Source organism: Eretmochelys imbricata, chromosome 5, assembly GCF_965152235.1.
Source record: "Eretmochelys imbricata isolate rEreImb1 chromosome 5, rEreImb1.hap1, whole genome shotgun sequence".
Classification (NCBI taxonomy): domain Eukaryota; kingdom Metazoa; phylum Chordata; order Testudines; family Cheloniidae; genus Eretmochelys; species Eretmochelys imbricata.
Window position 1 is genome coordinate 93,107,981 of NC_135576.1, and position 72,089 is coordinate 93,180,069.

Below are 72,089 nucleotides of genomic sequence, written 5' to 3' on the forward strand. Positions count from 1 at the left end.
GTTTTTAGGTGCTTATATACAACAATAGTGGAAATGATACAAGTACCTAGCTAATGAGAAACCTTAATAGGCCGGAATCTCATTCTGAATAGAGATAAAAAGTCAAAATTTCAAATTTCTGAAAGCTGAAAATCTGGAAGAAATTCAGTTTGGGTCCATCAAAATGCTTTGTTTAGATTCTGACCATTTAAAAATTTTTTTTTACTGTAAGTAGCTCAAATTTTTAAACGAAAAGTCATCTCAAACAGCAGAACTATAATTTTTAGTTTTGAAATGTTGCAACATGTTTCACCAATTTTGAAACTTGTTTTCAAAAATTTTCTAAACTAAAAAATGTGCTTCTAAACTAAAAAATGTCCAGTCTTTTCCCACAAAGTTTTGGATTTGATGAATTGGCATTTTCTGACTAAAAATACCTGACCCATTCTTGCTGCTACCCAGTTGCCCACTCCTGGGAGCAACTCTTTGTATGGGGGCAGGCACATGTAGGGCATAGGAAAAACCATGGCTCTTCCACAGACCTACAGGCCCCAGAATGGGCTGGTGGTGTGGAGGTGAGCATGCTGCATCCTGATAAGCCGCTGCTGCAAATTACTCTCCACTAGTACAATTGGGACAGCACAATGGATTGCTTCTTAAAGGTGTAATGAAGAACTGAATGTGAAGGTCAGCCACTTGTATCTTTCACTGTTTGCCAGTATGGAAATATCCCACTCAAAGTTCTTTTTTTATTTCTAGCATATCTTATATTCCTTGCTAACATTTCAAACTACCTGATACATTTTAAACTTTAGCAGCAAGCATACAGGATCACCACTTCCCCCTCAGGATGCCCCAGTAAATGAGCTTTTCTGATTTCAGTTGATTTTTCCGCCTGTTCAAATAACTGTAAAAGCAACAGGTCAGGTAGAGTATTTCACATCTTTTATAAGTACATTATCTTTTATGCAAACAGCTCTGGAACACATTTGTTCTTTATACTTTCAATAGCTCCTTATCTATTAAAATCTTCAGCTTGTATATCTGAATTAAATGAGTCAGAGAAGTACAGTGCCAGCTATTTCTAATAACCATCTCAGTTCTTAGCAAGTTGATTACTTCTTGGCCCTGAATTCCAGTGAAACTTAAGTAGACTCATGCTAAGGCACTTGTTATATACAAATTCCAGATGCTTCTATTTTAAAGACTTCTTCACTACTTTTAAAAATGAGGTGCAATAATGATAAACAACTTGAAAGCGGAATGAATTAGCAACACCTAGCTTTAAAGCAATACATAAACCTTCACATTTCTCTCCTCTTTTATTGGGAGAGCTAACTGATGCTCAAGTGTATCATTGAATCATACAAGCAAGATAAATATTTATAAGTGGGAAATTGTGTAATCTTTGAGAAATCCAGCATAGCACTTGCAGACATTTTTCTAAAAACTGACTACTGTCTCCTTTTTCTAAAAACTGACTATTGCTCCTGAATTACACACAAAATTACACCTCAGTGTAGACATGCAGCTGCCATTAGCAGTAAAGGGACTTAGTCAAATGCAACTAATAGTTTACAGAATCTCTTCAGAATATTTTTTGCAGTTTTTGTCTTATTCTGATGGATATTTGAAACTGGTGTTAAAAACTGAGTAATATTTGTTTATTTTTGACCAAAAAGGAAATAAAAGTCTAAGGTTGTGTAAGCTGATTTCTAAAATCATACTTACTACCCAGATAACACTAAAAAGCACTTTTCATTCAGTATTCCACAACATACCCAAGTCACTATATGAAGATACCTACACTTATTGAACCATAGGCTTCTCTTAGTTCTCAGTATGGGTTACACAAGGGGAAAATTTGGCACATTGTGTTAATTTTAAAATTAACACAATCTGGAAATTATTTTTATATAATGGCACTTTAAAAAGCTAGCATACTGTCAGTCAATGTTTGTTTCATCTCTCTATCTGGGATATTTTTAATACAACCATCACTGTAGTGTTTAGGCACCATTTGAAAATAGCATTCCAGTGCAAGAAAATATATAAGACTATCATCCAGAAATATTAATTACCAATTGGAAAATTATGTAGCTCAACCATAACATAATGCCATGGTTCATTACCTGCATATACTCTCTCCTCGTAGTGCCAGTGGTTACATGCAGATATTCCAAATGACTTCATAAACACAGGAGCACCCACTGTTAAGCAGTGATTAATTCCTGCGAGACCATGTGATGCCCTGTAATTCTTTAATGGTGCCAAAGTGATATATGGCATGAGTATATACTTTGGCTAGCTCAGCAAAATGACCATGGGAAGTATCAGGGACATCTCTCCTTGGAGCACTCTATCGGGATTTAAATCACCTTGGAAAAAGAACTACAGCCAAGGTATTTGCACGTGCAGCAGCTCGGGTGGGGGGGAGGAGGGAAGAGCAGTTCTTAAAGATACATTAGTCCTTTTTATGTTACTGAGTTTATTGTGCAAAGGAAAATGGAATGCATGTCTTTTCATAGAAGGACTTGCATGTCACCAAAGGCAGTGTTTTTTTTCTCTTTCTCTCTTTTCTGTGCAGAGTTTACATTGCCTTTTATGTTTTCCTTGATACTTTATTCATCATAAAATGAGCTCCTTCTCTGCAGACAAACCAATAGCCAGTTCCATCAAGAGCAACATGTGAAATGAATCCATTTAGAAAACCAAGTATGTTACTATAGCAATTGAAACTATTCAGTGATGCGCTCCAGATATAAATGAGCTAGTCAAAATGACACTGTGATGTTAGCTGGAGTGTTCTGGCTAAAATATATGGTCTTGATAATTGTCACAAGCATGATGATGAAGGGATTGGATAGGTTCTCTGTTTCCCCATAGCAGCAAATCCTAATCCCACTGAGCCACATTCTACCACCCTGATTCATTCTGAGTAGCACTTTACTCCAACATGAGTCCTACTGAAATCAATGGGAGGCCTCTTGGAATAAGGTACTGCTCAGCACAAGTAAGGGTGGCAGTCTCTACGCCTCAGCTAGTAGTCCTGATGAAATGAATGGAATTACTTGCATGGTAACATATTACCCAACTGGAATATGGGTAGTAGAATTAGGCCATATTGAGCACTACAATGTCTGTTCTGCCACCCTTAATGAAGTTGAATGGTACCTTACTTTGCAAAATCAGTGGAACCACCTGAAGAGTAAGATGCTGCTCAAAGTGATTGAGGGCGGAGATTCAGCCCCATATACTGTTAATTCTTCAGGATAGGGCTATATTTTTATTGTTATATAAATTTCAATGCACATCAATACAAACATGATGTAGAATACAAGAATATTACTACAGTACTAACAAGTGTTTGGGCTATGAGTGGGGAGTTTCACACAGACCTGGGAGGAAGGATTCCTCTTCATATGATTTTATATATAACATATTAAGTAAATTTAATGCTGGTGAAATTAAAGAACCAATAGTGCTGGCTAGAGTGTGGCACCATGAAGACTGGTAAACATGAGGCCCCAAAAAGAGCTGGTGAAAGATAGATTCAAGGAGGATTGTGGAGAGGCTATTTCAGGCGTTCAGTGTCTCTGAGCCTGTTACACAGAAAAGTTCTCTACAAGCATGGCCCGGAAAGCTGGGCCTTTGCACCTCAATCCTATTGTACTGGAATACCTTTGATTTGTAGTCAAGTGCTCGTCTTGACGGAGACATAGAGTCATGCCAAACCATGTGTTGATTTGTGATGTGGACAAACAAGGTAGGAAGAAAAACTCCAACTTCATTTGCTTTTGTGGCTTAAGCTGGTCAAATTTATTTATAGCTCAAGAGGTAAAAGGCTACATACACTGCATTAACCCAGTGAGCTGCTTTCTGTATCTTTGGTATTGGGAAATTATTTTGCTAGCTATAATACAATTTCTGATGTTGAAATGTATGTAATTTTATTTTTATTCCTAAGAAAATGATAATTTTCAGCTCTCATAGTCAAGGTCTGTAAGGTTTTTAAACGTGTGTGATTGTATTTGGCAAAATTGAACCTTTCGTGTTTGTTTAAAAGATATGTCAGTTGTCTTGAGGTTTGTTTGTTTTTTAAATTACTCTCCAGATTTTTCTTTGTTTGGAGAAGATCACAGTGTTAGGGGGTGTAATACTAAGAAAGATAATGTGTAAGTGGAAACCCCAATAGACAAAAGATGTCCTTTTGTTAAAAGCTTCTACCACATAGGGATTCAGGAGTCTATGCAGCCTTTTGCATCTGGGGACAAAGGTTCAATCCAGGCACATCATAAGTGAGAATGAATTTGATGCTGTCCATCTAACTCCTAATGGATGTCCACAAAACAACCACAGGGCTGGTATGACTGGTAGTTTCATATCAAGGAAAACTCAGAAGAGGAATAAAAGTTCAGGACTGATGTGCACTGGCAGAATTCTGCAGTAGCTTTCAAACTGCCCTGCCTACATTTTGCCTGTCCTGAGCCAGTGCGCCCAGATCCAAACTCCGATCAACACAAAAGTTAGAAAGCTACTCCCATCTACAGTGGCCTCTTGACAGACAAATTATTGAAGGGCACATAGTTGGATCCATGGCAAACAGACATGGGTTGGTCAGCAGACACCTGTTTTAGAAAGAATACAGGTGGCTGCGTTGATTCACGTGGAAAGGAAAGTGTTCCTGATCTTTGTGCCTGACTCAGCAATCACCTTAATTCCTCATTCATGGCTGCACTCTGAACTGTATGATCATATAACCAGCGATGGCTAAGATGGCTCAGTGGTCCATCTCACAAATAAATTTTAAAATGAACTGGCCAGATTGAGTATAGGGCAGTGAATGGAGCGAAAAGGTAGGGACTAGCTATTGCAGGGTTTCCTGACATCTGTGGTATTTCCACCTCAAAATCTTCCTTTATGTTTTAGTTCCTTTCATGGTCTTCCCTGGCTAATTGATTATCAGCTCCTATGAAGTTAGCCAGGGAGCACTGTCTAGTTTGTGCAAGCCATTTGATTCTAGCTACTCATCGCCTTTAGGTGAGAGGTGAGGAAGGGTGGTGTTAGGCATATACAGCTATCGTACCTGATCAAAGGAACATGTCAGCTGGGGAAGAGTCCTCTTCTGTAGGTGAGGATATTTTTTGAGCAATCAGTGGAACTACTTTACCAGTTTATTCTGTCTGTATTGGCATCTAATTTTCTGCCTACCCATTAGTCTGTTTTTATCAAGTATCAGTCAATCACCATGCTATCTAGTTGTGGTATCTAAAAGTTGATGTATATTGTATGGCAAGTTCACACTGTAAAGAGACCAAAGGTGAAGTCAATGGGAGTAATGTTTAATATACTGTTCTATAGCAGCCAAATATTGCAATTGTCTTCCTCTGAAGTATGCGGTACAGGGGCCCCAGAGGCCCATGAAGGTCTTTTGGGCCAGCAATCTTACAGGCTATTTCTTACTCATTTGAATCCCTGACAGCCTTAAACATTTCTGTTTGGCTTGGTTGCAGGGTAACTAGTTCAGGTAATCTCCTTTCTTTTCCTAGAGAAGTCATGGCCCTGCAGACTTTTTTTTCTTCTTTGTTACAGCTGACCAAATGTCAGGTTAACTTGTGGAAATCATTCCCGTTGATGGGGTGCTTTTGTGTTAATTGGATGGAATAGTATTACAGGGTACTCACCAGGGTGCTTTCCTTTTCTAAATATATTTTTGCATTCTTTTGTAGTTCTTATGGGGTTTTTTTATCCTTTTGTGATCTGAATAGATTAAAAAATAAAAAGAATGCTAAACAAAATTCACCAAAATTTTAAAAAATGCAAAAAAACCCCCTTTCTATTGCTAATCGTGTCAATCATAGAGATTTTTGAGGAGCACATAGAATTATTTTCTTTTGAATTGTTCTGCATGATGCAAACAGTGTGAGTTTCTGCAATTTTACTTTTATCTTGCCTTGAATGATGAGCTGACATTATGAAAGAATAAGAAAAATAGCATTAGCTATTTGATGACTCATAGTCATGCCACAATTTTATTCATTGATTTATTCATTTAATTAAAAGCAATTTCAGGGCCTGATCCTGGAGCATGCTGAGTTCTTGCAACTCCCACTGAAGTTAGTTCTTGGTGAAGGTAGGGCTGTGTGAAATTTAGAGTCTGTCTACACTAGGCAAATGCACAGTTACAAGAGTAAATGGTGCAGACAAGTATTGATTGTGCCATGGTGCTGTTAGAAAGTGCAGTATTTCCATGCTGCACACCTGAAATTAAATCCTGGTGCCAGTGACGTCGGTGGGAATTGTGCCCTTGATTTCAATGGGGCTAGGATTTCACTCTTGGTTTCCTGAGAAAGATTACTCTGTCGGCACCAATGTTGCATTGAACTCCCAATGCTCCTAGACTATTACTCCTATTAGCACTTCCTGGGGCAGGTATTTTTAAAAAGAAAGTATTATATTTTGCAGGTGCATAAGAATAAGAATGAGAATTACAACAAATAGTTGTAATTTTATTATACATTTGTATAAAAATATTTATAAACAAGTATTCCTTTAAATTGCATGTCATGGAATTGTCTGTAGGGTGACTGACAAAGATGGTTAATTTGCACCTATAAATTCATTGTTTGGTTTCTAAAGTAAATTACAATGGTTTATTCTAATGATTGTTTCCAGTCATTGGTTGTGTCCTGTCCATGCATCTGTGCATGTGATCTGAAGACCCTCATGCTACTGTAGGCTCAGTGGTGAAAGGTGGGCAGAATATTCTTGTTCACTTTCTGTCTGGCTGTTTCTTGGGCTGGAGGCTTGATATTTATAATGACAAGCACTGCCACTCATCATTGTTTGGTGTGGTTCTGCTGAAAAGTTTTAAGTTTTGTTCTTTTACCTGTTGTGGGTTTGATCCTGTCGCACTGATTTCAAAGGACCCTGGCTATACGTTGGCTGCAGCCTCAGGCTCTCTTTTTCATTTGGGCTCTGATTCCTTTTCTCTCTTGTGTTTTCTCCACTTGGATCCAGAAGATGGACGTGCTCTGGACCAGGTTCAAAAGGGAACAAGTCTATGCCCATTAGGCCCCCTACTCAAGCATAGGACCATTGCCTCTGAATTCACATGTATGCTTTTTTTTTTGCTTGTTTTACTAGTTGGCATGTTTTATCCAATTGGGCTGTTGATCTCTATTTACTAACAAAAGATTAAATGAGTGCTTCAGCTAATCACAAATCATCTTATTTGTAAGTGAACATTAAGCTTTGGTACTTTTTACATGCAAATTTTCCATAATACAAAATTTCAGCAGCACTTTACAGTTTTAAAAAAAAACAAACAAAAAAACCCCCTACTTGTCTATATCATCTGGTCTCTGAGTGCCTGAAGCACACAATAGATATGTTCTCTAAGCCAATCATAATGCAGGAGGACAATAATAGTACAGTGAGCAACAGTTATTGTACTAACATCCATCAGATAAAATAATTATATTTACAGTACATTGGTCATTTAGCATGAAAGAAATAAAGTCATTGTGATACAATATTGGCACAGGAACAATGTTCCCTGCTTTGAAAACAAACATCTCAGCTTTGCATCAGCATTTATGTAGCAGCAGGAAACCATTATCCCGCAACAACATTCTAGTCCATTGACATCACTTTATCACTTGGCTGCTTATCTATGATTCTTATTGTACTGAATATTACTTTTTATTAACCATGCTTCTAAAAATGTCTTTTGTTGCTAAGGGCTTGCTTCCATTAAATTCAATGGGATTAGACTGGGAATTAAGTGACCTAAATTAAAAAGTCATTATATGTCTTTTGTATGGACCTCAGATACCACAGCGATTGACAAGAAACTAAATGCCAACAGAATATATGCTGTTACATCAGAGGAGTGAAAATGACTGACTATAGTCAATCATACTGGAAGAATGTATGCAGGACACTTGACTGGATAAAATTCGATTTTAGCTTTACACACAATAACATGGTTAGTATGATGTCAACACTAGTTTATCAGTACTAGTTTTAATTTACTTGAGAAAGTTATTTGGAAAACTTTACAATCTCTTTAACATAATCAGAGCTTGCTGCTAGTGTTTACTGACCACAAAATTCATGAAAACATGGTTTTGATTATTTTTAACAATTAATGAGTTGATAGGAAATTGGTGGCTCATGAGTGAGTTATTAGTATATAGCTTTTTCACCTCTAGGCCACTGGCTCAAATGTGGGCAGGGTCATTAGTGATACAAAGTGTTTACAAGAGAATTGCTGTCCCTTGGTCTCTGTGGAATGACTTGGTGATATCCAGCTAGTTTCTACTGAACAGGAGTCCAAATTATGAAAACCATCATCACGGCTGGCACCAGGGCTGGCCCACACATTGTGGCACCTGAGGCGGGGAGCTTAAATGACGCCCTGATGCCCCCTTGCTTTGGCCAAAACTTTGAAAGGTCTCAGTTCTGCCTTCTTCCTGTTCTACTCCTTTCATGGTACTGCTCTGCTACCTATCCCAATAAAGGAGAAGTAACAACTTAAAATGCCTTGTTCAAAAATTTTAAGTAACACTTAACTTTCAAATGTCTGAATGGCAAATGTAACTTTTCTTGTCTGCATAGTAAACACTGACATTTTTATCTGTTTGAATAATCAAAGTGGTGCTTTCCATGCCTTCTTGGTTGCAAAGATTTGAACTGCTTCCTGTTGAAGGTCCACAGTCTGGGCCAGCTCATGCTCTATTGAGATGTGTCACTGTGGAGCGTAGATGTATTTTTATTAACGTGAGCTTGGAGAAGCTGCGTTCTCCACTGGCAACTGTTACAGGAAGTGTTAGAAGTATGCGCAGAGCAACAAAAGCATTTGGAAAGAGGGTGGTCATCTTCTTTGTGCACATATATTCCAGAACAGCCTTTGGAGTTGATTCTGCTGAAATGTATCCTGAAAGGGCTTTCAGTTCATCACCTAAATCACTCGCATCAATAACGCACATGTCATCATGTATCAACACTGTCTGTAGTGCCCTGCATTGCTGGTGTAGGTCTTCTTCAGGTATAGTGAGGAGTTTTGGAATATCATACAACATCCCAAATATACTGCTGTGTTCCTTGAGCTGCATGAAATGTTCTTCAACTGACTGTATTGCACAATCTAGCACCTGATTAAAGAATTCAGCTTTGAATTGTTGTTTGGGGTCTCTTATGGATTATCCTGTGCCTCGTAATCAAAATGTCTTCTTTGGTGACTCTTGTATTCTTGAATGGGTGGGAAAATAGCTTCAGTGTGAAGTTCCTCTGCGAACTTCTGTGCACTCTTCAGAACATTTTGAAATCCCTCATCTGACCAGTAAGATTGTAGGTATGACTTTGCTTTGTCCAGTTGTTCCATTGCTCCAGATATATCAAGGTGATCACCTTGGAGTCTCTTGCTCACAACATTTATTTCAAACAGTATGTCATGCCACAACACTAAGCCACACAGAAATTTGAAGTTATGTATGTTTCTGGTGATTCCATTTTCCTCTGCCACTGTTCTCCCACGAACAGTTCCTGTCATAGCATTATCCTCCATAATGGCAACTATGGCATCATCTATCTTTCCAATTTGGTGTTTGATAGGCTTTATTGCCTCCACTCGACTTTCCCATCATGTGGCACTCAGTGGTTTCAGTGTCAGAGAGGATGTTCCCAGATGTTGCTTCAAAATTTGCCATCGATGAGTTGATGCAGAGAAAAAGACATAGATGCTTTGAATTACATTAAAAAATTCAGCAGTCTCACTAGAAGCTGATGCTGCATCACTGACCACCAAGTTCAATGAACGAGAACTGCATGGGACAAAAAAAGCTCGAGGGTTTAACTCTCAGATCCGTGTCTGCAGTCCTCTGTTCTTTCCTCTCATGTTTGCATCATTATCGTAGCCCTGACCTCTCATGTCAGCTATTGCAATTCCCATATCTTCCAGCTTTTTAAGAAGCACGTTTGTCATACCAGCTCCTGTAGTATCATCAATATCAATAAATTCTAGAAAATGCTCTCTGACACTCACCATTGCAGGGACATTTTCACTAAGTTCTGTTGTTGTTACAAAATGCACCATTAAAGTCATTTGTTCCATATGGCTGATGTCAGGTGTGCAGTCCAGAATAACAGACTAATATCTTGCTGACTTCAGATCTGCTACAATCTTCTGTTTGACTTTTGGTGCCAGTAACTGTATGATCTCATTTTGACTTGTTTTTCCAAGGTAGTGGTGTGTGTACATTTCTTGGGTGGTGACTCTTCTTAGATGCTCCCGGAGTACAGCATCAAACTCAGCCATCAGCTCCACAATTTTAAGGAAGTTCCCATCGTTTGGCACATACAGCTGATCTGAAGTGCCACGCAGTGCTAGGTTTTGGGGAGCAAGCATTCTCACAATGGCAATGAGCCTTTTCAGAACATTTTGCCAGTAAAGAGACTCTGATGCAATCTTCTCTTGATGCTGATCCTCTATGGTGTCCTTTATCCTTAGTCTCATCTCAAGCTCTTTCCACCTATGGAATGCTCTCTGGTGATTTGCTACCTTCTCATGGCATGCCAGATTTCTAGCCAGATTTTTCCAGTCCTTTGTTCCTGTTGAACCCAATGTGGTTGCAACATTAGACTGGAAGAGTTTGCAACAAAAACAGTATGCAGCATTCTGGGTTTTTGAGTACATAAGCCATGGCCTCTCCACTTTGTTACCATTGGGGATTTCATCCCCCACAGTCTGGCACCTGAGGCTGCCGCCTCAGTTCGCCTCATGGTAAAGCCAGCCCTGGTTGGCACCAATTGGTCTCAGACAGGCACCAGTAGAACAACCGTGTTTAGTGCCAATGTTTAGTGCACAAATATGCAGTACTGTTTGTGGAAAAGGGATAGATAGCGACCTTTTGATGTTGTTAAACAGTATGACAGGATCCATGGGTGGCCTGTTCTGAACATCCCTTCCAGCCCACCTGGATCTGTGAAGCACTTGCCACAGTATGTGAAGAAGAGGGGAAATAGTACTGCAGAGGAAGGTGACTCCCACCCCCTTGTGCACTGGAGGAGGAGATGTATCTGTGGATTTCAAGGGACTGAAAATAATCCATGATACTGTTAGGCTTTCCATGCAGCTTAACCAAAAATAACTTATTCCTGCCCTGCAACATCCCCGCTATTTCAGTTCTCAGTAGAAATAGCTAATCATACCAAATTCTGGTGTACCTCATGGAAGTTTTGTGATATGTAAAAATAGGCTGTATGATGAATTCATGACATTCATGTTCATGTTGAACCTAACTTAAGCTTTTAAATAGGGTTGCCAGAAATGAATGGCCACTTCAATAACTACTTCCAGAATAACTGCACATAGCACCTTTCATGCTGAAAGTATCCTAAAGCACTTCAAAGTACAGAGTTATTGCAACTATTATGCACTCAAGCAATAGCCCACACACAGACTTAGACTTTGGCTATTTTTCCTGAGGCAGAATAGACAACGAAGAATATGAGAAATGGAACAAAGAGCAACCCTGTTCTGAATGAGATCATCATGACTCATTGATCTCGTTCTGAAAGTCCATTAGGGTTTCAGAAAATCCACTGCCTCCCACATTAGAGGCACTTTGAATTTTTCAGGAGCTTTTAGTAGCATGAATTTTGGCAGATTTTATATTATATCCAAAATAACTGTGTTTATAAGAAAGTTACAGTAGCAAAGTCAACCACTCAAAAGTTAGGAAATGTCAGGATTAAGGTTGTCCATGCAACATGAATTCAGCACCTTTGTGCATATGCCTGTGATACTGTCTTTAATTACATGATCACATGCTATTTTTTCTACAGAACCCCTACCTCATTCAGTGCACAGGATGAATGGTATTCACTGAATGGGTAGCTATTCAATATCCTCTTTATTGTCACCATTCAGTATGTGCCCACATGCACTACTTACGGCACAACACCCAAAACCTGCACTGAGTACCGAATTATTAAATTTCTCATGGCTTTTGCTAGGTGTTCTCAAATATTACCTTACATCTTTACAAACATTAAAGAATTTATCTTTACAACACCCCTATGAGGTGAGCGGATAATATTCTCCTCATGTCACACCTGGAGAACTGAGGCACAGAGATTAAAGCTTAAATTTCCAAAAGTTTCAACTAATTTTAGATGTCCAATTTGAAAGGTTTCATTTTTCAGATCCCTTAGCATTTTATATGACAAGAGCAGAGCTCTCATGGATCTCACTTGCTGCTGTGAAAGCTCCTCACTCTGGCAAATCAGTCCCGAGGTGTGTCCAACTGGACACCTAGAAAGTGAAGAACAAACTATATAAGTGCTTAGTGAAAATTTTGGCTTATATGACTCGTCCAGCACTACACTGGAACTCTGCTTCAGAGGTAGGGTTAGAATCAAATTCCCCAGGGGAATATTCAGCTTCCTTAATCCTGAGACCATCCTTTCTCTCCCTGCCGCCTATACTACACACCTTCCAAATTCTGCAACAAATGAAGTAGGGGTTCTGTGGACAGTAGCCTCCTTAACTACACAGCCGTGATTCATCCCCAGGGCACACTGAATGAGGCCATGGTCCTGTGGAAAAATATAGTATGTGATCATGTATAAAAGACTGTACTATAATTCATACACACAAAGGGGCAAATTAAGGTTTCACAGGCAACCTTAAGTCTGGCATTTGCTAACTTTGTGTTTGACTGTGCAATTTTAATGTTCTGACCTAGTAGGACAGTCCTATAGCTTGGGTGCCACTAGTAGAAGCCATCAGCATGCAGAGTATGAATCAAGCTAAGTGTTAGCTGAAGCAAACCTCTGAACTTTTTGAGGTTTGCCTATCATCAATTTGTATCTGCAATGAAAACCTAATAGGCAACAGTAAGGGAAATCCTTCACCCCAAAATGTAAATGAATAGATACATTTTTGAATTCCTTCTATTCATGTGCCCATCTAAAGAATGAACAATTTTTTCAAACAAGACCTCAGGCTTCTTTATCTCCCCAATATTAGATGCCAAGTAAATTCTTGAAAAATAATAATAATTAAGAAGAGTTTACATGACCACCTCAGTCTCTTTGATTTTCTTTCTCCAGTTTATTAAAATTTTATTAATTTAATCAGGGAGCAGAAATAATACCATATGACTTAGCAGACAATCATACTCCATGAATAATGAATAGTGAAGACTGAATAGTGAAATTCATGATAGAGTGACTAGTTGGTGAAGAATGCAAAGGCTGAAATATGTTTCCATAAAATGTTCCAACATGTCTGGATAAAGTACCCCCTTTATTTAAAAGAAATTCAAGTCGTTGTGCAGACAATTCAGAAGCAGAACACGTCCCCTCCCCTCTCTAAATTTATCAAATAAATTATTTGCTATGAATATTTCACCCAGCTGTATTCAAGATTAAAGCAGAAAGTTAGCCATTCTTGCACGGGTGAAGTGAGAGCTTAATGAATAGCAATGGGCATATTCTTATCCTGCTGTGGAATTGATATGAAATTTGTGTGTAACTCTAATTTATGCTAATGAGATTTATGAGCATAAATACTCAAGCAACAAGACTATATATTCATATGTATATATCCCTTAATTATAGACTTCATCATCTTGATACATCCTGATACATTTTTTCTTTCCCTGTCTCTAGAAAATGCGGGCAAATTAAATGCATTTCTTTATTTAGACCAAAGAATATTTGATATGTTAAATTCACTAACAATCAGGGCAAGTCAAATGAAAATGTTTCTTTACTATGTAATGCACCTCATTTCTTCATCGTCTTTTTAAAAAGTACTCGGTTTCTCTGTTTTGCCATATGAGACGACTCAAATAGTCGAAGCATAAAAGGTGTAATAATTAATTACTGTATGAGTCACCAGCAAATTCTACTTTAATACTTTCTGTAAGTACAATAAAGGGGAAACGAAATATTTTTTCTGTGTGTCAACACTCTCACTCCTTGTACTTCATTAAATCAAGATGATATAAGTCCCAACAGACTGGAGTGTAAATTTTAAAGCTGTATTGATTTAACCTTCCCTTTGTAAATATTTCATGGTTCTATAATGTGCAAATGCAGCCATGCACAGAACAAAGGATTGCACTTTTCTGTTAGTATACAGAGGGGGCATATGACAGCTTTTATTATGCCATTTAGAAAATATAACATATGACAATGCATGAGGATATTTTGTCATTGTTATGAATATCAAGGAGGATTGATGCAACATTGTTTTTCAAGTGAAACTTTCATAAAGGAGGATACTTTAAATTGTGTCACATTCTTGAATATAAATCCGCTTGCTAGTCATAGTTTTAATACCTTTTTCTTAGCACTTTTTCTTATACTCACATATAATTCTGTTTAAAGAAAGGGCCCTTCTGTCAGTCCTACGTAAGTCATCCAACCAAGTTCTATTTCTGAAATTGTAACATCCTGATTATTTCTACAACAAATGAATGGGAGGTGATAGACATATGTGGGTCCTGATTCTTGTGCTGCTGCAGCAGTTCAAAGCAGCTGGAAATTGGGCTTAACTAGTTACTTAAGGCGTTCCCTTATGAGAGGAATCCCTGAGTTGTATAGATCTTGCATAAGGGCTCTAATCCATAGCCTCTCAGCTCCTGAAAGGTGAAATTTCTGTGAAAAATTTTGCATTTCTTGTCTAAATTTTCCTCTTGGGATGAGGAAGGAGGGAACAATTGTCTTCCTACTGTTAAAGTTTAAAGTTGAAATACATTTGAAAGGTATTATCTGCTTTACAGTCTCTACGTCTGAGAGCTTAACCACAGTAGGCATCTGCTGGTGATAATTACAATGTCACTAGTACTGGGGTTTGAACCAAACAGGTACATCATTGCCAAGCCATAAGCACAAAAGAGGTTCTTGTGCAAGACTGACAATTCATGAGCCCTGCCGGAGCTGATTAAATGTGTATATTTTTGGGTAGAAATTTACAATATCGTTTGTGCCTCCAGTCCTACAGGTTTTTTTTTGAGAATATAAATCAAAATCAGAAAGCCCAAAGCATAACCATACTGAAATTAAACAGTCATATCCTTTTCATGTCAAAGAGCTCATTTTATAATTAGTTTTAGCAGAGTGTTACTAGTTAGAGTGAACACAATCATGGCCATTTTTTCTCCCCTGTCTAGATGCCTAGGCAGAATGAGGGACACTATTCATCTCCATAATGTTTCATTATGACAAAGTAGCAAGAACATTACTTAGGATATTCATTTCAGCAATATTATATCACCTAGTCCACTCTACTACAGTCTGTAAAAAGTAACTGGATCTTAGTAAGGTCAGTGTCTACTTTAATGACTACCTAAGCCTTTTACCCTATCTAGATTCCGTTTCTTTTCTTTAAAACATTGTCAAGGTTCCTTCCCCACTCTGAACTCTAGGGTACAGATGTGGCGACCTGCATGAAAACCTCCTAAGCTTATCTTTACCAGCTTAGGTCAAAACTTCCCCAAGGTACAAAATATTCCACCCTTTGTCCTTGGATTGGCCGCTACCACCACCAAACAAATACTGGTTACTGGGGAAGAGCTGTTTGGAAACGTCTTTCCCCCCAAAATACTTCCCAAAACCTTGCACCCCACTTTCTGGACAAGGTTTGGTAAAAAGCCTCACCAATTTGCCTAGGTGACTACAGACCCAGACCCTTGGATCTTAAGAACAATGAACAATCCTCCCAACACTTGCACCTCCCCTTTCCTGGGAAATGTTGGATAAAAAGCCTCACCAATTTGCATAGGTGACCACAGACCCAAACCCTTGGATCTGAGAACAATGAAAAAGCATTCAGTTTTCTTACAAGAAGATTTTTAATAGAAATAGAAGTAAATAGAAGTAAAGAAATCACCTCTGTAAAATCAGGATGGTAGATGCCTTACAGGGTAATTAGATTCAAATTATAGAGAATCCCTCTAGGCAAAACCTTAAGTTACAAAAAAGATAGACAGAAATAGTTATTCTATTCAGCACAATTCTTTTCTCAGCCATTTAAAGAAATCATAATCTAATGCATACCTAGCTAGATTACTTACTAAAAGTTCTAAGACTCCATTCCTGTTCTGTCCCCAGCAAAGGCAGCATAAAGACAGACACAGACCCTTTGTTTCTCTCCCTCCTCCCAGCTTTTGAAAGTATCTTGTCTCCTCATTGGTCATTTTGGTCAGGTGCCAGCGAGGTTACCTTTAGCTTCTTAACCCTTTACAGGTGAGAGGAGCTTTCCTCTGGCCAGGAGGGATTTCAAAGGGGTTTACCCTTCCCTTTATATTTATGACAAACATATTTTGCTTATAACCCAAAGTTGCGTCTTGTAGGAAAACAAGACAGAGAGAAGCTATTGTACATCCATAGATGTGCATTTATAATGGTGGCACATTTTATTTCCATTCTATGGTATATTACCTGAAGTTGTAAAAATAGAGAAACCACATAGAGATATTCTCTCACATAGCCTGTTCAGTATTCCTCAGTCAGGCACATGTTCCACTGATTATAGAATGAGTTTTACTTATTATTTAAAAGTCCTTTGATGCCCTTGCTCTGGATCAGTAGCAGCAGTAGAAGTAGGCCAAGGAGAGTGATGATAGTCAAAGGCAAAACCTGGTCTCCATTTAAATCCTTGGGGGTTTTGTCATGATTTCAGTGGGATTAGGATTTGGTTCAGTGAGCTGAGATCTAGGATTTAGGGATATTCAGTAATTAATTTATATTCTTGTTCAACTTTAGAGAAAAAGAAAAGAAGCTGGGGGAGGCTTTAAGTAATACCATTCAATAGCTGTTAATTTTCTAATAGCTTTTCATGATACTGGGTGCCTCCAGCCATTCAACACTGTTAATTTTCTTGTTGCTGCCATCAGTGATCTCTAAGGCTCCTCCTGGCTCAGGAATAGAAAGAAGCCTGAAAAGATGTCTCATTCTTTATCACTCACCTCTTCATTCCTAAGCAATTGCCAGTACAGGGCCATGAACAGAGCCAGCTAACAAGAGTTTTGCAGGGCATAGCAGCAGATTCTGAGTTTGTGTAGCCCATGCCTGCTTGATGTGTGGCATTCTGTCCCCCTCTAGTGGCACCTAGCCCTGCTAGAGATGAATCTGCTACAGCCTTAGCTAATAGCTATATAGCTTTTAGCTCATGCAGTGGAGACTCATACACTAAGCTTCAGAAGTCCCAGGTTCGATCCTGCTTCTTGGTGTTACACTTGCAGGTAGAGGACTTAGTGAGTGGTGCATTTGGTCTGTCTGTAGGTTGTTCATTTGACTGTTTATTTTTTCTCTGTGTACGGGCAGCATAGATGGGCCATGGGCCCCTGCGTAAGCAGCTGAGACAGGCTGTTTGTTGGTACTTTGGTGACCACAATAGGGTTCTAACCTTTGGAGCTTTGATAAGTCCTGCTATATGAAGTCCCTGAGTGGTTAATTGTTGCCTGGTGATATGGGGTGGAGCAGAGCTAAGCAGCACTAAGCTGGGAGACTTGGTAAAGAAATTCACTTGCTAGGCAAACTCAGGAGCTTCAAATAGAGGCAGCTAACAGGAGAGTTTCTGAAGAGTTTAGAGAGGGACTGTGAGAGGATTTCCGTGGCCAGGGAAGGAATGGTGATGGTGATGGTGATCTGCAATGGATGTACCATGTTTCCTTTTGCCTTCAGGTAGGAAAGAAACTTCATGTGCATGAAATGCAAGTTGGGGGGCTGTGATGGAAGAGAAGATTCTTGGATTGGATGTGCAAGTAGAGATGCTACGGAAAAGCAGAGGAACAGACAGGAAAATTCAGGAAATATCAGTACCGTAGGTTCGAGGAAGCAAGGAACTGGCCATCAAGAGATTAGAGAGTGAGGGAGTTAGAGAGGAGGCTTGGCAGTTAGTAACTACCAGAGGCAAAAGGTCAAGGCAGCATTCTACAGGGATGAAAACAGATGAGGATTGGCAGGCACCAGAGAGAAGAGGGCCAGAGGAATTCCATATGGCTCGAAGTTTCCAACAGATATCATGCCCTCTGTGTAGAAACTGTGGAAGCTACCTCTCAAGATCCAGCTGAGAGAATGGACAGCTGTACAGAACACACATTTGGATGGCACCATAGCTCAATCTGTAAGAAAATCAAGCTTACTCACTCCAACCATCCAAGGAAGACAGACAATTCTTGTTGTGGATTCAATACTTACAAGTATTGAAACAGCATTCTGCAAGGGACGGGTGGACAACAGGATGGCGTGCTGTGTTCCTGGAGCCAACACACAAGATGACACTCTAAGACTGGATTCTGAAATTGATGGGCAGGGATCCATTGGTGATGGATCAAGCACTGAAACAATTTACCTAAGGATGTTGTTGAATCTCTGTCATTGGAGGTTTTAAAGACCAGGTTAGACAAACTTTTGTCAGGACTTGTATAGATAATACTTAGTCCTGCTTTTGTGCAGGGGACTGGACTACATGATCTATCAAAGTCCGTTCCAGTCCTACATTTTTGTGATATTGGTGCTAATGACACTGCACCACTGGATATCCCACTGATAATTGATAACTACAAGGAACTCAGAAGAGTGCTGAAGAAGAAGACTGTCCAAGTGATCTTCCTAGGAGATACTTCCTGTCTCATGAGCAAAGGAAGACAGAAGGCAGAAGATTCTGGCAGTGAAACACTGCCTAGGTAAGTGGTGTAGGTTTATTTTGTGGAACAATGGCGAGAGAGATCTGTATAGTTTGGATGGCTTCCTCCTCAGTAGAAGGGAAGCCAGTTTTCCAAGGGACAGACTGGCAAGAATAGTGAAGAGGGCATTAAACTAATAACAAAAAGGGAGAGTAAAAAGAGGGAAGATATAAACACTCATTTAGCACAATTAAAGATGTTGACAACAAAATTAATCAAGGAACCAAAGGCCATGAAGAGAAGTAATTCTTAAATTGCCTATACACCACTGCTAGGAGGTGCATAACAAACCAGAAGAATTGGACATGCTCATTTATGAGCATAAATTCAGTCAAATTGGAATTACTGAAACCCTAGTGGGATGATTCACACAACTGAAATGTTAAAATCAATGGTTATGACCTATTTAGGAAGGACTGAGCTGGCAAAAGGGGAGGGAAAGTGGTACTCCTGTGTCAAAAATGGCATTACCTGATCCCGAGTAACTGACAACTCGGAATAAAATGATCTTTAATGCTTATGGATCAATGTCCTAACAGATAACTCACAAGATGGTATTTTAGTTGGTGTCTGCTCCAGACTACCAAATCACGCTATGGAACAGAATGACTGACTCCTTAAACACCTATCTATAATGGATAGGAAAAAAACCTATGTGATCATGGGGGGACTTCAGTTTGAATGACATATTCTGGAGGACTCAAGCTGCCAGCACTAAAACATCCTCAGAACTACTTCTTATTATAGTTGACAATTTCCTAAGTCAAAGACTGTTGCATCCAACACAGGTGAATTCTATATTAGGCCTTGTCTTGACAGATAAAGGGGAATTGATTATAAAACTAAAAATGAATGGTAACTTCGGTATAAGTGATCATGACTTGATCACATTGACATTGTGCAGACAGAATAAAGTCCAGTAACATATATATACTGGGTGGTGCTTTAAAACCGCCAAATGCACAAAACTAAAAACAATTATGAGCCAAATCCACTGGGAGGAAGAATTTAAACAGCAAAATGCGAACGATGATTGGAAATTTTTAAGAACACTTTACTAGTGTAAAAGCCACCTTCCTACAACTAAGACAGAAAGCCTTGCTGGTCTTTAAAAAACCAACCACCTGGCTTAGTGGGGAAGTGAAGGCAGCTATGAAAAAAAACCCATAACAAATGTGAGAAATCAGAAGTCAGTAGTAATGAATATAAATCAGAAACTAGAAAACGCATAAGGGAAGCAAGGGGATACAAAGATAAATCTATGGCCAACAGAGTTAAAGACAATAAGAAGGAGTTTTTTAAAGTATCTTAGGAATAAAAAGAATCCTAACAATGATATTGGTCCATTACTAGATGAAAATGGTAAAATAATCAATAATGCAGAAAAGGCAGAAGTGTTCACTAAATATTTATGTTCTTTATTTGTGAAAAAGAGAGATGATATAGTCATATCATATGATAAAACTCATTCCATTCCACTAGTATCTTGGGAGGATATTAAACAGCAGCTACTAAAGTTAGACACTTGTAAATCAGTGAGTCCAGATAACATGCATCCATGAGTTTTAAAAGAGCTTGCTGGACCTTTAATGTTGATTCTCACTATGTCTTGGCACACCAGCTGGGGAAGTTCCTGAAGACAGGAAGAAAGCTAACGTTGGGCCAATATTTAAAAAGGGTAAGTGGGATGACAGTTGCTATAGGCCTGTCAGTCTGAGATCAATCCCAGGCAAGATAATGGAGCAGGTGATATGGGGCTTGATTATTAAAGGATGGTAATATAATTAATGCCGATCAACATGGGTTTATGGAAAATAGATCCTGTCAAACAGACTTGATATCCTTTTTTTGATGAGAGTACAAGTTTGCTTAATAAAGGTAATCGTGTTGATGTAATATACTTAGAATGTTTTAAAGCATTTGATTTGATACTTCATAACATTTTGATTAAAAAACCCTAGAATTATGTAAAATTAAGAGATTAAAACTGGCTGAGAGGTCTCAAATGTAACTCTAATTGAAGAATCATCATCAAGCAATTGTATTTATAGTGTGGTCCTTCAGGGATCAGTTCTTGGCCATCTGCTATTTAACAGTTTTATTAATGACCTGGAAGAAAACATAAAATAATCACTGATAAGGTTTGCAGACAGCACAAATATTGGGGGAGTGGTAAATAATGAGCAGGACAGGTTACTGATTCAGAGAAAACTGGGCACAAGCAAACAATATGTGTTTTAATGTGGCTAGATATAAATGTATACCACTATGAATAAAGAATGTAGGTCATATTGATAGGGTTGGGAGTTCTATTCTGGGAAGCAGTGACCCTGAAAACATTTGTGGGTCATGGTGGATAATTACCTGAATGTGGGCTCCCAGTGAGAAGCTGTGGACAAAAGTGCTAATACAATTCTGGAATGCATGAGCAGGGCACTCTTGAGCAGGAGTAGAGAGGTTATTTGACTTCTGTATTTGGCACTGGTTTGATCACTGCTGAAATATAGTGTCCAGTTCTGGTGTCCACAATTCAAGACGGATGTTGATAAATTGGAGAGAGTTCAGAGAAGAGCCACAAGAAGGATTAAAGGGTTAGAAAATCTATTTTACAATGAAAGACTCAAGGAACTCAATCTGTGTAGTTTATCAAAGAAAAGGTTAGGGTGTGACTTGATTAGTTTTTAAGTGTGAACATGGGGAACAAATATGTGATAATGGGGTCTTCAATCTATTTGAGAAAAGTATAACACAAACTGGAAGTTTAAACCAGAGTAGTTCAGATTGGAAATAAGTAAAATTGTAACAGTGACAGTAATATACCATTGGAATAATTTACCAAGGGTTTTGATGGATTCTTCATCACTGGCAATTTTAAGTCAAGATTGGATATTTTTCTAAAAGATTATGTTCTAGGAATTATTGTGGGGAAATTCTGTGGCCTGTGTTATACAGGAGGTCAGATTAGATTATCACAATGGTCCCCTCTTACCTTGGAATCTATGAATCTATACTCATCAAATGGTGGAGCATAGTCACTGGTTGTTTCTAAAGACTGTGAGCTAATGCATAAAGCAATCAGCAGCCCAGTCTGAAGTCAAGCATGTTACTTGTAAAAATGTACAAGATACTTAACATCCACTGCCATACCAGCAAAAACTAACAACCCATGATATTGCTGTATTCCTTAGCACTACAAAGACTGTTTCAACTGAATGTACTGATATGATTTGTATTTAGCAGTTCTGCAGTCTTGGACAAAGTTTTCTGCAATGGGAAAAAATGCTATGCATCACATTTACATGCAGAAAGCAGGTAATTGCACATTTAAGATGATAGTTATGCACCCAGTTATCCATTTTGCCTGTCTACATACCTGTGTGCTGATAAATTTGGAATTCTGTGAGAGTAATGGGCATGAGAGTAATGGTGCAGCCACTCATGATTGAGACTGTGGCCCATCTTGCTTTTAAAAACATGCAAAGGTAAAGGTGAAGTCACTTGAACTGTTTGAGTTTAAAAAGCCTGGGAACCTGCTCAGTGCCCTATCTCCCCCCTGTTCCATAGCCTTCACTGAATCTCTACCATTTTAGCTAGCTTTTGATCTATACTTGCATGGCATCTACACTTTCAGCAAAACTTTTTGCTATGGAATTGAATTAAATTTTCACTCTCTCACACACTCAGACCATTCCTGGAGACTCCTTGTCACTTTTCTTTGTCATAAAATAGGTTCTTTCGGATCCCCATCGTTTCAAATTTGCATCACTTCCTATATTCCAAGCTTTATGTTGCACAAAAAAGCACTTTTTAAACTGCTCTCTATTCAGCTTTCCCATTGAAAGAACTGTAGGAGCCTAAATATAGTGAAGGCCATTTCTTCCCTCAGCTCCCAACTAGAGCTATGAGAGCTTTGGAAAACCTTGCCCTGCAGGCAAGCTCTTGATCTTTTCCTTTAAAACTTGGTAAATTTACAAAGCAAACATGTCTATTCATGAGGCCTACACACTATATTTGCTAATCCCCACCAGCTGGGCTACTCAAGGCCACTTATCATTATTGATCTCCTGCCATGTCGAATATTTATTTCTTACCTTAGCTCCCACTTGTTACAAGCCTAAGGAGGAAATGGAAGGGTAAGTCTCTGGATTTTTCAAGGCGAACCTACATATGGTTAATTCTACAGAGTTAAAAATCAATGGTTGTAAAAGATAAAAGCTACGTAAATAAGACATTTTTTTCCCGTGTGAATAAGGCCAAAATATACAAGCATTTATAATCTTGTAATGTAAATGTTAAAGATAGTTTTGCTGTATCAAACACACACATAATGGAAATATAATAGCTAAAAGTAGGAAATTTATGATAAAAATTACACAGTAATTACACAGTAAAATATTTTTCTTTCTTTAAAAAAGAAAATAAAATAAAGGAGGGTGGAATTTGCCCTGTTTTTTAAAAACAAAATTACTGGGCATGTGGTAAAAGAGCCAACAAACAGTTGGCTTTTAGACTTAAGCAAAAATTGAATCAAAATAAAATCACTACCAATTTAGATAGAAATAACAAAATACACGCAATGCAGTTAGCAATTAATGAACAATTCAAACAGTTATAGTTGCAAGTTGTATTTGACTGACTCAATGACAGACACTTTCAATTTTTTTTTTTTAAATTGACACTGCTACAGTTCTTTGACTTATCTACACAATGCTTTAATCCATACTAGAAGGACTAAATTCTGGAGCTTGGTAGCATTTTGCACACTAACTGGCCTGTATGGACCCTGGTGGAGTCCACTGAAAATTCCCTAGTGCATGTTAAAGTATGGTCCCATTGCAAATAGCATTATAGTACTACATTAACATTACTCCTGGGGGAATTCTGCACCAAAAAAATTAAAATTCTGTATCTAAAAATTTTGCGCACAATATTTTAAAATTGTGCAGAATTCTGCACATTTTATTTGTCAAAATAACACTATGTAATCATGCCAGTTTCAATTATTTTGGTAATTTATTTCAAAATATCTGTCAGCAAGTATGTCTTAACAATACAGACGCACAAAAAAATTCCCTCAGGAGCAGAGAGTTAAAGAAACACCTACGACAACCCAGTTCCTGTTTCTCTATCCCTTCCCCCCCTCAGAGCCCAGCCAGGGGGCCAGAAAGTCCCCCCGTCGCCCCCTCCCCCCCAAGCCCAGCTGTGCCCAGCAGCCCAGACACTCACAACTCCTGCCTCCCAGAGGCAAGCTGCAGGGCCCCTGATGGCCCACATGCTCATACCCCTTACCCTCCTAGAGCCTGGAGATCCAGAGGGAAAAACAGCCTGATGGTGGGTTCCAGGCTTGCACAGCATTTCCTGTGCACTGCCGCCTCCTTCCCTCAGGGCTTGCTGGGTACTGCAGCTGCTGGGAAACCTCCAGCTCCCTCCCCCTTCCCCCGGCCTTGTCTTCTATTTGTGAGCTGGGCTTTGATGGGTCCAGCAGCTCCTGGAAAGCAGCCAACATCTCTGCAACCCATTTTTGTGGGGGGGAAAAAGGAAATTCTGCACACACATTAACTTCTGCAAAATTCTGCATTGTGCAGTAGCACAGAATTCCCCCAGGAGTATAAGATGCACTAGAGACCTTTTAGTGCATGCCAGCAGGGTCCACACAGGGTTAGTGAGTGTACAACATGCTAGTGGGCAATGGAATTCATACTCCTCTGATGCAGACAAATGTACTGTGTACATAAGTCCTAAGAAAGAGGGCATGGAAGCCCCCCTGGAGTTAGCAGTACTTAATCTGACAATCGGAGAAATGGACGTTGGTAAAGCACCAGGCACAGATGGATTTGCCATTGAATTTTATAAAATATATTCTGAGATCCTAACTCCCAAGTTACTGGATATGTACAATGAAGCCAGGAACAATAATACACTCCCTCACATTTCAAAGGAAGCTGTCATTTCAGTCAGACTGGATGATCCCAGGCTGTGTGATAGTTTTAGGGCAACCTGACTCATCAACTGTGATGCCAAAATATTAGCTAAAGCCCTTCCAAAAAGTCTTGATAAAATCCTATCCCAAATTATTCATGTCAATCAGCTGGGATTCCCCAGTCACAGAGATAGATTGGATAATTTGTGCCAACTGATTGTCATCATTGTAATTTCAAGGGAGTCACAGGAGCCTCTTGCCACCATCTCCAAGGGTGTGGGTGAAGGCCTTTGACTGTGTATTATGGGGTTACCTCTTTTATATGCTTGCTCAATTCAGATTTGGTCATCAGTTTATCTGAACTACTTTATCTGAAACCGTCTTCTATGCTGGTTACCAATGGCACTATTTCAGAACAGCCTCTTACCATTTTGATCATAAAATGTCCCCTATAATATTGGCTCCCAGACAAACATGGGCCACTTTGTCTAGAAAATTTAAATTCCATCCCTTCTCATACACTGATGCTGTACTTTGGGGCAGCACATTTATGATAATCAACAAGATACCATTAATGTGGAGAGAGTGGATGGCTAAGGGGATAATTTGGGTCTCTTAATTAATCTCAGATGATCAGTTTCTGTCCTTCCAAGCACTGCAGCAACAATACATTCGACCTGGTCTAGCTGTATGGCATTATCTGCAGCTTAAGCATCTCTTGAAGAACGTATTTAATCCTGATGCACAGGGAATACCAGAGAGTCCAGAATGATTGTTGATGTGGAGAGAGCTCCATAGCTGTAGCTATTAAGACTTCTGGGCCCCAAAGGCCTCCCCTGTTTGCTCCAAGCCTGGAAGAAAGATGTGTGTATATCCTGGAACCCTAGCCAATGGGGAAATGCTTTGCAAAACATTAGAAATTCTTCTATTGATCTACGATTAAGGATGATCCAGCAAAAAATATTTTGTTCACACTTGCCAAAACAGATGGCTGCTGGAGGTATGGGTTGCCTGGAGCCATACTGACACACATTTTTTGAGACCATCCCAGGAAACAATCCTTTGGCTAGTAAAAGATAGGAGGACTACTATAATCATAGACACCTCCTTAAAAATTATTTCCCAGAAATATCCCATCAACTCGGAAACTCTCCAACTCATAGAGTGTAGTGCTTGTAGCCAAGTGACTCATTGCTTAGATGGAAGAGCAAATTGCCTTCAGGGATAGAAGCTCGGTTGAGCAACTTCGCTGACCTAGAAGGTAAAGAGTGGGTAACATTTTGGAGAAGAGGGACCTCAGACAAATTTGAAAAGATTTAGTCTACCATTTTACAAACCTTTGATTAATTCTTTGCAGATGGACACTGTGATGTCACTCTCCTTTCCCCTTCCTTCCTTTCCCTCCCTTTCCATTCTTTTACTTTTTTGTCCTTTATCCTTTTTCTCTTCTTCTCTTATTTTTGAAAAGAAAGAAAATCAATAAAATATAAAGAAAAAATAGAGACGTTTGGAATATTAGGAAAATAGTGAAAGCTGTGTGAACATAAGCAGGTGACAGAACATTTGATTAATGGTAAAATGGACAAACCACTTCATTTGGATGATGTGCATCCTAGGATGTTCAGGTATGAACTAAGCATATTACCAAGCATCTGAACATTAGTTTTTACAAGGATTGGGATAAAAGCAAAAATAATAGTCCCTGGGAAATAAGAATGATCCAGGCAATTACCGTCCAATAAATCTACTTCAATCCCTACTAAAATAATGAAACAAATATTAAGAGGTAAAGGTCTACTGTGACTGAACTATGAGTAATAAGCAGCAAGGGTGTATAAAGAATAGTTTTTGTTGGTAGCATTGCCAAGTTAGTAGAGAAATGGAAAGCAGTTGGTACTACTATGCAAGACCAAATTCAGCCCTGGTGTAAGCAGGTGTAACTCCCATTGAGATCAATAGGAGTTGCATTTGTTACATCAGAGCTGAATTTGGCTCACGGATCTTAGCAAGGCATTTGATAGACTTTTATGAGTTCTTGCTCACAAAATACATTCAGATTGGCTTTGACATGAGCTGTGTCTGATAGAATAAAACAAAAGGTAAACAGCAACCTACTGTAGTGGGTTGGGAAAAGGTGCAATGTAGTCAGATGTGAAAGGGCTTAGTGCATTGGTTTTATTTAGTATCTTTATAGAAGGAGGAATAAATTGCATGTTAATCACACTTGCACATTATACTAACCTGGGAGCTTTTGTCATCTACATGAAGACAGAGAATTAATATACTGCAACCTAGAGATGTCAGCAGTATACCACAAACCTGCACTGCATTGCTCATTGAGTCAGTAGGGCTCTATGTAGGAAAAGGGGTCTGCCCATGTGAAATGTATTGCAGGATCAGAACCATTGACAGGAAATACAACCATAAGCTTCAGTTTGGAAAAAAGCTAATACATCCTGGGGAAAATAATCAGAAAGAGAGATAATGAGAGGGGAAAACCTTGAAATCAGTACTGGGGAGGAGGAGGTCATACAGGTCCCTGTTCAAGTTCTCTATCTTTCTGTTCTGATTCCTGCTGTGTGGTGGGAACTGCCCTAGTTGTGGAGGCATTTCAGGTTCTTTCCACAAGAGCTTTTTAGGAGTCAGGATCCAGGCCACCTACATTCTTGTTTCCTGGGGAGCTACTTAGCTCTTAGGTTGCTGCTGCTTCTGGCAGTACACTAGTGAGAGCAAAAAACAGAGGAGAACAACTGTGTAAAGACTAAGGGGGTTCTAAAAGGTACAAAGTGGGAACCAGGAGATATTTGTTGGGGAGTAAGGGAGGAGCAGATCAAAGACTGTTTAAGCTAAAGGGCCCGGTGGCTCTTCTTTGCTCAGGTTAGATTTCATTGAAATTAACATTGCTCTAACTTTACAACATCATTTTAAGGTGTGTGCCTTTGACAAATACCTGCATGGTTCAAAATGTTATTCCTGGCTTTACCCAGGTATGCAACTCTGTAAGGAAGCTGCAGGCTATGTCTTCAGGAAGGCTCCCTGTGGGGACAGTCCACTATAAACCTAAAGGAAATGATAGTGACAAAGCTTCACCCAAACTCCCCTGGAAGGGGAATGAGTTCCCTTCAGCTGTCTCTCACTGTACAACTATTCAAAGGGAATCCTTTGAAGTTTAGGTTAAGCCATTGAAATGACCAGATATGCAGAAGAAAATTAAAAGATTGAACTTTATTATGTACAGTGTAATATGGATTCAGTTGTAAGAATGGATGTCATATAAGATAAGGCGAGTGCAATGGGTGTTCTAGGAATGAAGGACAGGAAACAAGACTTTGAGTCAGGGGATCTGGCTTCCGTTTTCCATTATGCCACTGACTTCCTCGTGAATTTTGGCAAGTCATTTAACCTTTCTGTGCTGCAGTTTCCCAATCATAAAACAGGAATAATACCTATTCAGAAAACAACTGAGATTATGGTTCAACATGAGGACACCTGCACCTCAACAAAAGGATTAGAGAGCTGCACAGAGATCTATTAGAGTGAGAACAGTTTCACAAGGGAAGTGTTAGAGGCCCAGTATCTGGAAACATTTATGACTAGACCATCTGGAGCACTTGAAAATATACTGTATGGAATTCTGTATTAGTCCCTGGGGTGTGGAATACTGGCACAGCACCCAATAGACCATTTGTACGGCCTCTGTATCTCGTAGTGACAACTTGCAGAAGAACTGGGTGAACTCAAAAATGTTCCAAATTTGCCCATATTTTTAAATGAAGTTGTTTCAGCCGTGTTCACATCAGTTCTTGAAAACCTCCAATGATGGGGATTCCACAGCATCTCAAGGTAACCGGTTCCAGGGTTTAACTATCCTTAAAGTTAGAAAAAATTTCCTAGTATCTAATCTAAATCTCCCTTCAAGAACAGGTTAAACAAACACCTGCCAGGGATGGTCTAGGTATATTTAATCCTGCTTCTTGCATGAGGTCCCTTCCAGCCCAACAGTTCTATGATTCTACTCATGAAAAACATATTTTAAATGATCACGTGTGAGTATTGACACTGGACGTTCTTGCATGCTCCTCTGATTATAAGCTTTATCTCAAACAGTAAATATTGAATACATTAGAGAGAACCATTTGTGATCAAACTATCTAGTTACAAAGAAAAAATAAGTAATTTCAAATAATAAATAAATGTGGGCCCGGTTCTGCTCTCAGCAGTGTTGTTCCAGATTTACTGAAATCATTAACTGGAGGAGGAAAGAAGCAAGAAAATATTGTTTTCTCTCATGATTCATAATGTTTTCACTCAGTATTTTTGCTTCATCAAGTTAATCCTGAAACCCGTATACTGATCAGTTGCAATAAAGAACTGTTGACTTGTGACAGATACAATGCTCACATTATGTGAATTGCAACCCAATACTGTCAACGGAATTGTTTTTAAAATATTTTTTCCAGATATGCCATGTCATCATAGTAATTTTGAAGATGAGCACGGCTAAATGTGCAAGGAAAAGAGATTTTTCTCATTTCCAGGATTACAGCATTTGGTTTTAACGAGAACTTCAGAATTAATCTTTGTATGCCTTCTTATCATCTTTTGCTCCACTGAGCTTTTTAAACATAAATGCCCTGAAGCAATATACCAGTAATCTTGAAACACTGGAGGCAGATAACATGACAGCCAAACTGTTCTTTTTACTGCCACCTATTACAAACAAAACAAAACACCTCTCTCTCTCTCTCTCTCTCTCTCTCCACCCACCCCCAAATGCTACTACTCTACAACATCCTAACCAAGCATGTAAAATGTCTGCTGCTACTTTCCTTTCCAATAAAGACATCATTTCAGTTATCATACAATAAAATATACAAGAATAACTTAAAAAAACCCAAATTTCAATATTTTAACAGAGAAGCTCAGCTCCTTCAGAGGCAGGCACCGTTGGTATCACTGCAATCAGGTCAGATATTTTCATAACAGGTGCATGTATATCTGCCTATACACTAATAGAAGCATGCATATAAGGTACAATGTACATTTCTTTGCAAGAACTGGGACTGGATCATTCAAAGGACTGAAAATAGGATGTGGAGTATATCTCACTTCTAAATAAATAGTCACTGGTTAAGACACAAAAATGGAAAATAGGCAAGAGTTTGAAAAATGAAATAGGATAGGATAAAAAACCAAAACAAATAAATAGGAATATATTCACCAGAGGGCTGATCCAATACCCATTGAAGTCAATGATAGCCATAGATTCCAAGGCCAGAAAGGACCACCTGTATACCTCCTGTATACCATATGCCATAGAACTTCTCCAAAATAATTCATAGAACATATATGTTAGAAGAAAAAATCCAGTCTTGATTTAATTATTGCCAGTGATGAAGAATCCACCACAAACCTCGGTAAGTTGTTCCAATGATTAATTGCTTTCACTGTTAAAAATGTACACCTTGTTTCCACTCTGAATTTGTCTAGTTATATATTCACTTTTGAAAATGTCAGTAGGTATCCATCAGGCTCTGTATGACTAGCAAATGGATGAGGGTTAAAGACTAAAAAAGGGCTAAGGTTAAAAAAACCACAAATAGAAATAAAAGGTTTTGCTAAAATTATTCACTGTTACTACTCCCAAGTTCCACTGCAGCTGAAGTAGCAAAGGCGGGGTGTAGACAAAGTTCCAGGGTGAAATCCTGGCTTCGTTGAATTCAATGGCAAAACTCCCATTGGCTTTCAGTGGGACCAGGAAATTGCTTAATACACCAGCAGCTGTTGGAACCATTTCTACACTACTGCTCCCATTTTTTCTACCACTGGTGGAGCCCAGTTAGTGGTATAAGAGTGATATTAGTTTAGATGGAATAAATGGTCCAAAGAGTTGAAGTTGTTAATATAACCCTGTAACTGTCCAACAGCATTCACGGTTTGGTATATAAACACAGCCTGCTTTGTACCATGGCAAACACACCATTTAAAATCTGGGTTATCTCTTATTTAAGATACAGAAAAAGAAGGAAAAAAGAGTTAAAACAATTGAAATGTAAAGTATTAAGTAAGGCGTTCATTTTAACAACATCCCTTGTTCCTTTTTTCTTCAGATGGAGAGAGTTTTTAGCAGTAACTGCCGCTTAGCTGACAGTCTCTAGATGGTATTAAAGGTGGTGATAACCCTTTTTAGGGAAAAGAGAAGAAGCTAGTTGAGATGGGCTGGCGTTGTCATGGCTGTTGCTGTTAAAGTCCATTCCCATCTGCTAAAAACAAGACAAGACAAACACACATGAAAGGGGAAAGAAAAGACCTGCAAAGACAGAAAATGCAGCTTCTGTCTGTAGTACTGACTTTCACTTGCAACCTCACTGCTGGAAATACACAGGCACAGCACATGATCTTCTTATCCACTATGAGACTGACAAACTTATACCAACATTGGGCTGCTTAGGGCATTATTTTTGGTTGCCTCTCTGATGACAGGCTTACAGCAGTGTGCAAAATACATAGTCTTGGCCAACTAAGTCGCACTCTTATTAAATAGAAGGCAAAAAGAGAGAGAGTGAGAGAAAAGAAATAAGGTGGGGAAGGAAAAGGACACATGGTGTGTGTACTTAGGGGGAGAGAGAGAGAGAGAGAGAGAGAGAGTGTTATGTCCCAGGTGGTAGCTGCGATTCTGCCATAGTCCCTGGAGATGTCATCTGGGTCCCTCTCTTGGCATGGTCCGGTGAAGACATCTCTTGGGAATAGGACAACAAAGGCCCAATGATGTTATAGTGGGTCCGAGGAGATGGGGTGGGGTGGCAGCCATGATGGTGAAGCTTGCTACTTCCCATTCTTTCAGTCAGCAATTGTCCGCCTTTGCTTCCTCTTCACCAGTTTTCCTCTCAAAGTCTTTTATTTTAAGGACCCTAAAAAGGATAGAAAAGCCCATTCCCTCTTTTTTTGTCCACCAGTTAGGCCTAATCTCTGATATGCCAACTTTGGTTCATTGATTTCTAGTCCTCTTGTTTCAGTACATTTCTCTTATTCACCAAGCATGATTTTAATAGTCCTTGAATTGTATCAAGAGGCCTTTTTTGTTTGGACTAAACTAGTATTTTAATCCGCCTTTTGCACCTTCTCCCATCAATATTTATTGTTATGGGAATAAATGTTGTTGTGACACTATATAAACTTGCACTCACTTTTTACAGTTGAACTCAGTTAGGATGAATTTGTAGGCCCAATTATTACAACAGAAGCATTAAGATTTGTTTTCCCGAGAAGCCCAATGTAGTTACCGCCATAGGTGCTTGTCAATTTTGTTAAGATTATCCATAATAACCTATCAGCTTATTTATGTTCCTATATTAGCACCTATTAGTATTATCTGGGTGCCTGCATGTCCCAAGAGAAAAAAATGGCAGCACCAAGATCCCTCTCTTCCTCCGTGTGCCAGCAAGCGACAGGTTTGGGTTCTTCTTTTTGTTTGGCCTCGGTTTTTTTGTTTGTTTTTAAAAAACCCTCAAATACAGAAATATGAAGTTTGGATGCAAGTGTTGGTACTGTTGCAGGAAAGCTGGTTGTAAAGGTGGGTTTTACATTTCACTGAGAATGCTGTACTCTTAGTCCAACTCCTGTAAATGTCCTAACATCAAATGTGGGTCCAAATGTGGTACTTAGCGGTTGTGTGTGTTGCAGAGTAGGGTGACCAGGTGTCCAGTTTTCGACCAGAACACCCGGTCAAAAAGGAATTCTGGCAGGTCCGGTTGGTGGCGCCGTGCAGCTGGGCTGGCAGGCTCCCTGCTAGCCTCCTGTCCCGGGAAGCAGCCAGCATGTCCCCGCTTTGGCTCCTACGTGTAGGGGCAGCCAGGGGGCTCTGCACGCTGCCCGTGCCCCAAGCAACACCCCCGCAGCTCCCATTGGCCGGGAACCGTGGCCAATGGGAGCTGTGGGGATAGCGCCTGCCGACGTGGCAGTGCACAGAGCCCCCTGGCTGCACCTCTATGTAGAGCCGCAGGGGGGACACACAACTGCTTCTGGGAGCTGCTTGAAGTAAATGCCACCAGGAGCCTGCACCTCTGAACCCCGCCTAGGCCCTGCCCTCTGCCCCAGCCCTGATCCTCCTCCTGCCCTCTGAACGCCTCGGTCCCAGCCTGGAGCCCCCTCCTGCACCCCAAACTCCTCATTCACAGCCCCACCCCAGAGTCTGCACCCTCAGCTGGAGTCCCCACACCACAACTCCCTGCCCCAGTCCGGAGCCCCCTCTCCTGCACTCTGAATCCCTCATCCCCATGCCCACCCAAGTCCGCACCCCTAGCCAGAGCCCTCACACACCCCCACACGCCCAACCCCCAGCCCAGAGCCCCCTCCTGACCGCAAATCCCTCACCCCCACCCCCAGACAGAGCCTGCACCCCCAGCACCCCAACCCTCTGCCTCAGCCAGGAGCCCCCTCCCACACTCCAAACCCCTTGGCTCCACTCCCAAGCCTGGAGCCTCCTCCTGTACCCCAAACCCCTCATTTCTGGCCCCATCCTAGAGATCGCACCCCCTGAGCCAGCCCAGTGAACGTGAGTGAGGGTGGGGAGAGTGAGTGACGGGGCGGGGGGGGGGAAGACTGAGCATTGGAGAAGGGGTAGGGCAGGGGATGGGGCAAGGGTGTTCGGTTTTGCGCCAGTAGAAAGTTGGTAACCCTTTTGCAGAGAGAGAGAGTTGGTCTCCAAGGGCATGCCTACACTGCAGTTAAGACCTGCAGCTGGTGAAAGGGCTGTTTAATTCTGGGCTTGGGGCTGGAGTGCAGGTTTGGGACTCTGCAAGGTGAGAGGGACCCAGACCTTGGGCTGCAGTCCAAGTCGAAATATCCACACTGCAATTAAACAGCCCTCTTAGACCAAGCCTGCTGTGGGCACAGGCTAGCTGTGGGTTTTTAATTACAGTGTAGACATACCCTAAGGTAACCATGCTGCATGCAGGATTTTAAAAATCAGGGCCAAGACCTTATTCTGGACTCTGTGTTAAATGGAGAATCTTTGCAGAGAGTGGTATGTAGGAGTAAAACATTTCCAGTGACCTGTGTTCTTGGGTAGTCAGGTTGCTGCATTGAGAACTACAGGAGCTAGTTAATTTGGTCCTGTTCTTTAGTTACATAGCTAGTTTGTTCTTTTCATTTTGTTCTGTGGTCACACTCTTTTATTTATTTATTTTTGAATTCTTGGAAACATAACACTCAGCTTTTGCTCCTTTTGTTTTGTTTTTTTTTGAGTTCATGTTCAGCACTCTGTGTGTAATACCAGCTTCCTTGGAAATTAAAAAGCACAAACAAGTAGGAAGGATTGCTTAAGAGGGGATCACAACCTTAAATGAATTAGGTTACAATCAGCATTGTGCAGGAAGACCCGCATTGGTCTTAACCAGAAAGGCACTCCCCAATAATTTGAAGCTGAATATACTGATCTAGGCTATCTGCAGTCTTCTGAGCTAACCTACACCTCCTTGGGTCCAATTTGCCCTGGAAAACAATGTCACATGAAAAGCCAAATCAAAAATAAAACTGGCAGGAAAAAATACTGAAATTATAAATGATGAAGATTGAAAATAAATATTTGTAAGCTTGAAACTCCAAAAACCTTTTGTCATAAATATAAAGGGAAGGGTAAACCCCTTTGAAATCCCTCCTGGCCAGAGGAAAGCTCCTCTCACCTGTAAAGGGTTAAGAAGCTAAAGGTAACCTCGCTGACACCTGACCAAAATGACCAATGAGGAGACAAGATACTTTCAAAAGCTGGGAGGAGGGAGAGAAACAAAGGGTCTGTGTCAGTCTGTATGCTGGGTCTTGGCCAGGGATAGACCAGGAATAGAGTCTTAGAACTTTTAGTAAGTAATCTAGCTACGTATGTGTTAGATTATGATTTCTTTAAATGGCTGAGAAAAGAATTGTGCTGAATAGAATAACTATTTCTGTCTGTGTATCTTTTTTGTAACTTAAGGTTTTGCCTAGAGGGGTTCTCTATGTTTTTGAATCTAATTACCCTGTAAGATATCTACCATCCTGATTTTACAGGGGGGATTTCTTTATTTCTATTTACTTCTATTTTTTATTAAAAGTCTTCTTGTAAAAAACTGAATGCTTTTTCATTGTTCTCAGATCCAAGGGTTTGGGTCTGTGGTCACCTATGCAAATTGGTGAGGCTTTTTATCCAACATTTCGCAGGAAAGGGGGGGTGCAAGTGTTGGGAGGATTGTTCATTGTTCTTAAGATCCAAGGGTCTGGGTCTGTAGTCACCTAGGCAAATTGGTGAGGCTTTTTACCAAACCTTGTCCAGGAAGTGGGGTGCAGGGTTTTGGGAAGTATTTTGGGGGGAAAGACGCATCCAAACAGCTCTTCCCCAGTAACCAGTATTAGTTTGGTGGTGGTAGCGGCCAGTCCAAGGACAACGGGGGGGAATATTTTGTACCTTGGGGAAGTTTTGACCTAAGCTGGTAAAGATAAGCTTAGGAGGTTTTTCATGCAGGTCCCCACATCTGTACCCTAGAGTTCAGAGTGGGGGAGGAACCTTGACACCTTTCTTTAAAAAAACAAAACAAAAAAAACCCAAACTTTTCTCTCCCCTATCTCAGCCCTTTGATTTTATACATGCTATCCAAAGAGGGGCTTGAATCTATCACAGTTCTAAACAAAACCCTCCTTTTAAGCAATCCCCAGTTTACGTTTTAATTTAAGTGCAGGATTACTAGTGCACAAAGAGCAACTGGAAGAATTCTAATAATTCAACAAATATCTTTCTCTTAAGCAGTGTTGTACAGAAGAAACTTGAAGCTATACAGCAAAAATTATAAATCAAAACCCTGAACGCTTCTGAAATGGAATAAAAGATTGTTTGCAAGTGCTGGGTCAACTTTTAAACCTCCTTCTGCAGTGCCCTGTGTTGGGACAGAGCTTATGGCCACAGCTGGAGAGCAGTTTGGGTAGCAGCCAAAAGATGTCGTCTTATTTTCAGAGAAGCAGCAGTTTTATTCATTTCCACCTGCTGCCTGTAAAGCTGGATTGGTTGACGTTCCCTTTGACATTTTACAAGAACAAGCAGCATATCAAACAAACAAAATCAGGGAACATCTTTAAATCATTCAGAAAGACCACACAGGAAATATAATCATTAAAAGCAGGGAGGGGGAACTGGCAGGGGTGAAGGATTGCCTGGTGACAATATCTATGCAAATACACATACAGTACCACATACAAAAGGCAAGATAACACTATTAAAACTTTGCAGGCTAGATCCTCAGCTGCTGTAAATTAGCATGGCTCCATTGACTTCAACTTAACTATACTGCAATACATCAGCTGAAGATCTGCTCCAATCTTTATACAGCACTTTCAAAGTGCTCTATGGACATTGGCTAATGTTTTTTGAAAGCACCAAAGTGACTTCAGAGCCCAAGTCCGATTTTCAGTTTGATGGGGCTTAGGCTGGTCTACACACTGTTGTTATATTGGTACGATGTTATCTGTTACACGTTTTATATTTTATTGATAGGGTTATACTGGGATATAAAAGTCATGGGTACAATTGTGCTCGTATCATGGTGCCTTTTATACCAGTACAGTTTATTCCTCTTTCTGCCTGAGAATAAAGCTTCCACCGGTGTAAGCATATTTGTACTGATTTAACTGCATCCTCACTTGGGTGGGAGTGGTGTTGGGTGCCTAAGTTACTCACGAAAATAACTTAGGCTCCTAAGTCACTATGGCACTTTTGAAAATGTCACCCCTTGTCTAATTATCCTCTAAAACACCCATTTTGGGGAGATAAGTAATATCCCCATTTAAAATGAGGCAGAAAAAAGTTAAAGGACCTTCTCCCAGCCACACTGCCAGTCCAGTAGTACAGTAACAGTTACAACTCAGGAAGACCTGACTCCCAGTCACGTGGTTGTATCTTAAACATGCAGTCTTAAACATTTGTACAGATGAGAATAAACACACACGTTAGCCAAATAGCAACACTGAGAAAACATGAAGATTATTTAAACAATAATATAAAAAATAATTTAAAGATTTTGTGGAAATTAGGTTTTGCAAACATGCAGTTTACCTCATTTCAGCTATGAGTCTTTCCAATAGGAAAATAGAATTTAGCATCATGTTAATTTTAAGATAAAAATATTTTTAAATGAAAATATGACTGCAAAAGGCTGCATGCCACTTTTAAAATATGACTGAGTAGATGGTCTATTATAATACTCGAGTAAATTTATTATTATAACATCTTTTGAAAATAAGGGATATTATTTTGCAAAAATTTCACACACACTTGCACACAGAATCATTTTTGGCTCACGTTGCAGCCCACAATTTCATCCACATCTTTTTCATGAAATGATACTGGGGTATTGAAACTTGCAACTTCAGAAATTTTGCACATTTCAGTGTGAAAGTCAAACTTAGTGGATTTAAATTTTAAATTTTGAAAGCAAAAATTCCAACAGGTTTGTGTGTTTTGTTAGAAAATGTAGCATACTTACTTTAAAAAAGTTCCTTTATAAATAATAAACTGAAAATGGTCCCAAACAGAACAAGTTTATTAAACTCTTTGATATTGGCTACAAAATAACCAAAATTGTATGTGCAATAGATGTTTTAAAAGTCCTGCATTGTAGTTGTCTAAATCAGTTTAAGTGTGTTGCTAACTAGGTGTGAACTGAGGTAACTGAGTGAGAATAAAAAGGAAGTGCATAAAGTGTTTGGAAAATTATTTGGCATATATGTGTGTGACCAGAATGGTTGCAAGTGCTGAGCTCTAGAAATAAAAATGCACATCCACATGAAGTGTATTCCAAGTATTCAAGGTACTTTCACCTGTTCTGGAGATCCTACTATTGGCCTTTGTCTGGTAAAAGCATGACAAGTTTCAGTATAGTAGACAACGGGTAGACAACACCATCAGGCACATCAGTGAAGAAGTGGATGTTTCTTCCCCAGAGAGCCAGCAATGATCTGGTGTACATCTCGCACAAGCAGGGCAGTGGCAACGTCTCTCATATGGGTGATCTCTGTGACATTGTGGTGATCACTCACGCCTTCTGATGTGCCCAGACACCATAGTGAGGAACACCACAGAAAGTTCTATGCAGGATGTCATCAAGAAGCAAATCGCAAGGACCTTCTCCAACCAAAATGTCACCACCTATCTGAGTGGCTTCCTGAAAGGTGAATTTGGAAGAGACAAGGGAGACTTTGCTTCGCTCTGGACTTGTGCCTGCAATGCTACATGATGACTGGAGAAGCGTATTGCCTGCTGCTGGACGTGGCGTGAGGAAAGTCAGGAGCTGGGAGTCCTGTGCCACCGGTAAAGAATGCAGAGCACACAATCCTCACTCCGAGAGCTAGAGCTATGCTGGAGAGGATCCTGGAGGATGCCATCCACTGCCAATATGTGGAAAACCTGAAATGGAAGCCGGACCAGGGCAAGGCGTTCAAGGTGATGTGCAAGTGGGACGCCAGCAACCACTTTCTCCCTGGGAGCAGCTTCACCCGATTTGCCAACTGAAGGTTCATCCACAGGCCCCGGCTCAACTACGTTCTGCTGAACGGAGCCATCCTCCACGGGAATCGGGACAAGCAATGCAGGAAGTGCAGCTATGCCAACAAGACACTACTCCACATCCTGTGTAGCTACAAGTCCCATTTCAGAGCCTGGCAGCTGCGACATAACGCCATCCAAGATTGCCTAGTCAGAGCCATCCCGCCACCGGTAGGGAAGGTGGCCATGAACTCTGCCATCCCTGGAACTGACAGCCAACTGCGACCGGACATCATCATCACTGACGAGGACCGGAAGAAGATGACGATGTTGGACGTCACAGTGCCCTTCGAGGAAGATGATGATGTTGGACGTCACAGTGCCCTTCAAGGGTTACCAAGTTCAGACACACGCGCTGATCATCGGAGCCCTGGGCGTGTGGGATCCCAGTAATGAACGAGTGTTGAGAGAATGTGGAATTGGTCAGCGTTATGCTCGGCTGATGCGGCAACTCATGGTGTCTGACGCCATCAGGTGGTCGAGGGACATCTACATAGAACACATCACCAGACATCAGCAACATCAGGACGGTTGAGCTGGAGTGCCGATGAGAAGTACAGTGGGGAAAGTAACTGAAATACTTTCCTCCATGGATTGTATTTTCGAAATGGACAACCTACCCTAAATTCTCAATTACTGAGGGACACTATTCATTCATTGCTATATTTGCTTTCCACAACCAACTCTCTGTATAACTTTTCATGAGTGATGTACCCAAGTATTTGGATCCTAATATTTAAATTGTATTGTTAAATTTATTCACCTAAATTTGGTTTATTGTTGATTATGCACTATATGTATCTTATGACTTGACACAAATACAAAGTTAGTTTTTAAAGTATTAGAGGAGTAGCCGTGTTAGTCTAGATCCACAAAAATAACGAGGAGTCTGGTGGCACCTTAAAGACGAACAGATTTATTTTGGCATAAGCTTCTGTGGGCAAAAAACCCACTTCCTCAGATGCCTGGAGTGACAATTACAGATGCAGGCATAAATATACTGACCTACGAAAGCTTATGCCCGAATAAACCTGTTAGTCGTTAAGGTGCCACCAGATTCCTAGTGGTTTTTGTACTTGTGGATAATCTCTGCCCTATACCCAGATGTACAGACACTCTCTTTTTTAACCTGTGTACTATATAATTTGTTAACATTAGCTTTAATAAAATTTTTGTGGCAGAGATTTGTGTTCAGGACCTGAGCACTCTGGTTTTAGGCTAGTGGCAGAAGTGTTGTGCCTTGGACTCTAATGAATTACTGTAATTAATTAGCTGGGAGGTGTGAGCTGAGTTTTTCTCTACCATTCCTTAGGATATGTCTACACAGCAAAGTAAAACTTCCCACCTTGCAGGGGCCTAGAGCCTGGTCTCCAGCCCAAGCCTGAAAGTCTACACAGCAGTGAAACAGCCCCAAAGCCCAAGCCCCAGGGGCGTGTGCAGGAATTTAAATTTGACCATATTTGGAGGAGCGTGTTAACCACATATGAATGAAAGGTTTGTGTGACCCCCACCCCACCCTGGATTTCTCAGGACACCTCTGGTGGGGATGCCCAGCAGTGAGAAGGGAATGGCTCCCCCTGGCAGCGGAACTCTCCATGTTCCTGCAGCCCAGGGAGGGGGGAAGTAGCAGGCTGGCTGGTTGCCGGCTGAGCTCCGCCTCTCCCCACCCCAACAGAGGCTGCTTCTGCTTCCCTGCTGCTGAAGTCCCGGGGCTGCTGCCTGCTTTGCAGGCTGCCTGCTGAGGTGAGTCATGGGGTGGAGGCAGAGGCAATGCATGGGACTCCAGCAGCAGGGAAGGAGAAGCAGAAGGCTGAAGTTCTAGGGAGGAGGAGCTCAACTGGCAGCCAGCTGTATGGCTGCTTCCTCCTTCCCTTGGCTAAAGGGACACAGAGATTTTGTGGGGGGGGGCATTCCCCAGCTTGCCAAGCCCCAGGAGACCAAGTCAGCTAGTAGGGGCCAGCCGCAGGTGTCTTGTTGCTGTGTAGACATGCCCCAAGTATCTCAATCACAGAGAGGCCAAAGGAGTCCGAATCTCAGAAGATTATGAAAACATGATGGGTATGGAGGGTGGGGAAAAGGAGAAGCATAACACCGTAGCTCCCCCCCCCGCGCCCCAATAAGGGAAAAAAAAGAATAATTTAAAACGCCCTACAGTGACCAATGGCAACTACGGAACAGCACCAAGAGTGCTCACTGCCAGCCACTGTAAAATAAAGATCTCAGGAGGGTGCAGCCAAGCATCCCAGTAATGTGAATTTTACTTGCAATGGCATTACATTTGAAAGAGTTACAAATCAAAACAAAGCAATTTAGATTTCAAAAAGTGTCTCCTGTGTTACTGTTATTGAGCAATATTTAATCAGCAATAAATGGGCATTTAAAAAAAATCTTACACAGGAACATATTGCAACTCTAGATTATAATTCACTATTCCTAAATTGTCAGCAACACTTAAGTGGCATAGATACTTGGGACCAGTGTCACAGCGTGGCTGGCCCTTTAAGGGGAAATAGGCCCAGCACAACCTCTGGTTAATCAGTTGCTCCCCACCTGAGGCTGTTGGGCAGGGGTGCACTATAAGGTGGGTAGAAAGCTGGCTAGATTGTCGGGCTCAACGGGTAGTGATCAATGGCTCCATGTCTAGTTGGCAGCCGGTGTCAAGTGGAGTGCCCCAGGGGTCGGTCCTGGGGCCGGTTTTGTTCAATATCTTCATAAATGATCTGGAGGATGGTGTGGATTGCACTCTCAGCAAATTTGCGGACGATACTAAACTGGGAGGAGTGGTAGATACGCTGGAGGGGAGGGATAGGATACAGAAAGACCTAGACAAATTGGAGGATTGGGCCAAAAGAAATCTGATGAGGTTCAATAAGGATAAGTGCAGGGTCCTGCACTTAGGACGGAAGAATCCAATGCACCGCTACAGACTAGGGACCGAATGGCTAGGCAGCAGTTCTGCGGAAAAGGACCTAGGGGTGACAGTGGACGAGAAGCTGGATATGAGTCAGCAGTGTGCCCTTGTTGCCAAGAAGGCCAATGGCATTTTGGGATGTATAAGTAGGGGCATAGCGAGCAGATCGAGGGACGTGATCGTCCCCCTCTATTCGACATTGGTGAGGCCTCATCTGGAGTACTGTGTCCAGTTTTGGGCCCCACACTACAAGAAGGATGTGGATAAATTGGAGAGAGTCCAGCGAAGGGCAACAAAAATGATTAGGGGTCTAGAACACATGACTTATGAGGAGAGGCTGAGGGAGCTGGGATTGTTTAGCCTGCAGAAGAGAAGAATGAGGGGGGATTTGATAGCTGCTTTCAACTACCTGAAAGGGGGTTCCAAGGAGGATGGCTCTAGACTGTTCTCAATGGTAGCAGATGACAGAACGAGGAGTAATGGTCTCAAGTTGCAGTGGGGGAGGTTTAGATTGGATATTAGGAAAAACTTTTTCACTAGGAGGGTGGTGAAACACTGGAATGCGTTGCCTAGGGAGGTGGTGGAATCTCCTTCCTTGGAAGTTTTTAAGGTCAGGCTTGACAAAGCCCTGGCTGGGATGATTTAGTTGGAGATTGGTCCTGCTTCGAGCAGGGGGTTGGACTAGATGACCTTCAGGGGTCCCTTCCAACCCTGATATTCTATGATTCTATGAACCTGTGGCTCCGGAGCCACATGCGGCTCTTCAGAAGTTAATATGCGGCTTCTTGTATAGGCATCGACTCCAGGGCTGGAGCTACACGCGCCAACTTTCCAATGTGCCGGGGGGTGTTCACTGCTCAACCCCTGGCTCTGCCACAGGCCCTGCCCCCACTCCAACCCTTCCCGCTCCCTCCCCTGAGCCTGCCGTGCCCTCGCTCCTCCCCTTCCCTGCTAGAGCCTCCTGCATGCCACAAAACAGCTGACTGGGAGGTGTGGCGAGGGAGGGAGGAGGAGGCGGCACTGATCGGCGGGGCTGCTGGTGGGTGGGAGGTGCTGGGAGCGGGGTGCGGGAGCTAATGGCGGGGGCTGCTGATATATTAATGTGGCTCTTTGGCAATGTACATTGGTAATTTCTGGCTCCTTCTCAGACTTGGGTTGGCCATCCCTGGACTAGGGATTAGGTGATAGCCTGAAGAGTACTTGCTCCTCATAAAAGCTGTCAAGAGCTCAGCTGAGGCCACTAGGGAGCAGGAAGGCTCCCGCAGAAGTCCTTGGATCCAGGGAAAGTACCCAGTTACTATGGGATTCCTAAGAGGGTTGCCTGGGTAGTGATAGCTGCAGAGAACAAGAGGACTCCTGTGAAAGTCCATGGATGAAAGGAAGGAACCCAATTAGTATTTGACTCCCAGGCAGACAGGTGGGGAGTGAGAACTGTAGGGAGCAGAAAGGCTGCTGTAGATATCTCAGAATCAGTGGAAGAGGGCTGAGAAAGGTGAGGGAAACGCCTCTGGGAACTGCAGCTCACATTGGGCAGAGAACCTACATTTTCGCTAAGTTTTCTGTTTAATCCATGAGACAAGGAACTGAAATGGACTCAGACATGGCATTGATCCTTCCTGGGTGGTGACACAGCCCGCCTGTTTACAGCCAGATTCTGATCTCCATTACATTGGTGACATGGTTGAGTTACCTTGCATATATACCACTGTAAAAATAGAATATGATCCTCACCCTTCTTTTCATTTCCTCGGTAATACACAGTACTTACAACACATCTTTAAAAGAAATGGTGTTGAATTTTTCCCCCTGACATTTATGATTTCTTAAACGGTAACTCTTCCAAATGTTCTTAGTTTTCAGTGGTCCAAGGTGGTATATTTCCTTCCCCTGTTTGGTTCACACTGGGTTCCATTACTCATGTTGCCACACAACAAAAAATAATATGTGACACACAAAGTTTGGTGTTGCCTCTTCCAGTATGTTGACAGCTGAAAGAAAGATTGAAGCTGAAAGAATCACATTTTTTTTTAACCTAACCATTTTGGATGGAAGGGAATGAGGTGGATTCAGCACATTCCTGTTTATGACTGTGGTAACTTTTGCTCAGCCTCAGCACGCTTGCAATAATAATAAACAGTTCTGTTACTTTTATAAAGCCCCGATGGCATTTTCCTGGCTCACAGGACCAGTTCTGAATTACATGGACTTGCATGGGCCTCATCATTATTGTTTAGATCTCAATGAACACTGATAAAATATTCATTGGTGTTTTGAAATTTTATTTTATTTTTTAAAGATTTTTGAAATGATGCTCCTGTGTGGGTAACTAAAGGTATCCAGCAATAAAAGTCCATACAAATGGCTTGACAAAATGAAGGAGTCAATAAAAAATTGTCTTTCTGATGACTTTGAGAGCATGTTTTCTGCTGACCTGGCTTTTATTTCTTCTTTAAATATTAATTGTTGATTTGCTAGTTTGAAAACTTGTTCTGGAGCATTGTTAGGTTCACAGCTACACATTTTTTTTTAATTTCAACTCTTTCCCTTTTTTCCATCATGAGGAAAGCTTAGGACTAGCATGTTGGTAAGTGGGTCCCACTTGGATTTGATGAATTGAAATCAACAGTAGCTACTGTAGTGCTCTTAGTGAGGCTGTATCTTGTGCATAATGTGTCATCTTACTGCAGTAGCTACAGAGGCGACATGTTTAACAAATGCATAAAGGCACAAAAGGTAAAGGGCAGAGAAATAAAGAGGGCAGTGCTCTTCATCTCTAATTTGCTTCCTGACTGACTAATCCTCTCCTTCCCCCTGCCCACATAAAACCCCAATTTCTCAGCCTCCTGTCTGAAGGCAATGCATCAAAGTGGCTCTTTTGTCTGCAGAGCCTTTTCTGTATATAATATCATTCCAGTGAGTAATTCTTAGGTTTCAGTTCCTGGCACTCATCTTTCACTAAGAATGAGCAAGAGCTAGTTAAATAATGGGGAAAGAAATGATTCACAAATACTTATTGAATATATATGGAAAATATACGCCAACATTTGCAACCAGCATATTTTGCTATGAATTATTCTACCACTTTTCCTACATCCTATCATTTAACCTTGAGGGGAAAAACTGATTTAATTAATGACTTTGCATGCTGGCTGCAAAAAAACAATTCTTAGTCTTTGTGGTCCTTGTGGGCCAAATATCATGTCCCAGATTTACGGTATGTTTACTGAAAGCTTAAAAATGGAGAGCCCCTTTGTCACAGCTTCCCCGGGCGATGCTCTGGAACTACTCCCTACGAAGCCAGTCAGGACTCTGGGGGAATCTCCTTTCTATGAGCAGACTGTCTCCAGGGCAAAAAGCTCATACAGCTTCCACTTTCCTGGGTCTGACCTCGGAGCATTCAGCATCCCTTTCCACGCAGTGTGCTTCCCAGAGCGAGTCTGCACAGGTGGGGTTCCTGGGGAAGCCAGAGGGTCCTGCACCCCAATTCCACAGTCAGACGTGACTCTCAGCCAGCCAGTAAAACAGAAGGTTTATCAGACAACAGGAACATTGTCTAAAACAGAGCTTGTAGGTACAGAGACCAGGACCCCTAAGTCAGGTCTATCTTCAGGGGGCAGGGAGGCCAGAGTCCCATCTGGCCCTCCCTCCATTTCCCCGTGGGGGGCAGGGAGGCCAGAGGCCCATCTGGTCCTCCCTCCATTTCCCCAGCCAGCTCCAAAACTGAATCTGTCTCCAGCAGTCTCCCCCAGCCTCCCCCCCGGCTCCTCCCCCAGCCTTTGTCTCTTTCCTGGGCCAGGAGGTCACCTGATCTCTTTGTTCTCCAACACTTTCAGTTGGCACCTTTGCAGAGGAGAGGGACCCAGGCCATCAGTTGCCAGGAGACAGGGTGTCAGCCATTCTGTGTGCAGTGCCTCTAGGGCTCTGCAACAATCACATACCCTTTTCCCACCACCTAGATACTTAAGAACTGCATGGGGAAACTGAGGCATCCACACAGTATTGAGAGAAAACATTAAGAACATTCCCGCTTTGTCACACCCTTATACTTCATCAATCTTAGAGTGATACTCAAAAAAACTCCAGGGTTTCAACATGAAGGCTTAGTTGTATCCTGGGCTCAGCTACTTGCTTTAAAAACAAAAATGATCTCTTTTCCCCTGTCCACAGAATTCAGACTTCGTTTTTTGGGCAGCTATTGTATCTACCCATTGGAAGTAAGAGCAGATTTGTCCAATTAGCAGAATTCCCCCATATGGTGTCTGAATTCACTATAAATGTGCCTTATACACTACCACAGCTGAGACTTGAACTGGGACATTTGTTATAGAAAGGCAACAGCTCTACTTGGTGAACTAAAAGAAAGCCTCCCCTGACTGTACCAGTAGGAGCTATGCTAAGCTTTTCTCAGCTGGAAACTGCTCTTTGGATAACTTGGAACCTCATACCCTTGTTTGCCATGAGCCAAACAGCTGAGGCAGCTCTGAGAGAACAGTGGCAAACAGATAGAGTAAAGGGCACTCACTTTGGCAGTGTCCAAAGCAACAGGTCAGCCTGTCACTCTAAAAGGGGAACATGCTGGCCTGTCAGTCTTCCTGAAAACATTTCTAGGCTCTGCTTCTTAACAGAGTCAACCTGCTCTGGCAAGCTACTTTACTGTATTTCTCTCGGACTGCATACACCAGACACCCAGGTCATTTGATAAATAAAGGTAAGGTTGTCTCACAGAGTCAATATACATCTACAGTCTCTTTTTATTAGACTTAGGGCTATTTAGTTATAGGCAAGTGCCTTTTGTTCCTATCTACGCCTCAGTGCAAAATCAATTGGGTTCTTTTATGACTGCTGTCATCTTCTCCTTTTACCTTCAGTTCAGGTGACTAAACTCTGCTCTGTTATGCAGCATGGATACTCCCTGTGTCTTTAATGGGTTTCCCTTGCATCGAGTTCTATATAATTTGTCATTGTGGCAGATATTTGTGCTTGAAAATCTTCTTTCTTTCTTCAGCAATGACTTTTTCAAACTAAGTTTTCATCAGTAGGTACCGCTTCCACTGAGAAGTGCATTTCCACAGATTAGAGAGCCCTCGCAGCATTACAGGCTCCCTATAAAATCTCACTCCTCACATTCTTAGTTCCTATCTGTGTTCTGGCAAAGCCAGTAAGCCATATTTTGACAGGCTTTAATGATAGCATGTTTATGGAGGACAAGCATTTTGGTGCTACCATCTGTTCCAAGCTTCTGTAGTTAGGGTAGTTTAAGACATATAGGCATTACAGGTCCATGTCTGGGGTCCAAGCTCCTGGAGGGTGCCCCACTGGTGCTATTACTCCCAAGAAAAAGAGTGAACCCCTGCTACTTCCCTGCCTTAGTGGGGAGAAAGCCCATTAAGAATCCAACAAACAGCTCTTGTGTGGGAGGCCTCTGTCACTGTACCACTAAGCAAGGGGGAAGGACCACATCATAAGTTAACATTTTGGAGACGGTGGGTTTTGAATGACTTTGTATATACTTAGAGGTGTCCCTTAACCAAAAGGGACATTCAGATTCCATGGTAATAGACTTGGGATAAATACCTAGATTAGATAGACTGGCAGGCAGACACATATACACACACAGATCCAAAAATGTATGTACTTGGAGAAATTCAGGTGTGTGAGTGTATTATGTATGTATGTAATCCAGCCATGTCTGTAGTGATGGTTTAGTGAACAAATAACTGATATTTCAGTTCTGAGCTATCAGTATTTTAGTTTCCATACTAATATCTGAGCTTTGCTAGACATTACAGTGCTGGAATTTTTAGGTCATTTTTAGGGACAGCCAATTGAATTATTGAGAGAGAGAGAGAGAGGATGTGTGTACAGGGATTTTACCCTTGAAGTTTGGATCCAGCTCTGAATTTCTCCAAGTACATAGGTGCTTGTATCTGGGTGTGTGTTTGTCTGCCTGCCATTCCATCTAATCTAGGTATTTATTCCAAGTCCATTGCTGTGGTATCTCAATGATCTTTTTGGTTATGGTCCACCTCTAATTTATATGTAAAGTCATTAAAGATCCACAGTCTCCAAAACGTTCATGTCAAAAATCCAAATATAACTTCCATGGCCATGTTTGGCTTGGCTAAATCAGTGGTCCTTGCGGAGGCTGTAGAGAGTGTGTGAGGAGAGGTGCATGATGATAAAATTGTAATGTCTTTTGGTCTTCTGCCCAAGACTCAGTGTAACTAAACTAACCAAAAATGTATTCTGCTGACAGCCAGTTTTAATGAATAGATAGAAATGCTAAAGAAACCTGCTGCGCTGTGTGTCATCTACGGAAGGGCCTCACTACATATCACTGACTACCACCTGAAATTATTACCCCTCAAGCGGTCTACAGGAGTCCTATTGAATGTATTTAATCTTTAGTGAGAGGCAGCTTCTCGGTCTAACCATAACTGTTATTTAAAGCAAGAATTTCAAAGGATCTCTATGTTACAATCTAATATTTTTCCTTTCTTCAAGGCATTTGGGGAAAAGTTGGATAGAGTGGTATGGGGTTAGCCTTTGGATTATGTTTGGAAGGTAGTCATTTGACCTGGGGGAAGTCTACTTGATTATATTGGTGAAATTTATCTTTTGATAGGGTGAGATTTTTAATTTATTGTAACAGGACCCAAAGGTTGGAGTGAATATAAAAATAAAATATATGGAAAAAATAGAGGTTTTATGCAGGTATTTGATGGGTTAAATAGGCTAGAAAGGATATTATGAACTTTTGTAAAATACCTAATGCAAAATAGACTTTCATATGCATTAGGAAAGTGGGTAATGAAAGTACAATCGTCTAAGATGCATTTTACAAACAGAAAGAACATACCATGAAGGGTATATGTTATATGGTACTATGAGCAAGAATTATTTGATGTGACAATGGTTAGTTTAGACGACGAAAATCAGGAGTTGCTTGATGTCTGATCTTTGAAAACAGCAAGAGAATATTTTATGTGGAGTGGAATATCTTTTAATCTTTTAAAAAAAAGAAAAGTGAAAAGTATGCGTATGAAATGGTGATCAAAATCCTAGGGACAGATGAAGGGCGTTGGTTGGCTGGGTGGGCTTGAGGGGAGTCAGATTAAAAAAATCAATCTGCTATATGCATACTGTCATTAAGAAATCGTTCAGTAAGACAGTATATAATGCACCATTTTACATTAATACCTAAAGGGTTTATCATGAGTAATGTTACTATAATGAATAATAAAGGAGTTAACTATGATTTGTCACTTATTAGACAGTGTTGCTATGTTCATTGCATTAGCATTGAACATGACGAATTCACTTAATTTTAGTGCAGATGTCATGTGTCTTGCTATTCTGTAGGAGTATCAGGGTAATACACTGTTAAACTGCAGTTGATAAAATATCATGTATAGGCCCAAATTTTTCAAATGCTGTGTACTTAGGTGCACATGCATTTCTGTGAGAGCTCTATTTACGCACAATAATTTCCCTATCTGCACATGCAGATCAGGGTTGTGTAGGGATGTGAAGGGTTTGTATATTTGCAGGCCAGATTTGCCTGCAGAGTGGGATTTGTCTGCCTAAGTCAGAAGTATGCTCAACTATGTATACTAATGGGAAAATATAGATCAATGTCTCATTATCTAGTTTACAATTGCAAGATAGAGATGATATGCATAGAAAAAATATGTACAGTATGTGATGATCAGACTGGTTGGATAAAATGAGAATTGAGCTATATCCTGCCTAAAATTCAGCCTAAAGATAGAATTTTCAAAAAGCAACTAGGTTACTTAGGAGCTCAAGTCCCATTGGCTTCCAATTAAACGCACTTTGGGAAATGGAATTTAGGCTCTTAAGTCACTTAGGTGCTTTTAAAAATTTTACTGTAAACCTTTTTTGACATTCAGAAGTATCCGTCGGTCATCTGACTCCTAAGTTAGCTGGTGTATTGAACTGGCCTTTTTTGAAATACTGTCTCCACAGGTTTCAGAGTAACAGCCGTGTTAGTCTGTATTCGCAAAAAGAAAAGGAGTACTGGTGGCACCTTAGAGACTAACCAATTTATTTGAGCATGAGCTTTCGTGAGCTATAGCTCACTTTTGTCTCCACAGGTATGCCTTATAATGAGAGGGAACAAACTCTAACAGGTAGGTTGTCAATTCTCTTCCTTTTATATGAAGTGAGAGAGAACCTATGGTATTTTAGGGCTTGCCTACACTTATGCTGTTGTAGTGCTTCAGTATAGAAATTACCTATGCCAATGGAAGGGGTTCTTCTGTAAACATAGTTAACCCACCTCTCCAAGAGGCGGTATCTAGGTTGATGGAAGAATTCTTCTGTTGACCTAGAACTGCCTATACCAAGGGGTAGGTCATTTAACTATGTTGCTCGGGGATGGGGATTTTTACACCCCTGAATGACATAGCTGGGTCAACCTAACATTTATGTGTGGACCAGGCCTTAGTCTTTAAGGGTCTACAACAACTACATTGCTATTTAATGCCAATTTAGTTTATATCTAAACCTCTCTTTGCCAGTTCCTCATATGTAATGTTTATTATTATTTATTTGTATTGCAAATATTTGTATTGATGGGTGGCCCCGATCAGTATTGGTGCCGCATTGTGATGTCAGTGCCCGCACAAACACATAGTAAGAGATGATCCCTTTCCCAAAGAGCTTGTAGTCTAAATAGATGAATTTCATAGATTCAAAGGCCAGAACGGACCATTGTGATCATGTAGTCTGACCTCCTGAGTAGGTCACAAAACTTCCCTAAAATAAACAAAGGGTGGAAGAGAGGGATGCAACACACAAGCAATGTGATCAAATCAGAGGTTGCAGAAGGTCACCAGAACATTTTTGTCCTATGGTTATTCATGGATTAGGTGGCGTAAGGAGGATATGAGTTAATAGAACAGACGGAAGAAGGTTCCGGATACACAGAGGAAGATAGTGAAAAGAGGGTAGGAGAAAGACATGACCGAGATATCAGAAGGTAACAAAAGAAAAGAGCCTGGATGGCATTAGAAGTGAGACTAGGACAGGAGGTGTTGAGAAGGAGAGCTCAGAAGCAACAGCCTATCAGCAGAGGGGAAGAATGTGTAGAGTAAAAACTGCAACAGTGAGAGTCTGCTGACCTGACCAGTGTCTAGAGGCTGTGAGGGTACAATGGTTCTGTTGGAGGCTGCTGGTTCCTGCTGGGCTGGGTCTTCCTTTGAGGCTTCTTCCTCCCTGAGCCTGAGAAGGATGGAGCTTCATGGGTCCAGTGTGCATTTCCAATCACATCTGTGTATGACACATTTAATTGTTTGCGGGTTTTTGTTTTGCAGCTAAATTCTAAATGCATTTTGGGAAAAAAATTCTTGTCTTACTTCAAGAATGATCTGTGTATATTGAAACTGTGTGTGTGAATAAAAAGTATATGTATACTAGATAAGTTCATAGAGGATAGGTCCATCAATGGCTATTAACCAAGATAGTCAGGGACAAAACCCCATGCTCTGGGTGTCCCTAAACCTCTGACTCACTAGATGACAAGGGATGGATCACTTGATAATTGCTTTCTTTTGTTCATTCCTTCTGAAGCATCTGGCACTGGCCACTGTCAGAAGACAAGATACTGTGCTAGATGGAGCATTGGTCTGCTCCAGACAAACCAAAGAAAACCTCATGAGATTGTTGGCTGGGAAGCTCTACTTAAGAATTGCAGGCTGCTATTAAGTATATTTGTTGTCCCTAAAGAAAATATAACGGGAACAATATTAGATGCATGTGCCTGCTCTTGAGGAAAAGCCTATTGTCATGAATACCTTTTCGATATAGTTCAAAACCAGTTCATCTTTCTTACATCTAGAAATCTCTACATGCTGGATGCATGTACAGAGACTGGAAGTTAGTTTTCATGCACAGATAGGTACACACAGAAATAGAGGGATAAGGCACTTTGAAATTGGTGCAAATATGTACATGTGAATATTTGCATGCACATATTCATGACTGCCTATGCTTTGTGTAAAACTAGATGAGGGCTGGTTTGAACAACAATTACTGTTACATATTTATAATTTGAAGAAAAAATGTATACAAGTATAAAGACTTCTGTACACTCTCGTCAGGAAATACAGATAGAATCCCTCTATTGATTCTGATTGGATAATACAGGAAACTTAGCAGAATCAGAAGGAAGTGTGCACGCATAGCAAAAATGATACACAAAGATAGAATAAGAATTTTGTTTGGCTTACTCTAATAATGGGACACACATGATACTCTCTGATAATGGAATTTCACCTTTAGATGCCTTGGCTGCAGTTGGCTATGACCCAAAAAATCATTACCATTTGAAGTCCATTGGATGGTCTACATGAAACAAATGGGTGTTCTTATTTCAGGTCCTGCTGGAAGGTAACTACACCACAAAATACCCATCATAGTGTCTAGTAACCATTACACTGGCTAGCAGTCTCATCCGAGAGGCCAAGATGAGCATGTGCATGAAGCCTGACCTATCCTTTCCCAGACAGAGGTGGTCCCTTCAGGTGAAAGCTGAGGTACATAGCTGAGGTGATGTGACAGGACCAATCCTTTACCTGAAATGCTGTGAATATTGATCATGCACAATCTTTGTACTAGAAATGGTCAAGAAACGTGTGTGTGAGAATTTCTTTTTCTAAAAAGTTTTCTTCTACTTTTCATTCAAATTTAGAGTTTTAAAATATTTAAAAATAAACCAACCAACAAACAAATAAACAAAATAAAACACACAACCAGCTCCACAGCTGGCCAGCGAATAGAGGGAAACATGATTTTTTGTTGAGATTTGAAATGTTGACAAAATTCATGAAATTTTTATTTTATACTATTATGTTTATTTCAATGGAAATGTTGTTATACTGTAGATCCTATTCTAAGGATTACTTTCTCTATTTATTCTCCTGTTTGATCAGAAATGGGTCCAGATCAAATCTCCAGATTCATATTCAAAATCAGACTTCTTATCTCCGTAATGGGCTGACACCGCCTTTCCCCCCATGTCCAAACATTGCTTAAGATGAGGATTTGCAAGCCAGATCCAAATCCAAAATTCCCCAGATTTTAGAGTGCTGGATTTAGTGTTCAGATTTAGCCGATTATAAATAAATAAATAAATAAATGTTCAGGTTGTAAACTTGCACCTAAACCCAAATCACTTTATTTTATCTTGGCTCATTTCTATTTAATATACACAATGACAATATCAAGTCTTAGACCATGCATATGGTTTATTATGCCATGCTAATTTTCACACAGTTCTAGGGGTTTGAGTTTAGGCACACAAACATTTGTTTCAAACTAAAAATAAATATTTATACAACTGAAAAGTACTTAATTCTTTAACAGCAAAAAACAACAAGTGATGTAATAACAAATTGCTAGAGTCAATCTCAAAGATATGTATGTTATTAGTTGAGGCATACAAATGAAAACAGTATTTAAAATACATTTAAAAAGCTTTGCATTATGCAGTAAACATCTAATTTACTTTTATTAATATATAATGTTTCATTGTGATCTTCTGCAAGAGCCTTCTCAAGCGTGAAAGGGGCTGAGATGAATGTAAATACAAATGATACCTACATAAGCCTGATCCTGTCAAACGCTTTAAGCGCATGCTTAACTTTAAGCATTTGAGCAGTCCCATTGTCTATGCAGAATGGCTGCCGTGGTCACTTCCTTCTCAATGTGTTTTGGACGTGATTTACCACAATACATAGGGAGTTTGATTCTGATTTTATGTACATGAGTTTTTCAGTGGTGAAACTCCATTAACTTCAAAAGTTTTTTTCTAGTTTACGTAAGCATAAATTAGATCAGAATGGAGTTTGGTGAATCTGTAAGCAATAGTTAGGGTTTCACAGGCATTTCCATTCTAACCTCTGTTTTCTATCACACATTTTCTGAAATTGTTGTCATCTGAGGATGAAAATATCCAGCTCTGGTCTCTCCCCACAAATGAACATTTTTTTATCCATTTTGGAAAGCGTTCTGCCATATTTGAGTTATAGGAGAGGTCTTAAAAATATACTTTTCTTATATATATAAAAAAAAAGATTACAGTGTTACCTTGTAACTGCTCGCATGCCAAAGCAGCTGGGGTTAGAAAATTGAAATTTGTAGGGAAGTCCTTCATTGATAAGTGACCAAGTGTTGTAGTAAAATTGGTTTTGATTTGACTGAGCTCTGAGCTTCTCAAGAAAGCACCTTGTGAATGTACACTACTGTTAAGATTCTTTTGACCTTTTTGAATTCACATTCTGAGCACATTTAGTTTGCATTGCACATGGCTCACTTTGTTATGCATTAAGCGTCTTAGTCCCATGAATTGCTCTTGACCAGCTAGGATCGATTTTCAAACTTTCTGTGAAATACCAGGCCAGCTGAAAGGAATCTTTCTTATCCCCCACCAAAATGCTTCTTTAATCTTCACTCTGTGCATCTGATGAAGTGGGTTCTAGCCCACGAAAGCTTATGCCCAAATAAATGTTTTAGTGTCTAAGGTGCCACTAGGACTCCTCGTTTTTGCTGGTACAGACTAACACGGCTACCACTCTGAAACCTTTAATCTATGAGGATTTTCACAGAGCTGATAGGCAAGAGATCCTAAATTCTGTTCTGGTTTTAACAAGTATCTTGTACGTGAAGCCTCACATCAGCTCCCTTTGAGGTAAACAAAATGGTTACCTCCATTTAACAATGTGGTATCTAAATCTCAGTAAAATAATCAATTTTTCTGGCGTGATATTTTCATCTCATTCTCTAAGTGTCTCTTTGAAAAAGTTAATCCAAAAATTCTATGCTACGCGTGCATACTTTAAGCTGTAGAAATATTTGAATTCTTATATTTTATAATGTAAAACATAGTAAAAATATATATAGTTATAAACTATCCTGATGCGCACACACACAGAACAGGCAGAGTTAAGGTTACATGAGCATTTTTTGAATTGTGAGTTCTTAATAAAGCAAACTCAATGTTCTCTTAAGATTTTTTTTGGTGGAATCCAGGATTGTTGGAAGACATGGGAGAGGGATGAAATCCAGACTTCTGCCATGTCCTACCTGGCATGTAGGGGAGCTCAGTCAGTGACGTGGGCTTTTGAATCCTGCTAGTCTCCTAATCAGCTTTCCCAATTTGCCTCACCTTTTGTGTGGTATAAGGAAAGTGTTTCTTTCCCTGGTTAACTGGTCCAACTTCCCTTCTGCCCAATCTTATGGTGGTAGTTTCTGTTTGTGCTTATTCGCAGCAACTGAGCTATCATTGCCGATTGTTTAGTGACATCCTTGAGTGCTCTGAGCAATGGCTGGCCACCTCTTGGGTTTGGGAAAAAAAAAATTCTGTTGATTGGCTCTGCTGGCTGGTTCCTCCCTCCACCCCTGCACTGAGCTCTGGAAGGTGAATAGAGCTAGTGGGTACATCAAGGAGTCCACAGTGGATGTTTCTGTGTTGCACTGAATGAGATTTTCAGACCACTTTCTGGTGTTTGTCACAACTTATGCAAGAGTCCTCTGTCATAGTGTGTCATGTTGTGACAATATACTCCCCCAAACTGCTAGGAATGAGTGAGCCTCGGGATAAAATGAGCAGCAGGACTTTTACATTGAGCTCAGATTAGAGATGTCCCTCACTCATACCCATTTTTGTGCTCAAGGAAGCAGCTGGGTGGGGGATTTTGATTTTGAGCTGCATCCGAATGGGCAGGCCATATGGCTCCTATGTTGTAGGGCCTTGCTATAGCCTTTGGATAAGAAGGGAGCTACACTGAACCTTTTCAGTGGTTCTCAGTGTAGAGTTTGCAAAGCAGGGTCATGACCACCCTTCCCTTCTAGCATTGCTAAGGGGAGGGGCTTCCCCACTCTTCGGGAGGGGTCTCCAACCTTTCCCATATTAACATGGAAAAGGTGGAAACCACTGAACTGTTTGGTATGCCCAGTAACAGGTGGTGAGATTTCATAATATGGTTAATGCCATTTTACTTAAGTCATCAGTACTTATGTACCTCAGCATGCCAAGTTTTAAATTTAAAACAAAGCACTGAGGCAACACATTGTCATCAGACAAAGGAAAGAACTGAAGCACATGCTTGACTTTAGGCACTGGAGTAGTCCCTTTGACTTGAACCATTTAAAATTAAATACGTCCTTAGGGGTTTTGCTTGAGCAGAGCCAGAATGCTCAGCACCTTACAGAATCAAGCCTTAAACTAGAGAGAAATCCTCCCTGTAAGTAAAATGATAGGGAGGAGGGAGAGGGTGTGTTCCCGATAATTTAAAAGCTTAGTGAATGGCTAGGAGTCTTAATCCATTGTGTAAGCCTCCTGGGGAGTATTCCTCAAAAATATGGTGTAACAGAAGAAAGGGAGCAGAGATTTTTTTCAGCCCATCTTTTCTGCAGATGACTCATTTGCCTTTTCCAGTAATTGGTCTAGGGTGAGTACGCCACTGTAATATATTTGGAGTGCACTAGTTCAGTTGATACCTGTCAGAACAGGAAGCTTTTCCTACCAGAAGAGTAATAGAGAGACAATGAAGGGGGTGTGGATTGTCAGTTTGAACTCAAAGCAGAAAAGCATACTTTGCCGTGACAAACATCAAATAGTTTGATTTAACTAGGAATTTCTATTTGTGTGTGTTTGTATTTTTTAACACAGAAAAGTTCCAATGCAATTGCAAAAGCACCAGCTGTCCCTTCAGGGGCTTAGCCTTCTCTCTTTGTAGGAAGCGCCTAGTAGAGAGGGAGGAGATTCTGGAAGCTCGGTAGCAAAGCGGTCTCCGACTGTAAAAATCTTCTGGCCTTGTCTTACATTCAAAAGATAAAATTACCCAGTTTTAGTTTGGCTCTTACTGGAAGAAGCTGTCTGGCTGCTGCTGCTTCCATTTATTTGTTCTGCTACAGTAAAAAAAAAAAAAAGTTATCATTCTGGTTTTACTTTTCGTTATTAGTTGGTTTTATTTAAAGAAATTAAAACTATATGAATATATTGCTGCCCCAAACCCAGATACCCTTCCTGCACTGAACGAAACATGGAGTATAGGAACATAGACCCATATGCTCCAGTATGGTAATTCCTCTCTAGTCTCCGGCAGTGAAGAAGAAGAAGAAACCCTGCAGTAGGTAGGTATTGGGATAGGATAACCTGACCCTTGGGCAAAGTTTCCTCCTACAATAGAAATGTGCGTGTGCCCTGTGGCATTATGATAAAACATGAGAATATTTGCAAGATAGATGGAAGATGGGAGGGTGATGTAGTGGTACTCTTCTAAGCTCCCCCCACAAAATAGGCTGCCCCTGTGATCTTCCTAATGGAAATGCCACTTACAGTAGATTGTGCAGTTATTCAAAATATGATCGTGTGTGCCCATGCCTCCACAGGGCTCTTTGAATTTGGCTGTGGCTTGAATGCTTGGTAAAATTCATTGGCATTTGCTAGCCAGGGGGTCAGACTAGATGATGATGATTTCTTCTGGCCTTAAAAATCTATGAATATGCCTATTGGCTGTGCTGGACTCTTTGGGCTTGGCTCCTTGACTGGGGGGAAAAGGATGGTGGCATTTTCTAAATGCCATCCATTTGTAGCACCAAAATGAGCCCTTACAGTAAATAATGCAACTGTGATCCTCGTCCTTCCTACTTGAGGAATGGCACAGTTAACAAATATGACATCTAAACTTCCATCACTGAGCATCTGAGTTAACTGCTCAGCAAGATGAACAGGGCAGCTCACATTTCTCAGAGCTATTGTTCAGAGCTTACTACAGACTCATCTCTATCTCAGTTACACTCTATAGTTCTGAGGTTCTCTCTAAATGATAACAGCAAAAGATTTAATTTTTTTTTAAAAAAATTGAAACCTGAGATTCTGGAGAACAAGATAGGGTGTGTGCTGGCTGTTTCCAAAACCTGGCTGTAGGAGAAACCCAAGCTTGATGGGTATTTTCGTTCATTCCCAATGTTGCTATCTCTTATTGCTGGCAAGGAGTAGCAGTTGCTATTTACAGGTTTCAGAGTAACAGCCGTGTTAGTCTGTATTCGCAAAAAGAAAAGGAGTACTTGTGGCACCTTAGAGACTAACCAATTTATTTGAGCATGAGCTTTCGTGAGCTACAGCTCACTTCATCTGATGAAGTGAGCTGTAGCTCACGAAAGCTCATGCTCAAATAAATTGGTTAGTCTCTAAGGTGCCACAAGTACTCCTTTTCTAGTTGCTATTTAGATAACATACACCGGTTTTGCAGGAAGAAAGTGGTTTGTATTACTCTGCCCAGGAGGGCAATTATGAGATAACCTGTCCATTACAGGCAATTTTTCCTAACCATGTTAATTAGTGGTTGACTTATGCCTTGAAGCTTGAGGGTTTATATTCCTGTTTTTCACCTTTTTAAATATAACTATGTATGCTTTTTATTAACCATATACATATCTTTTATTTTTAATCCCACTATGCTCTTGGCCTCAATGATATTTTGTGCCAATGAAATCAGGGGCTTAGTTATACATTGCATAAAATGTATTTCCTCTTATCTGTTAAAAATTGTTTCCTTTTATTTTCATTGACTGTCCCCTTGTTTGTTGTAAGGGGTATGCAAGTGCCCAATTTACTTGTCTGTAGCATCCATTGCTTTGGTTTGCTTTCAAAACCTGTCTTTTATATTTCCCTACATTTGGGGTAGTCAATAGGTAGTCTGGGGGAGCCAAATCCAGACCATCAGGTACTTTTAGATGGCCCGCAAAATCTTTTAATTTACATATTATCATTATTGTTGTTAATATTGTGCAAATTGCTCTGGGGTCTGGACTATACATTGATCAAGAAATCTGGACCTTGACAAAAAAATATTGACTACTTCTGCCCTACATCATTGGTACCAATATAAATCATAACACTTAATGTATCATTACATCTGTCATCTTTATGGATAGTGTGCAACTCACCACCATATGGCTACCACATCACCAGATATTGATAAGCCAGAACCTCAGCTAGTATAGATTTGTAGCTCTGTTTAAGCCAATTGAGCTTCACTAATTTACACCAGCTGAGGAACTGGCCTTGTGTTTCTAATAGAATTTTCTGTCACCACAGCCTACCTACATCTCACAGCTATATTATTGTCTACTGGAGGGACTTCCATGGTATGTACCAAAAAAACCTAAACAAACCAAAGGAAAGGTAGGATTCATCTAAGGAAGTACATCCATTTTTTCCATCTTGATTTCCTCCCATCATGATACCAGCTTCTTGAACTGGAGGATCAGGGAAGCTAGTACTGAGTACTGCTCTGATGTCTCCATATGCTGTCTCTGTATTTAAGTATTCTGACCATCTCTGCTCCAGTTCAAATACAAGATGCTGTACTTGGGCTGTAAGGACCATGAGCCATTTTCACCAAGTGCATGTGAATTATGCAAGTCAAATAGTCATACATTTTATATCTGTGCTATGAACTTTGTAGAACCATGATTTATCCAATGCTGATCTTTTACCTCCTTTGTTACGTTAGAGATTTTACTCTGCGATTGGATATTGCTTGACATAAATTTTACCTTTACATTAGAAACTAAAGACTATTTTTAAAATTTCTTTAGCCTCCCTTTTTTTGCTTTGATCCAATAAGAATCTTTCATTGGTGGTTTAATTATTCTTCCACCAGAGTGGATAGAAAATAACAAAATTTAATTTGTATTTTGTATTTATATAGTGCCTTTTATCTGAAGATCTCAAGCATCTGAGGTTGATATTGTATACATTTTAAAATTAGTTAACTGAGGCACATAACAGCTAAGTCCTGATCCAGCAAAGCACTTTAGCATATGCTTAACTTTAAGCACACGGCTAATCCCGTTGCTGGATGAACAGCACAGCACCCCTTGGGACTGTGCATTTGCTTAAAGTTAAGTACATGTTTAAGTGGTTTCCTGGAATGGGGGTTTAATGATTTGCTAATGGTCATAAATGACTCAATTATAAAGTTGACAACAGAACCCAGATTTTCTGATTCTCAGGGCTCAGTTCTTCTTTCAGTATAATTAAGGGGAACGACGAAGAAGTCTGTAGTTTTGTGCCAGTGAAAATATAGTTAGAAGTCAGATCAGAATGAGGCCCTGAGTCACTTGCTCAACACTTAGAAAAGAAGGCATACCATGATTTGTTAATGAACAGAAATATTTAATATTTGCTATTAGGAGTGAAAGAAAAGTACTTCCCATTGTCACATGGTGGTTGGCCTCTTTAAAGGGGACATAGGCCTAGCCCCACCCGTGACACAATTAGCTCACATCCCCAGGTGGTGAGAAGCAGTAAATTCATGTGACTTGTGGGTGAAGTTATTTAATTCAGCCTCCTAGGGAAAGATAGGAGGGCCTAGGGAGAGGCAGGCATATTCTCTCTATCTGGGAGAGAAAATTCTATCCTGGGGCAAAGAAGAAAGACTCTAGGAAAGAAGCCCTGGGAGTTGGTGCTCAGCAAAAGATCAGGGAGTGACATAAAGAAGCCCAGGAAACACTGATGGGGGGAGACTGAAGAGGGCCTAGGGAGGACTGGAAACTGAGCCAGAAGGCTTTATGAAGGGATCTGGGTGAAGAGACAGTCAATGAACTGGATCAGAGACAAGGGTGAAGATGGAGAAGGCAAGGCTTTGCAGAGACCTGTCAGGGCAGGGAAGAGTTACAGAGAGCAGACTCCAGGGGAGAAGGGGGACAAGAGATGCCCCAAGACTGAGTTGTGTTTTGAGTTTTATATCAGTACATTACACCTTGCAAGATGGGGCATTAATGGACAAAAAATCCAATGTGCAGAGTTTATTTAAGGAACCCTGAAGAACAGAAACTGAAGCAGGGCACAACAGAGCTACCTCAGACCTCAACGGGGTGCTTATGAGGGGGCTGCCTGGCATACCCATTGCTTTGACTGTAAATCGTAAAGATCAGCATGCCCTCACTCACTTGCACTGCAGCTGATTTTCAGAGCTCAAAATTGTACTCTAATTGCAGTGTCCGTTCATGCAAATGCTGGTATTTATGCTTCAGTCCTTCTGGGATAATAAGGCACACAGCCATTATCACACTTATTTTTTATATATTCTGTGCTTAAAGCAAATGAAACACTACCCTTGTGTATTTCTCTATTCAGAAGAATCTAAAGACAAAGAGCTTCTTAGAATAAAAGGTTCAGCTCTCTCTTCACAAAAAACATTTTCTGTGACTGGCAAATCAGAAAGTGGTCAATCACAAGACAGCTATATAGATGTTTTTCATTTCTAGTAACAGCAGGATGCTAACAGGAGAGTTAAGAAGACCAAAAAAAAAAAAAAAAAAAAGAAGAAGAAAATCCATTGATTTGTTGACAGAGGCCTAGCAGCTGTCACAGTAAAACACGGTTCTCTTGCACTTAATCAATGTCAGCCTCCAACCAAATCGTTTTGTAGCCCCGATGAAAAGCAATCAAGAGGAACACCTTCATAAGCATGAAACTCACTAGATGGAGTTCAATGAAGTGTGTCGCTAAGCTTAGGCACTCCAAGTGTGATGCATGACCCAAAAGCTAATCAGAAACTCTTAACCCTTGCAAAGAAGGCAACAATTATTGGCCCCTTTTAAAGGTAGCAATTGCATTCCTATCTTGATCTATAATTTTTAAAAGAGATTATGTGTCTACTTTGATGTGTCTCAAAAAGTGAGGAACTACGGTACTTTAAATATAATTCATTTTTGTGGGAGCCAGCACAGAAACAGTGACTAATTTTGTTACTAACCTTTCACGGTGTCTTCTGAGAATACTTACAGCACTAAAAGATGCCTTCATTAGTGTTTCTACCACAGCTCAAAAATGAAATGTGGTGAAGACTAGGAAATTCCTCATCCCTTTGTTTCTAAATGTAAGTCAAAACACTGACATTATACTCTAAGTTATTTAACAGGTCCCCCATACAATTAACTTAAATTTCACATTCATGAGCCTTTTATTGGCCAAACCAGAGGGCAGAGTATGTTATGGAACTAGGCTGTCAAGTTCATTAAAATGAAACACTAACCCAGATAGAGGGCTTTATTTTACAGTTCATTGGAGGGGATGGGCTACATCAGCAATCTTTAGACCATGCCACCAGCAGCATGCAGTATCGTGCTGTCAGAAGTGGTGGTGGCAGTGGAAGTTCACACAGAGGTATTGTTGACATCATGGTGACTGATAATATTTTGAATGCTTCAGCAGCTATCTACTCACTAAATGAAGGAAGAAGGTTGAAAATGAGCCATTTGCTGAATTTTAATTAAAACATAACAGAGCCTCTAGAAGTTGCATATGGTGCAAGGAAATGTATATCCATCAGCTAGTGTGCCATTGTGACAGATATTGCAACCCCATGCAATATCTTTGGGGACCATATTGCATGAAGTGTATGAATGGTGTATTTATGACTGTGGACCAGGGATTGTGTGCAACTCCTGAGGATGGTGAGAGTTGCCACAACTCCACCAGGGACTAAGAATGATGAGGGGTGGTTAAGATGAATCACTCTGGTTGTAAACACTTCCACAAAGGTACGCCTTCTGTGGAGGCTCAGATATACTCGTTCAAAATGGACTTTTCAGACACCAATTGACAAAGAAAGAACTTTTGGCGTAAGAAGGCTGCTTTTAAATAGATCGGGTCTTCTTTCTGATCCAGCAAGTTTGATAGCACCTTTTGTCCAAAAGCCCGAAACCTTGCAGAAGGGTTGAAAAGACTTTTGCCTACTAGGGACCCATAAGACTAAGGGGTGTCCTCTGGTAAGCTTTTAGCATGTATATAGGAACTGTTATTGATCTTTTACATGTTTTCTCTATAATGCTTTTACCTTAAGAATTAATGTGCTTGCTTAGAAGGAGAAGTGTGGTAACTTGTAACTGCTGTCAATACACTTTGTAGCCCATGGAGAGAGAGCAAAGCATAGTTGCTGGCCTTTAGGCAGATTGGCTTGCTGAGGATATCACAGTGAAAGGTAGGGAGTTGTGAAGCCTTAAAAACCCTGGTCAGAATGGAGTGGGACAAGGGTCCCTGTCCAGAGAGAGGTGAAGGCTGCAAACCTGAGACCTGACTGGGAACTCAGTGAACCACAGCAGGGGAGTGGGAGGATATACAGGTGCAGTTACCCTAGAACCATGACAGCCATCAACTAATCCATTTAGTGCAGGTAGGAACATGACGACTCTTCGTCGTTCCTAGCTAGACCCTGAACTGTGCAGCACTTTGTTGTGAAAATAAACTTATCACTTGAATTCAAGCACAGGCCTAGTGGCTAAAAGCTGCTCTTCAAAATCCAGACGTGTCACAGAGTGAGAGAGATAAAGAGAGACAGAAGGGCTAATTAAGAGGGGATTTCTAGAGTACTTTTACTGAATTTGAATGGGAAGGAGAAAAGTTCGTTTTTTCCAGTCTTGGCCCATACTAAGGATTTCTCCCCATGTAAACTCTATCACTCCCAAACTAGCTTTCACACTTATGCTTCCCAATCACTCTCACCCTAAACAGTCAATTACTGTGGTCTGAATGTTTGCTGTTGGTTTCTTCTGAATGTACAAATGATCCTGCTTCTGGTTTTCTACAATTCTGTCCTCTTCCCCACCAACCCCTTCCTCCCCAGGGCAATGTATATGTCTGACCTAAAAATCTGTTCAACTCTGATGCAGCCAATGGAAATTGACATTTCCCACTTCTCAGGTTAGCCTAATGTTAATTAAAGCATCACATGGCACTATTACCATCTGTTTTCATGGACTTCATGCTATTATAAAACCAAGCTGTTTCCACATATGAATAAATATTTAAAGTCAAATGTCAGACTCCTGAATCTGAATACAAATACTAGGATATGGATATATTCTTATGTATATTGTGGTTTTAACAGATAGTAAAGATATATACATGTGTAAAATATATGATATTCAATGTATGTTTTATAGCTGGTATTCAATGTATGTTTTATATTGTGAAATGAAATCATGATCCAGTCAGTCTAGACTATGGAAATAGCACTAAGTTGCTACTGTATATTAGCCAGACACCATTGTTAAGCTTACTGAGAGTTCAGTCAAAAACATCCTTTATCACATGAAATTATTCAGCCAAATTTTCAAAGCAACTATTAACATAAAAATGCACATCTGAAAGGCCTGGGATGAAGTAGCACTGGACACAGAGCCCTTTAATAGGTGAATACTAGTTTGTTGGATGTTCGAAAGCACTACTAATTTATCCACAATGAAAATTACTGAAACCCAGAATACTCGCTAATGAAAGTAGAAATCTGTAAATGACATTTATTGTGTGATGTTAATACAAACTGTAGTAGTATTCCTGAGAATAAAACACGCACAAGTAACATTTTGTGAATTCTCATTCAAAAGTTCAGGGCAACTTCAATTTCTTTCAATTAACTAAAATACAGTCAAAAGTTAGTATGGATTTTGTTTTGCTCCATGAAGGTCTTGCCTATATGGAGAACTAGTGCATGGCAAGCCAGGGTGAATGTACAGTGTGGTATCAGGGTCCACACTGCCTGTTAGTATCCAGTAAATTAGCATACTGTATATTCCCACCCTGGCTTGGCACATACTAACTCTCTGTATACACAAGCCCTTAGAGTCCTGCTATTCCTCTTGATTCTCTGCTTGCTCTGGAAGTTCAATTGGCTTAATAACTGCTTTGATTGGGGACCATGTGTACTGTTGTAATCATGGCTAGTGCTGTTATATGTAGTATAATGCTCCAATCACAGCTCACTCTGTACTGCTGGAACTAGGGAATGCAGAGGGATTGCTTCACCAGCTTACTAGGGCTATTCCTATGGAAATATAGGATAGCAGCCACACAGTGACTGGTAAGACAAAGTCTGCATCAAGCCCTTTTGGCATGCCTTTAGTCACAGGACCTCAAATCATGTGACTGTAATAGGTTGTGCTCACCACCGGGGCGCCTCCTGCTGGTTGCTCCAGAAATTAGCTCTGCCCATCAGGAGTGTCTCACTCTCCGTCACTGCTTCTCCACTGTCTCTGCTGATTGTGGGGACCCATGTCGCTCCCGGACCATGGCATCCTCTTCAGTGCCCTTCTGGGGGAACCAGCAGTCCTTCGCCCAGCCTTTCGCCGCAGTGGGCAAATTGCAGCCCCCTAGTTCAGCCCATCACTCAGGGGCAAACTGCAATCCTTTGGCTGGCCACTTCCCTCAGCGGCCAGGAGAGCAAAGGTGGTGGTGGTGGGGCAATAGTAATAAATATTATAAAAGGAGAACTCTCCTTGCATTACGATACACTAAACTCCTTTTACCAAAGGAAAACCATGATTTCCCCCCCTTCTCATTTGACTCAAGAAAGGGCATGAAACGCCTGCTTGGTCTCTTCTATCAGGATCTTCTCTGAAGTGGCAGAATTTGGTAAACCGGTATTGCTGACACGTATAGATATTTGATGGGCTGTGTGCTGTGAGTGTTGTAAAATCGTAGGACTGTAAGGGACCCTGTGAAGTCAACTAGTCCAGTCCCCTTTACTCATGGCAGGGCTAAGTGTTATCTAGACCATCCATGACAGGTATTTGTCAAACCTGCTCTTAAAAATCTCCAATGATGGAGATTCCACAACCTCCCTAAGCAATTTATTCCAATGCTTAACCACGCTCACAGTTAGGAAATTTTTCCTAATGTCCAACCTAACCCTCCCTTGCTGCAATTTAAGCCCATTGCTTCTTGTCCTATCCTCGGGGTTAAGAAAAATAATTTCCCCCCCTCCTCCTTGTAGAAACCTTTTATGTACTTGAAAACTGTTAGCATGTCCCCTCTCAGTCTTCTCTTTTCCAGACTAAACAAACCCAATTTTTTCAATCTTCCCTCATAGGTCATGTTTTCTAGACCTTTAATCACTTTTTTTGCTTTTCGCTGGACTTGTACTATTGTGTTTCTTGGGGCAGTTCTCTTGTAGGCAAAACTCAGTTTGACTGTTGGCCATTTTTAATGCAATTGCTGGGGCTTTGTATGTGCTAGAAGTTTGCTCTGTGAAATCAAGGTGAGACTTGCCTGTTCAATACTCACCAACATCACAGCCTCTGATTCTGCTATATACCAGGAGATGCTTTAAAACGCCAGTTGTGCAATTTAAAGTGCCAAGTTGAGAGAGACCATTATTTAGTGGATATAGTACTGGACCGGGACTCAGGAAACCTGGTTCTATTCCTGGCACTCACTGATCTGCTGTGTGACCTTGGACAAGTTATTTCATCTTTCACATCCGATGAAGTGAGCTGTAGCTCACGAAAGCTTATGCTCAAATAAATTTGTTAGTCTCTAAGGTGCCATAAGTACTCCTATTCTTTCTGTGCCTCTGTTTCCCATCCCATCCTTCATCGACCTTGTCCATGTGGACTGTAAGCTCTTTGGGGGCAGGAACTGTCTCCTACTATGAATTTGTACTGCATCTACACAATGGGGTCCTGATTTCAGCTGGGAACTACTGTTACACAAATAATTGATCATAACAGTGTTTATCACTGAATTTATGAACATACTGGATGTCTTCACAGAGAAATACCTGCACCCTGGACCCCCTCCAGAGCCCACCATAGTTAATGGCAAGGCCTCCATTGACTTTGGTGGGCTTTGGACAAGATCCCTGTGAACAACCTTGCTTCATTGGAGAATACAAAAAGCTTTGAAAGAGCCATCGTTTCTTGTGTAGATGATGCACCACAATATTTTTTGTAACTTCATTTCATGCCATAATGCTACATAGCACATTGTAAATGTATCCCCCAATGTCTGGGATTTATGTGTGATTTAAACCCCTTTCACAATGATATAATGCAGTCTGACATACCATAAATTGTTTTGAATAATGCATTATTTCAGAAGCTCTGAGAATAACTAAACATTGTGTGCTTTTGCTCAAAAACTGATTGTTGCTCCAATTTCATTGCTACTTCAAACTAATCCAGCTAGTATGTGTTGGAGTGGGATGGGTAGGGGAAGGAAGTTTGTTTGGTATTTGTTAGTTTAAAAAACCCCCCCAAATGCTTACCATTGAGAGGTAATCAATCAATTTGTGTTTTGCGGTTGTAGTTTGTATAGTGCAAATATTTCAGCATACCGTAGGAGCGTCTGAGTCAGACTTAGAGAGGGAAAAGTTAGGCTCCTTAATTTTTTTTATTCTTGTTCGAAAACGAGCACAACCAGGTATAAATATAAAACTGCAGAACAGAATATAATAGGAGCGTCTCAAAACATCATCCAGTTTTTCCCAGATGCACTCACTGTTGAACAACTAGCCCACATGCCCTGGGTTTTAATCCACTTACTTTCTCTGTCTGATCCATTTAATCTTCATTTAATGATGCTCATGATAATCACAATCACAAAGGCCAGTAATACAGAATCTGTTTTTTCTTACTACTTTCCCTCCAAGGTATTCACAACAATTTGTATATAAAATATTTTTCCTTTCTCCTTTCCTGCCTCTCGTAGTACCGTGCCACTTCTTCTCTGCTCTCTCATATTCCTCTTTCTTTCTACCTCTTCCTCTTGCTCTTATCTTATTTTTCTTTTTAATAATTGTGGTTATGATACTAAGCTCTTACATACTACTTTTAGTTTCAGCTGCATGAATATTCTGCGATATTCTTTCTTAAAATTTACTATTTCCACAAACATTCTTTTCAATTAGTTTCTATGCTAGAATACTTGCAGAAGGCAAACCCAAAAGGGGAGTGGTAAAAGTCAAAGCAAATTTATTTAAAATTTTGAAAGAATATTACTGGAATAATGTTTTTATTATTGTTTCTGCTCTGGTTATAATAGATTCTTCATTTTGACATATATTTGGCAGAACTACAAGTTGTTACAATATACTATGGGTGAAATTCACCCCTCTGCAAAGGACCAACACAAGATCTGTTAATCACTTAAGACCTTTTTTGAACTGAAATATATTTCTTATGGTTTCAGTTTTCCTGTGAGATAAAGCACTGTGCTGCAGCTGTTAAGAAGAGCACCCCAGTTCATTTCTAATTCAGTTTTAGGGTGTGTCATAAATATAAAGGGAAGGGTAACCACCTTTCTGTATGCAGAACTATAAAATCCCTCCTGGCCAGAGGCAAAACCCTTTCACCTGCAAAGGGTTAAGAAGCTAGGATAACCTCCCTTGCACCTGACCAAAATGACCAATGAGGAGACAAATTACTTTCAAAGTTGGAGGGGAGGGGAAACAAAGGTCTGGGTCTGTCTGTGTGATGCTTTTGCTGGGAACAGAAAAGGAAGTCTTAGAACTTAGTAAGTAATCTAGCTAGATATGCGTTAGATTTCTGTTTTGTTCAAATGGCTGGTAAAATAGCTGTGCTGAATGGAATGTATATTCCTGTTTTTGTGTCTTTTTGTAACTTAAGGTTTTGCCTAGAGGGATTCTCTATGTTTTGAATCTGATTACCCTGTAAGGTATTTACCATCCTGATTTTAGAGGTGATTCTTTTACTTTTTCTTTAATTTAAAATTCTTCTTTTAAGAACCTGATTGTTTTTTCATTATTCTTAAGCTCCAAGGGTTTGGGTCTGTGTTCACCTATGCAAATTGGTGAGGATTTTTATCAAGCCTTCCCCAGGAAAGGGGGTGTAGTGCTTGGGGGGATATTTTGGGGGGAGACGTCTCCAAGTGGGCTCTTTCCCTGTTCTTTGTTTAATACTTTGGTGGTGGCAGCATAAGGTCCAAGGACAAAAGGTAAAAGTTTGTACCTTGGGGAAGTTTTAACCGAAGCTGGTGAGAATAAGCTTAGGGGGTCTTTCATGCAGGTCCACACATCTGTACCCTAGAGTTCAGAGTGGGGAAGGAACCTTGACAGGGTGAAATTCACCCCCGTGCAGGAGAATAGCACAATGTTTAAGGGGAATGTATGTAACTTATATAAAGGCCTTATGCCAGGCTTCTGCCCAGGAATGTATTTTGCCCTATATCAGTTAGAAATGAACTGTAGAACTCTCCTAAAGACACTGAGCTGTAGCAAATAAAGCAGAGGAAAATGAAAACCACAATAAACATTTATAGACACCCCAAGTTGATGATATTTTCAAAGAATTATAAGAAATTTTAGTAAACATTTGGAAAGTGCTTTTGGAGTTTCCAGAATAGGAACCAACTACAATATCTAAACTATCCATCCACAATATGTGAACCCTGTCTGTTCATGCAATTCAGATATTTACCTCTTGATTACTTGCTGTATATTGAGATAATGCCTTTTAATCTGGTGAGGATACTTGTGCAACAAAGGCAAGCATCTTTAATAGTAGATAGTATTAATTGAGTAGTGCACTTAACTAACATTGTGCTGTCTCTGAAGAGATAATATTGTTTTTCAGAGAGTGCAAGCTATTACCAGCAGGAGAGTGAGTTTGTGTGTGTATGGGGGTGAGGGAGGGGGTGAGAAAACCTGGATTTGTGCTGGAAATGGCCCAACTTGATGATCACTTTAGATAAGCTATTACCAGCAGGACAGTGGGGCGGGAGGAGGTATTGTTTCATGGTCTCTGTGTCTATATAATGTCTTCTGCAGTTTCCACGGTATGCATCCGATGAAGTGAGCTGTAGCTCACGAAAGCTTATGCTCAAATAAATTGGTTAGTCTCTAAGGTGCCACAAGTACTCCTTTTCTTTTTGCGAATACAGACTAACACGGCTGTTACTCTGAAACCTGTCTTTATTTCATATCTTTCTCTGCTTCACCTGTACTCTATCTTCTAATCTATTTACATCAAGACTGAGTAAAATTTTCAAGAGCAGCTAAGTGATTTAGGACCCTAATGCCATTAACTTTCGATGAGACTTGGGCTCCTAAATCATATAGTAGAATGTTCAATAGCACCTATGTGTACGTTAAAAATAAGAGCAGTTTCAAACAGCTCCATTCAAACAAACAAGCAAACAACGTACCTCCCAATATAGTTCTTTCTTCCCATCGAATTGGTCCAGGCAATATTTAAGGACAGGTTTAAGGACTAATATCTCATGACCCATCAGCATTAGAAACTGCCAAGGATGCCTGATATATTAATTAAATGGCTCAGTAATTTATCACATTACAACAATACCACATAGGTACTGTGTATATGGGTATGTATGCACATTTAGTGGAAACATTTTTATGACAATACCATTAGATTTTTAGTCTTGCTGCCCTGGTATGCAGTGTTTGGAGGGTAATTCTGAATGTTATCTGATCAACAGAAGTGATGAACCATCAACTTTTATGAGCACTACATTTATTTAAAAAACAAGTGAAAAACAATCCATTAGAAAAATCTACATAAACTCATATCTCCTCTTACCTAAAAATATACACATACACATCTTTACTTTGGGGGAAAATGGTCCCTGACTAAACCTACAGTTGAAAAGCACCTCCGCATTACAAAATTGCTTATTTTCCTCAGGAATGCAGAAAAAGAGAAAATGAAGACCTTGTCCAAATGCAAACCCACCCTTAAATGAAGTGTGAATGCCAATAAATTAAAGCAGTGGTTTGGCAAGCACCGTTCCAAACAACACGTTTAGACAGCAGTACCTAGGTGTTATTGCTGGATCTGAAATGTGCTCCTGTAGACTTAGCAACCTGATTAGGTGCTTACGTAGAGCAAAACAGATATTCTGCCACACTAATGCGAGACAGTTTCTGCATTAATAACTCTGACAGCAGGCTTATAAGCAATGTGCAAAGATCTTGTCATAAATATATTCATCAATTCATATATCCCCCCTCTATTTTATGCTTCACGTATAAAGAATAAGACATGTTCTAATGGCTTACGGGGGGTTGGATTGTAAAGCAACACATGCAGCACTGGAGTCAAATTTTATTTAGCTTTCCACTTTAAGAAGACAAATGCAATGATTTCTCTCGCTGCAGAGACAGAGCTGACTTAAACCCCGCGTACACATTTTGATCAACTCCCGTCCAAGACTGATTGCCCCTTTCACAGGCTGTAACTGGAATTTATTTTTTAAATACAGTTACACTTAAAATTATTACTCAAAATTAATTTATTCCAACTTTGGAAGTTTGGCCAGTGCAAATCCAGAATGAGTGCTTTTAAGAAAACGTCTCCTGAGCCAATAAACATGAATTATACACAATATTGTTCCATAAAATAAAATTGTACATAGTTTGTAGGAGGAAAAAAAAAGCCCTCAAACAGGCTCATTTTTAACTTTTCAGACCTTCAAAACTAGCCAAACATTGCAATTTAACTTCTTGGCTTCGCTTTTGGTGGATGGAGAAAGAAAATAGGAAGGGCATTAGAACAAGGAAAAGAAGGATCTGCCAGGCAGTGGGGATGCAGAATTTCAAAGAGGCATTGGCACAGGTAATAAAACTGTGTGCCTTTCAAACCATTTTTCACAGGTCTTTTTCCCCCTCAAGCCCTTTTCACGAGGAAAGCTACTAATCATTATGATTAAATATTTGCTGATCGTGCCATAGGACTCCATGGTACATTACACAGCAATTAAAGAAATCGGGCCTTTACACCAGTTTGACATCAAAGTAAGTCCAAGTAACTAGATGTGCAAAATGGTATAATGGCATGGAGAGTCAGGCCCATGGTCTCTTACCATCTAAGGCATCAAGCCTGCAAGTTACAACAAGTGGGTGGACTCCCCCATCAAAGTGGAAACCCGTTTAGCTTGATGGGGCTCCTGGCTGGAACACTGGTTCACTCAGACATTGTAACTGTCCAAAGCAGGGTCTAAACAGAGTATCACTGAGAAAAAGACTGAAGGAAATTGTATCAGGCAAGATGAAGACGAGGAGGAAGGAATATATCAAATAAGGTAACCTTGTCCAGTAGAAAGGGCATTGGATTCAGGAGACCTGGATTCCATTCCTGCCTTTGACACTGACCTGCTCTGTGACCTACAAGTCATTATAAGCTCTCCAAGGCAGGGACTGTCTCCTGCTATGTATTTGTACAATGCCTACCTGACACAAAATGGACCCCATTGTCTGTCAGGGCCTTTAGATACTGCTGTAATACAAGTAGTTATTTTTATTTACTGAGGTGACTGTCATCATTACACATCATTTTAGTTCCTTTATTACTATTTGTATTTTTCTCAGAATATGGATGGATTAAAGTTTGTGAGGGAAAAGTGACTTTGAGGAGGGATTTGAGGGAAAAGTGACTTTGAGGAGGGATTTGAAGGAAAAGAGGGGTTGGCAGACGACATTTCAAGTTTAAGGCACAAAGGAGTATGTGGAAGAAGGTTACAAACAGGAAGTGGAAGGAAACAGTAAACCTTTAGGATACTCTTGCATCGTTAGGATTCAAAAGACTCTTTGGGTCAGATTCTACTGGAATAACTGTTGACTTCACTGGACTTCCTCCAGATTTACCTCAGTGTACCTGAGGCAGAATTTGGCCCACAGAGTTAAGTTTTAACCAAAAATTGTGAAGTAGAAGAAATATCTAATGGAATATAGCAAATGATCCTTGACTTTCTGGCTGCCCTCATTCAGCATATACACCTGTATGTTCTGAAAACTGTGTGAGGGTGTGTGTGAGAGAGAATTAAGGGCTCAAAAGAGCTTGAATTGCCTTGCTTTTGGACATCCCTACGTACTTGTCATGCTGCACTTGCATGTGCTTCCAAGAAGCACAGTTGGTGTCTGGGAAGCATGCCTAACAATTAGAAGTTTAACAAAAGGAAAATAGAAAACTATGTTTCTAGGTTGAGTCTATCTTTACTCTTAAACAATAGGGAAAATTTCTTATTTTTGTGCAAAACAGGGTGCTGGGCCATTGTTTGAAATTTAGGCTCTTTTTCGATTCTTTTCACAGTATCATCTCACCGTCAGAAACTTTCCATAACAAGTTACAAGCTCCGCTGTCCGAATCCAACGTATAAGAGAGATTTCTACATACAGCTTAGCCTGAATTTGGGTAGTTCAAGGCATGTTTATC